Genomic DNA, 72,089 nt, shown 5'->3' with positions numbered 1-72,089 from the left:
CAGAAGAACTAGATCCTGGGGTGTTGGATCCTGTTAGAGTTCTTCAACTTTTTGATCTCCTGGAATTTGGGAGAACACAGAGTGTTCCCAGGGCTCAGGCCATGAACTCTGCCCTCTGTTACACAAATATGTTCAAATGAGCTTGGGCCTGGTTGAGATTTGAAGTGAACAGGCCAGGCCAAGATAGGGGAGACGGAGGTAAGTAGGATGTCAGAGACCTAAACATGACAATATGGTTTGCTCTCATCTGGGGGCTCTGCCACCTTTGGGTGAGTCCCCCATCTCCACTGCCCAGACTGGTAGTGGTGGGTCCCTGGAAGCCAATGTCCTGCTTGGCTACCCTTGCCTGGCCGGTGGGGTAGCTTTCTGTGGGCTCACCCCATACTAACAGGCAAGGAGTGCCTGGAAAATGGTCATCTACTCTCTACTTGACTCAAAGAAACTTTTTTTTTTTCATGGAAGTTGTGAGAGACCCCAGAGATAACCAATTCCACTGTTGGCCAAAGTAAGGTCCGGGAAGGAGGATGGCCCCAAATCATCTGAGGGCGTATGTTAGCAAGGCATGTCCCTGAGCTTTATCCCAGACCCCTGAACCCCAACTCTGGTGTGGGCCTGGGACCTACATCTCACTAGCTCTCCAGAATTACTGAAAACCTCAGAATCAGCCCAGGTCCTCCTTTTACACTCAGTGAGGGGACTGGAACCTGGTAAGCAAAGGGCTACTGGAGGACAGAATGACACCCTGCCTAGCACCCTGCTCAATGCTGCTGTTCCTTACTTTCACTTTCCCCTGATGGTGGACACGTGGAGGAGTCCAGGTTAGGGAGCTATAGTTGCTATAGTAGTGGAGTTCCCACAACTGGGAAACTGAGGTCTGCCACTGGCCCTGGAGGATGTTTCCGGTGTTTATAGCCTGTGTCTTCCATATGAACTACCCTCGTCTATCTGGACCCCAGTCTTCCTACAGGCCCAGCTACCTGCTCTCAGCCCCTTATGCAGCCATAGACACCCACACTGCTCCCTGACCTCCCTTTGCCACCATAGGGGGTCTCAGACTATTCTGTTTTGCACTCCTGCATCAAAAAGTGAGCAAAGATGACTGAGGCTCATATTAGCACAGAAGAGCTGTAAAATCCATGTCCAGGACCTGAGTCCTAGTCCTGTGTGACTTTGAGCAAGTTGCTGATCCTTTCTGCTATGTGCAAAATATTACCCAGTGTGTTTTGTCCCTTTAGCTTCTCATTCTGGCTTAGTCTACCCTACCCATGGGCCTTTATACAAGTCAGAAAATAAAACAAGAATAAAGACAAAACCCACAAAACCAACCCTCCCCATTTGGCTAAGGGTACCCCTGGTTTTGGTCACAATTTTAGTCCCAATAACTAGCTATCACATAAAAGGTGCTCAATAAATACTTACAGAGAAGCTGAATTATGAATAGATTTGAATAGAGGCACAGAGATGCTGGTCGGGAAGTACTTGGGTTAAAAAGGCCCCTCCAGGCAATACTTCCTGCCAGTGAGTTCCCGTAAACTCCTTCCCTGTGGTCTTGCCTGCTTACCTGTACAACGATGTACTGGATGAGATGGCCCATTCTTCCTCTGCCATTTTCTCTCATCACCTACTCTCTGTTAGCCTGCTGGTGTCTGTCCTCCAGAAACTCCCACCCTCAGGACATTCTCTCCTTGCTCACAGACTTTGGTGTGTTGGTAGTCAGGCCTCGCCACCTCTTTTCTCATAACCTTATGGGTTAGGAAATAGGAAATAAGGGAGACATTTTTTTGGTTCTGCCTCTTCCTCTTGACTTACATGATCTCTTCAATCCTCCCAGCCACCAGGCAGCCCACATGTACTTTAAGAACCCCAGATATGAGAAATGTGGTAAGAGAGACTTGAAGAGCAGACTAGAGTGACAGCTTCAGCCAGAGCGGGTACCCAGGGGAAAAAGTGGCCACAGTCAGACATGGTTGTGCAGGCTTGTAATCCCAGCTATTTAGGAGGCTGAGGCAGGAGGATCACAAGTTCAAGGCCAGCCTGGGCAACTTAGTGAGACTCGGTCTCAAAATGAAAGAGCTGAGGGTATAGCTCAGAGGCAGAATGCTTGCCTAGTTTGCACCAGGACCTAGGTTCAATCCCTAGCACTGACACACACACACACACACACACACACACACGGCCACAGAACTGCCAGAATCTAAGTAGTTCCTGCATTTTAGCAAGGCCAAGTAAGGAGGGCCCCCCACTGCCTGGCAGGGCTCTCTTGTCATAGATAAAGGACAAAGGAGCTGTGAGAAAGGGAATCTTCTGAGAATTCTTCTAAGAGCTTAGAAGGTAAACTTTTCCACCAGTGGAGAGAGGGAAGGAACATCAAGCCAGCAGCATGGCGTCCTGGTAGGCAGCTGAAGTGGTGGACTAGGTGGACGGCTGTGAAAGCAGGTGGAACTCGGCAGGGCCCAGGAGACCGAGCATCCTGAGTGGAAATCCAAGCTGAGCCTGCTTGCTGCTTCCTGGTCCCAGATGTTAAAATACAGCAGGGAGGAAAAGGATGTTGGGAAGCCATCCAGGAATGTTCAGGGGGTGCTGAGAGGTTAAACCAAATGCACTGTGAATGGGCCTTGTTGTGTCCAGTAGGAGGGAGGCCCAAGTATTAGCCACATGAGGAGACAGAAAATGAGGCTCAAATTCAAGCTGTCTGTAGGGGTGAGGGATGCTCCTGTCTGGAGCTTCCTCATGCACCTAGACATGAAGCCCTCATCTTCCCTGAGCTGGTACACATGGCCCTGAGCCTTGAGGAGCATCCTAGCCCAGAGGTTCACCATTCAGGACAGAATGGACCAACTGGAGGACATGGGGTTCAGGCCTGACTGGGTTCCCTGACCCTCCCTTGGAGAGGCAACATAGAAGTTAAAGCCAATGGGACCTGGATGTGACTTGCTTCGTTTGGTGGTAGATATGGGGGGCTCAATTCCTCTCCTGCATGTGGGGCCCATAGAGGCATCTGGTCAAGTGTTCTCAGGCCCAACATCTGGGCACTCCTTTGTAAAAAACACCAATACCAGCACTTCTGCCCGCTCCCTGCATTTTAATGGGTTCCCAGTTTTAGGATATCATTAGTTTTGTTTTTTTTTTTCTTATAAAAATACAGAGTGAATGGAATAATCCTACCCTTCCCCCTCACCTGTCACTGGCTTAAACAATTTTCAGCCCTGGGTTAGTCCTGTTGGACTATGCCCATCAACCCTCCCCATGCGTGCCCCTGGGATTACTTTGAGCCATCCCAGACGTCGTAAACTCAGGACTGCTGCTTCTTCAGGTGGTTCTCCTGCGCCCACAGGTTGAAATTCACAGATCTGGTTCCATTCTTCATTGTCTAGTTGAAGCAAATTGAAAGGCCAGAAAAGAGAAAGGACTTGAAAGTCCCACAAAAGTTTCCTTCCTAACACAGAATGTTAATTCTGTGAACAGGTGAACTTGGTGGTACTCTAGAGACTTCTGGAGTATCCTTGTAAAACTCCTGGGAAGGCTGGTTGGCCTCCCAGAGGCAGCGTGGGTGCCAGAGAAGGTTTCTTTTCTTTTGGTCTGTCCTATGTTGTTCTGCCAATTTTGTTGCAAGACTGCTCAGTGGCAGCCCTGAGCTCTCAGGCCTGTTTCCTATTTGCAGAGCCTGGTGTGGCTGTGATGACTCAGGGGTGGTGAGCCCAGGGTTTGTGGCCCCCCAGCGTCCAGAGGCAGGGGAGGCCAGATGTTTACAGAGGGTTACACAATCTGCAAGGGCCAGGTAGCTGGGCTTCAGGCCATGGGTAAACTCCTCAGAGAAGCCTGCTTTCCAGTGTATGTGCCCACGGCCGGCTTTCCCACTCCAGACCACGTCTTTCTTTTTTCCTTTTCCAATCAGAAAAAGGATGTGAATTGTGAAACCACGTGTTCATTAACTCAGGACTTCTCTCAAAGGAACCAAATCTTCAGTGCCTGGTGCATGCTGGTCGGCTGGACCTGGTTCAGAAGACTGGGGCTGAGGAGTCCTTAGTGGTCACAGCAGCCCCAGAGCTGGGAGGAGGGTCTGGGCTTGGTGTGGCTTTGGAGAATGGCCAGGGGTCTGAAATGGTTTTATGCCTTTAAGAAAGTTCCCTTCTGCCAAGTAGGCCTCCTCCTGGAGCTCTTCCACATGGTTCTGCAGAGAAAGCCTGCTGCCCGCCCTGGCTCTTGAAGAGGCTGTTTGGGGCCAGGCCTGACTGAAGAGAGAAGGCAGTAGGTATGTGTGCCCTGGCTTCAGGAGAAGTAGGGAAGTCGGGGTATGCCAGCACATTCCTGGACCAGTCCATACCCTGGGGTTTCAATGGTGTGCAGTGCGGACAACACCAAAAATTAAAGCATCAGAAACTACATTTTCATTTGGCATTTAGCCTGAACTCTAAGGGAGAGTCACATTTGTCATCTTAAAAGAATCAGTGGCTTCCAGAATTACAACTGGATCCCCGACTTGGGCTGTTATTGCTTTTCGTCCCATCCAGAGTTTAACCTGTACATTGCTAGATAGAATTTGGTGTCCTTGGGTACAGGTGGGTGTTGGGGACAAGGGTTGTCAGAATGGACTCAGTATGCATCACAAGCAAACTCTGAAATCCTGGGCAGAACAAGAGATAGTATCCCACATGCAAAAACCTTTGGTCTAGCCGATAAGGTAAACAGGCCTGTCCACACTGGGAGGCACCCATAGGAAGCTGTATCTCTGTGTGCCAGTAAACCAACTCAGAGAACTGGTGTCCACTAAATGTGGCTGTCAGGGGACAGAGGAAAGAAGCTATCCAAGGTGGGAGGTGGCTTGCTTGAGGTGGTAGGAGAGTTAGACAGAACATTGTCCTTGGACACATGGGGACAAAACAGGAGACCCCCCTCCCCCCGAATCAGAACAACAGGTTAGCTCAGTTTCACGTCATGTCAGGCCTCCCCCATAGCAGACAGTCACCTCTTTTACCTTCTGTCATTGAATCCCCATAGGGCCAAGCCAAAAACACCTTTATTTTCCTAGGAAATGTGCAAATTTATCTTATGGTATTTCAGGAACATCTAATTTTTATTGTTTATACACTTTTATGCTATACAGGCATCTTTGTGTAGAAGAATATATATCCCTAAACCTACTAGTGGCATATTCCAACCTCAGGATCAGGCTTAGTGAATGTGATTGGGCTCATAGAGATTGCTAAGTTCCTTGCTCAAAATAGGCCCAGGATGGGGATGGGGTGGGGTGACCTGGTAGGCAAAACTGGGTGGTCACTTGGCCTGGTTACACATGTAATCTGGGGGAAGAGCAAACTTTGCTAAGTCTTTTATCTTCAATTTCAAGCTGCACAGGTTAATTTAGAATTTCACTAAGATCTTTTCTTTTCTTTTTTTTTTTTCTTCTTTTTTTGAATTAAAAACTCAGAGATTTACACCTGGTGTGATGGCACATGACTATAATTCCAGTGACAGGGGAGGCTAAGGTAGGAGGATCACAAGTTCAAGGTGAGCCTCAGTAACTTAGTGAGACCCTGTCTCAAAATAAAAAATAACTTAGACCCTGTCTCAAAATAAAACAAACAAACAAACAAAACAAAACCAGGATATGGACTGGTCCCTTTCAAAGCACCATTGGTTTCAATCCCCAGTACCTCCTCATACCAAACATAAAAAGTAAAAATCCAGAGATTGGATTGCCCTGGATAATGGAAACATTCAAGGTACAGTCAAACCAGGATTTCTTCTCTCCTCACTTTCAAAGCTCTTTCCAAGGAATTTTATTTAAAGAAAACAAAAAAATTAAAGGCGATGGTTACTCAGTCTGCCTGTTTCTGGTTGCCAGGCAATGGGAGACCAAGGGCAGTTTGGACTCATTCCTGGTCCTGGAAGGAAAAGAGTGTTCAAGGAGGCGCGGTGGGCTTTCCTGTTGGCTGTGCTGTGTGGTCTCCAGGAACAGGCAGTGTCTGGTGTCTTAGAAGCGTCACTGGGCAGCCTGGGTCATGCTAGCTGGCTGCAGAGTTTGTCTTTGTCTCTGGTTGCCAGTCTCTCTCCCTTTCCTGGCCCCTGAAAAGCCCATCCCCCTTCCTGCAGTCTTTGCACCACACCTGCCCTTTCATCTCCTCTGCCCCTAAGGAAGAGGTCAATCCTGAGGCCAGTGAACAGCTCCTCCCCCAGGAGCCTTAGAAAGATGCCCATAGATTGATCTGTTTCCCTTCGCCATAATTAGGTTTCTTTTAGTCGGCTTTCCCTACCACACTGATTGGGGTGAGGGGAGAGGGAGACACTGCTTTTTTTGATTCTGAGTAACTTCCCTCTTTCTTCAGCCCCAAGGGTTAAATTCAAGGCCCTGTGGACCCTCTCCCAACTCATCAGATCCTAGGACCATCTCTAGGGTGAGACTTAGATGAGACATTTAAATTGCCTCAAAGACAATAAACAAATCTACAAGGAGATTCTGACCCAAATCCCCAAATCCCAATGTTCTCAGGCAGAGACCTCAGCTCCTCAGTTTCCTAAATTCCTACTACCTGCTGGCAGGGTTGCTCATAGAGGGACAAGTGTCCAGGAGGACACTGGCCCACATGCTGACCTGTAGTATCCAAGTGAGTTTATAGGTGAACATTTTCATGGGTACAGCCACCTTTTGCTGCATGACATCCAGGTATCACCTCCTTGGCTAGAGGCTCAGACACATGGGGTCTTCAGTGAAGTCACTGAAGACCAGCTGGCCCAGTACTGGGTTCCTGGGGCTCCCTGTACAGTCTCTCTGGCTCCTCCCTCACAGTGCGTTCTTGGCAAGACCACAGTCCCTCACAAGGAGCTGCTGAGAAGGATGAGGGGAAATTCAGCTTTATCTCCAGTTCTCCAGATGGCTCATTGGAAAAAGGAGATCAGGGTAACCTCAATCTTTCCAAGCAAGAACACTGCAACCCAGAACCCTATTTAAGGAAATCTCTCCCGTCATAAGGACTTCTCATTTGGTCCTGTCTTGGGGATAGAGCCTTTGGAGCAAACAAAACCTGTCTTCAAACAATGAGATGTATGTCCCCTTCCATTGCTGCTTCTCCAGAGGGGGTCACATCAAGGGACTGTGAGTATGAGGCCAAAGCAATGGAGAAGGAAGATGTGGGTCTGGATTTCAGGGTTCCAGGTAGAACAGCTCCTGACCTTGGACCCTGTGACTTATGCACCTTAAGAAAGGTCCAAGAGCAACCAGCAACTGATGAGTTTTTGTTAGGCATTTAACGTATGCAAAGGTGTTGACAGGAGGGCTATAGCTAGGGAAGCTAAAGTATCCTGGCCCCCTCCTGGGAATTTGGAGACCAGCTGGGGAAATAAAACCAACACAGCCTGCAGTTAGAGCAGGTAGAGCTGCCAATTGTGACCTTGGCAATGCTATTAACCACCCCGTGGCTCTGTTAACTCAACTGTAAGTCGAAGAAAATATTCATGAAAGCCAAGGCTGGGCCCTAGATGATTTTTTTTTTTTCAGTTCCTTCTGTTTTCAAGACAGATGGCTCTGTGCTGGGTAGTTGTTTGAACTTGTGGTTCAAGTGCTTTGGGGCTGGAGTGGTCAGAGATGCCTTCCTAGGTTGGGAGCTCCCTGCAGGTAGGGCTTGTGGATTTCTTGGCTGTATCTCCCTTCCATTCCTATAATTCAGCAGGTGCTCAGGAATTGCATTCTGAAGGAATGGATGGAAGAAGGGGAGGAGCTTAGGTGAGTCTAAAAGGAGAGTGGGATTTGCGTCTGGGTGGGTTGGGAGCTGGGCTGCCCTGCTGTTTGCTGACAACTTCCATGCAGCAAAGCATTTAAGGTCTGGACTCTTCCAAGGGTTGCTGACTGCAGTCAGTCCATAGCATTTCAGTCCATCTGGCAGAGGGACTCTTGTCCTCATTAATATGCCTTTATCTATATCAGGACGCAGATTCAAGGACCCTGGCTGCACTGGGGGAAGAAGCCTGAATCCCCAGGAGCCATAGCATCAAAGCAAAGCTTGGGGGTGGGGGGTGTTTCAGCTTCAGCAGCAGGTAGCCAAGTGTAGGTGGGAATACAGATATTTTGTTCAGGGAAGTGGGAAGAAGTTAGAGTTCTTTATAGAAAATAGGGTAGGTTAGCTCATTTATTAGTAGCTTTTCAAGGATAACACATACTTAATGATAACCTAAAACCATTTTCCAACAAAGCCTCCGAAATGTCAGAGGACCCAAGAGAAGCCACAAAGGGCTCCTTTACCAGCAGAAGAAGAGTGGCCATGGAGAGCCACAGCAGAGCTGTGGGAGGGACTTTCCCTGCAGCCTGGGGTGACAACCCCTTTGTGGTCCGTGTCTATTCCATTACTGAAGACTCTGGGTTCAGCATTATTTCAGAGCATCACTGAGGAAATAAAACTGAGGGAGAGAAGGATGTCTATATATTGACTCTGGTTGGCATCTCCCTCATCTGATTATAGATGAAGTTATTTGGGCTTACCCCCAATCTCATGGAACAGAAAAAGGCTAAGACTGGAAGTTCTGTGAGTTGTCATTCTACTCTCCCAATTTACCAAAATCCAAGGTCCAAAGTCAAAGAGGTTCCTTCAGTATTATTTCTGGTCTCATGGACACTAGGTTTGGGGGTAATTAATTTACTTTTGGGCTTTTCTCAGTTTCGAATGTGTCATTCAACAATTATTTATTGCCATTGATAGATTAAAAAAAATGCACACGACAGAATTGCTTGCCTCTAGAAGCCCACAGAGGTTTGAGAGATCAAGACTAACACATTCAAAACAGACGTAGATTATATCAGGGTGGGGATTAAAGTCAACCTTTTCAGAATTTGGCCATGGCTAGCGTCTTTGGGAGACACAGGACAGCACAGAAGGAAACCCAGGAGTGGCTAGGATGGGATGCTCCTGGAGACAGGGGCCGAGCTGCCTCTAGCAGTTAAGAACCAAATGAGAGATGGGAAAATTTCAAGCTGTAGGACTGACACGAATCAGGTGGCTTCTTACCTGCAGGTGAATGACCATTTCCTCCTCCATGAAAAAAACATTAAGCATTACTCTGTGTCAGGAACTAGCTAGTTTAACAGAAGTAGGTCACTTGAGCCTCCCAATAACCCAGTGAAGTAGGTACTATTATTACCCCCACTTTCTGGATGAGAAAACTAAGATATCAGCAGGATCTAGCCACAGGGCCAGGCTCAACAGGGCACTTTAGGGCCAGACCCCTGATTATGTGCTCAGCTGCTCCCTGTGGGGCCTGGCTGAAGTGTTGGACAGGACTTGGCAGCTGAGAACGTACTGGAGACTGAAACAAAAATAATGGAGGGCAGCCTGTGGCACTGGAAGGATGTCCCCAATATAGAACCAGGGACAAAAAGCCACATCAGAGCACTCCTGTCCAAGACCTCATGGCAGCAGAGCCAGCATGACCCCCGTTCCATCCCAGTAACATCAGCTGCTGTGAGTGATGGACACAGCAGAGGTGTGCAGCTTCCCTGAGCCTTTTGCTGACTGAATGTCTGAACAACCCTATTTCCTACTGATTGTACACCATAGGCAGATCATGGCCATCCCAGTTTTCAGAGAGTCCCAGGAAGAGAAGACCTGAAGCTGGTGGGTAGAGAATATATCAGCAAAAGAAATGTTGGTGGAATTAACTAGCTGGTAACTTCCAGAAGGGATCACAGAGGAATGTTAGATAGAGTGGGATAGAATCTGCTTGCTTTGGAAACTTCCAGAAAGGAGGAAGGGAAGTGGGGCTTCCAGGAAGAGCCTGAACTTGAGCTAAACATTGCAGAAATTGTGGAAGCAAAAGAGGCTAGGTGGGAGCCACCCAGACAGCTAATGGGGACGACTCTGGCACATCCACAAGGCTGTGTGGGGACCCGGTGGTCAAACCAGGACAGGGAGAAGACCCATGTATGGTAGGGGCAAGAGGACTTCATTGTCAGCCTGAGTAGAAAGCTGCTGTGCTTTAACCACAAATCCTTATTTTACTTCCTCCATGTAGAGCTGAAGCAAAAAGAAAGAAAAATAGAACTCTGATCTTCCTTGTATAAGAGACAAAACTTCCAAAATAGCTAATTTTTGCAGTCCAGCTCCTTTGATAAAAAAAAATTGTGTGCATAGGGATATTTAAATGAGATCTATATCTGGTGAGAACAGCTTAGTGTCTCTGAAGTGTTTGCAGCCACAGCGTCCTGTGGCCACAAGCTTGCAAATGCTTCCCCCAAAGCTCAGCCCACGGCCTGCTCGTCCACCTACACTGAAGCTGCTGCTCTCTCTAGAACAAATAATACTATGTCTTTCTCCGGGCCATGAAGGCCTGGTAACATTCCTATATAAAATACCAGCAGCGAGGGGCCTTTGTTGAATTAAACAGGAGGCAGTGAATCAGGAGCTGGGTAATGAGCTCTGACTGCTTGGCAGATACCAGGCACAGGAGCAGAAATAAGACCTGCAAGGAGCTCAGGCTCAGGGAATCCACAGCAAGGGCAGCTCTGGGGACTAGGGGGACTGTAAGGGTGATAGACTCAAGTCCCACATCCTGGGAACACTTCCCCAAACCCACACCCTCCAATCCCAGTCCAATCAGGGGCCATTGTCATTCACCCTTGGTGGTGGTGGGGAGGGGCTGTAGGATTTCTTTCCTTTTCATTTAATCCCTTGCCTCCATTCCACCCTTACAAACAGGCTGTTGAAATAAGCTAGCGTTTAAAATAACAATAAAGATCGATTATGTAACTAACAATAGCGACCTTTACAGTGAGTTCCCACCAATGCTAATGAATGAAGTCTGGCTTTCCCAGGTGTACAGCCAGGTGGAGGGCTACTGCAGAGGGTCTAGGATGTCAGAAGAAAGCAGCAGAAGGAGGCTGCCCAGCCCTGATGTGTTCCTGGGAGTGTTTCAGCTCCAGGGCTGCTCTCTTCTGGCTGGTGAGCATGAGACTTTGAAGCTCCCAAGCCCAGGCTTGCTGAGGAATTGTCTTCTGAACCTCACCATGGAGACCCCACAGTCCCAAGGGGCACCGTGGTGGGAAGCAGGCAGCACACAGAAGCGGCATGGCCACACTGCTGGCACGGTGCATCTTTCCAGGGGACAGCCAGGTGCAGATGTCCTCTTCAGTGGGCCTGGGAACCCACGAGGGTCCTGCCTACCTATTTCCAGCCTCCTGGCCTTGCTTCAACAAGTTGCTCCTGGGTTGTTTTCTAGGCTGCTGCTCCCTGGCGGTCCTGGGTTTCCCATTTGTCACCTCCGTGAGAAAATTTAACAGTTTTGCCAGACCCCATATAAACAGGAAGGCAAGCTGTTAACAAGAGCCTCCTGCCCTGCTGCCAAGCCAGAGCGAGGTTTCCTTCCTCCGAGCCTGTCAATGGTGAGCAGGAGGAAAGCGGAGAATGGTGTTTCCTGGGCACTGGATGGGCTCCCTTTTGACCACTTGAATGCCAGTGCCAGGGCTCGCTGACAACTGGGTCTGCAGCTGGCTGGTTTTGTCTCTTTTTTTTGAGGGACAGCTACTGATTAAACCAGGAACAAAGCAAGACTACAGTCGTGGCTATGCACACCAATCACCAATGCCACTCAACAGCAGAGAACAATTAATTGCCGCGTTGTGGAATGTGTGGATGGGGGCAGGGAGGCTGTTGGAAAGTGTAAGAATGTGCAGGGAAATGCCAAGCAAGTGCTTGTGCTCATTAGAAACTGAGAGAGGGAACCCGCTTTCCACGTGTTCTCAGGACCTCCCACAGTGGCACAGCCCTGGTCACCCCCTGCACATTCTGCAGCCTTCCTAACTGGGGGAGGGGGGGGGTCTGGCACACGGATGAACTGCAAATGGATCACCCATTGCCGAGAAGAAGCCCCTCAGCCTTTGGGATGGTGGATTTATCCATTTATCTGAACATATGGCTACAAAAAATGCCCATGAAAAAAGTCTCCTCAAAGGTTTGCTGTGGGTTCTATCGAGACACTATGCAAGCCTAATTCTCAAATTCTAATCCTCTAATTCTCTGGAAGCTTGCAGTCTAACTATTACACAAGAACCACAAAGAGAGGGCAACAATAGGAGTCAGGAGTCCCTAAGCCCACCACTCTACTACCAGTTAAGAGAGATCACTGGGTCTTCAGTGCTGCAGAATCAAAGCACCTTCTCAGTGAGATAGGAAGGGGCACAAATGTATTTAAGCCAGAGAATCTAAATACATCCATGTGAAAAGAGAGAGAGAGAGAGAGAGAGAGAGAGAGAGAGAGAGAGAAAAGAAGAATAGCAAGAATGTCATCCAAAAGAGTCTAGAGTAGCTTTGAGGTGGTTTGGAGCCCCAGACAAGGGAAATTTAGAGAGTTTTTATGCCCTTTGAAATAGCTTTGTAAATGCTAAAGATTGAAAGTCCTTTTATGGATGTCTTTATTATTTACTGGACTGTGTGATGGATTTCCTGCAAAGATTAAACCTTGTGGGGCCCTAGGATTTACTGAAGTAACACAAAAACATTATTTTTCCTATCCTGGGTTCTCCCTGGAAAGCTAAGCTCCAGATAAGGGATTGTGTGCAGGTTGTTTACCTGGGAGAAGGTTCTAGGGTATAGAAATGAGGGACCTGGCAGAGGGAGGAAGGAAGGAAAGTCAGTAGAAGGTGTGTAATCAAGGCTATTACTGAGCACCTGGAGCTGAATCCCACTTGGGATTTTAGGAACATGTAAAAAAAAATCTCAGGATTGTCTACCTGATGATCAGCCAGAAGAGGCATTCAACTATCCGTTCCCATCGCCCATTGCTTGAGGGGCACACTGGAGGCATTATCTCCCTCATATGTCAGGGCTGTGCACATGTGAGTGTTAAGGGGGCTCCCATTAATGTCCATGTCATAGAAACCCCAAACCTCTTGAGGCAGGAGGCTGTCAGCCTGAGAAGCTGGCACAGACTGTGGGTAGAAGTAGAGCTGAGGTCAAAGACGAGGCAGGATGCCAGAGGCTTCTATGTTACTATCACCAAGAATTTGGACCAGGGCCCTGAGTTCACCCAAGAAATGACTGAGATACAAAGACAGGAAGGGTAGGCAGCCTTAGGTCAAATTGTGGTGGAGGGACACGCAGGGCCTCCTACTTTCCTTTAAGTGCCCTCTCCTACCTGGATGGGGCCCCTGACCTGTCCACCCCATGCCAGCATCACTCATGGGATGGCAGCTCTAGGTACCCCCACCACATGGCCCCCTCTCTTCAGGGATCCCCTGCCTTATTGCCTGGGTCTTAGATCCCCCTATAGTCCCACCAACTGCATTAAACCTCCCATTCCTTACTGGGAGAATCTCTACTTAACATTACAAGGCAAAGTTAAAATTTAACTATCTCATGTGGTTGAGTCCCAAATAAGTGACTCCACGGTGGAATTCCAGGTGGGTAAGTCCAAGGAAGAGAGATCTGTAGCAGTGCTGGGAGGAGGATCAAAAAGCTAATGAGCTTCCCTATCCTGAGGAATGCCTTGATGGAGCCCTACACTGAACACATGGTTTCCTAAATCCAGCTCAGTTCATGTGACAGGAGGGGAATACTTCCTTTCCTAGCCTGTGTTGTCTGTTATGAGTTCTCTTTAGTTCAGAGAAGGGAGCAACATGTACTGCTTTGGGGCTTCCTGTATAGAGAGGGTAGGAATGAGGAAGTCCAGAGAACACTGTCCTGGGCAGCTGCCAAGTCTCTGAGCACAGAAAGGCACATGGCAAGAAGTTCCCATCCTGCACACCTATAAGTGTGATGGATACCTTCCCTCTGGGACTTAGACAGAAAAGGGCCTCCTGCTTGATTTAAACACTTGGACCTCTCCTCTTGACTCGTTCATCTTGTCACCTCTTACATAGGCTTTGCCACTGACCTTGGAGGAATATAAACCAAAGCTGGATCAATAATACAAGATGCTGGTCCCATTAATTTCATTTACTGTGACTCTGGCAAGCAAGTTAAAATGTGATTTGTCCTGAGGGGATTTTTATTTTATTTTTTTCCCTCGCTTTATCTTTTAAAAAACTATTAGTTTGAACCCTGTCTTAATTATTAACTCTAGTTTTATCCTAATTTGTGCTTCCCTTGAAACAATTTCCAAAGGGTCCTCTTTCTTAGAAGGAAGCCCAAAAAGGAGACCGTGGGAACTTTAGAAAAATTGAGTTCTGTTTTATCAGTCAGGGTTCAATGAGGGAAGCAGAAACCCTTAAAAGTAGGTAAGTGTGTTGCGAGTGTGCGTGTGTGTGTGTGTGTGTGTGTATGAGAGAGGAGAGAGAGAGAGAGAGAGAAAGCAAAAAATAATCAAAATGGTTTTGCCACCATAATGAAAGTACAAATAACAGGGACAGGGACAGACTTCACGGATCATCTATGCCTTTTATTCAGCAGTGGAGTCAGTTAGGCATTGGAGGGGCTCACTTTCTAGGGTAGAAAATGGCCCCTGGTTACAGGAGGAATCTGTGCTCATACACTGAGAGATGACATAACCACTGAAGACTTAACAGAACATATCAGTTTGGGCATTCAGGAAACAGGTTGTGAGATTTTGAAATTTGTTTTACTGGGCAAGGATGGAGGGTCCAGAGTTCAGCATTCAGTGCTTACCTCTTTCCCTCCAGGGTGTATTGTACTGTCACTGGAAAAGGATTTATTTGGGGAAAGATCAATGTTTTGGCTTCTTCCCAGAGAGCAAAGTTTTGGCTTCTCTCTTCCTCCTTCCTCTGGTCACACTGTCTTGGGGGGTTTATCAATTCCGTATCCTTCAGATGGGGGGGGCACCGATAATGCCCCAGGGATTGACCTTTCACCATTGTGGTGCTGATTGCAGAATCTCTGTAAGGCTGTTGTGTTTGTATCTGATGCTGCAGTTTGAAGGCCTAGACATTTGGAACGGGCAGGTAAAGTAGAGGAGAACAAAGTTAATCTGGAACCACAACATGCAATAGAACCTGTGAGGAAGGACAGAAACTAATGTCAGTTCTTTGCCTCTGACTTCATAGCATCCTTCAGGGGAAGCGGGCACCCCCTGCCACGGAACTGACTGGCAAGTTGGAGATGTCAAAGAAGGATCCAGGGGAAGGTGGAACTGCTGTAGGTCTGACTGCTGTCCTGCACCAACAAGGCAAACCAGCTGATAAATAACAACATTGGTAAGGTACAAAATAGCTGCTACTTCACATCCGCCCTCCCATCCATCTTCTGGTCAACCTGACCAGAAACCCACAGGAAAAGGTGTTCTGGGAAATGTAGTCTAGCCTAGCCAAATTGACCTATTTCAAAGCCAGACATGCCCTAAGCAAAATAATAGTAAATTATTGTTTGGCAAAGTCAGAACCACCATCATTTGAGCAGCGTGCCAAATGCTTTATGTGAATTATTTAATCTCATAATAGTTTTATGAGAAAAGTATTCTCTTCCCATTTTACAGGCGTGGAAACCAAGGCAGCATGTTGTTATGACTACTCAGCACTCAACACTATTTTCTGATATTTTTTCATGTCTCTAGTTCTTTGTCACTACTGAAATTCTCCTCTCTTTTTTTGCTGTTTCCCATATTGTTTGAAATAGTTTGGATTTGACCAGAAATAATGGTCATACCGCAGAGTCAGCTGGTAAAGAGTTATATGAGTTCCTCAGATGAGCAGAATAAGGGATAAAAGAAAAGCAGTCATGGCTTTCCTCACTGATTCATAATTTCTATTACATCAGGGCTGCCTATGGCTGCAAAAGTGGAGAAATGATAATATTGACTTTCATGAGTCCCTATTTTTTTCTCCTGAAAACCGGCTTCCCTGATCTTCCTGCTTTTATATGCATTAATGTTCTCCAATGTTTGGAAATATCAAACTGGCGTTTGTGATTTTCGGAGAGAGACTATGAATCATCAACAAAAATAGTCCCAAAAAGGAATTGGTTAGAAGGGTCTCATAATGAATATTTTTACCACTACTTCTCCTTTGCCTTTGATTGTTTCTTGGCCAGGGCTTTTAACCTTGCATGTCTCAAGAGAGCGGTACAAAGCTTTTGTATATGACATGTGCTCTAAGAGCCAAGAGGACAGGGGGTATGTTTTAATTTGATTAACTCAGTGTATCTTTTTAACGATTTTAATGCTGACATTGGTAAATTGCAAAAGAACTGCTGAAGGTTAACTTTTGGAGATGCCAACAAAAGATGACTGGTGATTTGTTCTCATTCTCTGGCACTACAAAATTATCTTTGTCTCTAAGTTCAGCTTTTGCCCTAGTTTAGTGGATGATAGTTTGAGTAGCTCCACCAATCCCAATTTCTCCATTCTCTTGTCCAGAGTCAGTGCTTCTGTGTCATTTTAAGTAGATTTGCACAAATTAACCTTACAAAGTTAATGTTTAATTTTAAAAGCTGCACTTTTTTTCCCCTTATTTCCATTTTGGTTAGCAGACCAGATGCTTTGCCAAATTTACCCTCAGCTAATTGCATAGTTCAATGTCCTGAAATGTGCCCTTGTTTGCTTAAAACCTGCTGATTTGCAAAAGAAATTGTTCCAGGAATGTGGGTCAGTGTGGACGCTCCCATGGAGCTGAATTGACCAAGAATGAGCCATGCAGCCCTGGCTGGGGCACTGGGTGCTTATAAATTTGCAGGAAGAGAGGATTCTCCAGGGCAGGATTTTCATTCTAAGGATAAGACTGCTGGAGGTGGGGGAGAGCTGGGGCCTGGAGACATGGACAAAAATCAGTTTGGCTCTGATCCACCTTTGGAATCCCCTCAAGCTTTTCATCTTGAGCAAGCCTTGGATCAAGATTGAAATAAAATGTTAATGCACAGCCAGAGGAAAATAATTTCAAAATCTGACATTTGCTCCGCCTCTGTCCCTAGAGGCACTCTGATCAGATGTATGTGAAGTAGGAATGATCTTCCAGTGTGATGAGAATAAGGCTGAAGTTGCTCAGTTACAGTCTCTTGCTTGTAAATCTGGAACCTGATGGTCAGAGGTGTGTTCCTAAAGATCGACTTGGCCTGAGGCACATCGCAATACTCTTGCCAGCTCCCACTCCTGCTATCAGTGGAATGAACTGAGAGCAGACTGGAGGAGACTGGGAGGGTAGGAGAGAACCCAGAGAGACAACATGGATGCTGCTCTGGTGGAGGGGGGCAGCATTCGAGGGGAGAATGTAATGTCTGGTCACCTTGGTGACTGTGTGGCGTGTTGCCATTGAACAGGTGGGTCAGCTGTGAGCACGGACCCTTACTCAGGATATGAAGAGACAGCACTAGTCTTAGTTATACCATTCTCCAGGTGGCTGCCAGGTTCCTGCCAATCCTGCCACCTGGCCACCTTTCTCTTAACAGATATGCTTTGCTGACCTAGGAGGCAGACGCTGAGGGGTCACTTACTGCATCTCCTTGGCTCTAATCATCCCCTAGAACTTGTTTTACTCCTTAGAAGTTTAGTCACTTAATAATTGTGTTAGTTCCCAAAAGCTACCCAACAAATTACCACATATTTCGTGGCTTAAAACAACACACATGTGTCATCTTATAGTCATGGAGATCCTAAGTCCAAAACGGACCTCGCTGGGCTAGAACACCTTGTTGGCATGGCTGTGTTCCTTTCTGGAGCTCTAGGGGAAAGCTTACTTTCTTGCCTTTTGCAGCTTCAAGAGGGGTCACATTCCTTGACTTGTGGCCTCTTCTAGCTTCAAAGCCAGCCTTGGCTGCCTGAGTCTTCCTCACATCTCATCATTCTGACACCCACCCTATTGCCTCCCTCTTCCTCACTTTAGGACTCTTGTGATTACCTTGGGTCCACCAGGATGATCCAGGGTGCTGTCCTTATTTTAAAGCCTGCTGTCCAGCAAGCTCATTTCCATCTGTCGACCTTCTTCTCTTTTGCCATGTAACTTAACATATTCACGGGTTCTCAGAATTAGGATGTGGACATCTTTGGAAGATCACTACTCTGCTCACCATCATTGTAAATCCTCACCTTTCCCAAAGTGCTTTTACAGACTTCATTTGACCCTGAAAAATGTCTGTGAGATAGGTGGGTGAGTGGGAACATCCTAAATAATGCAGAAGGAAGCTTACATTGGAGTCAAAAACCACAAATAAACCTTGCTAGTAGTCTAACCCAAGTTTACTTGGAAATAGGGTAGAACATAGTTAAGTCAGAGGCCACACTGTTCTGTTTATTTCAAAGCTATCTTCTTGATGACAGCTAAAGAGGAAGGGCATGGGGAAAGCATGGCTTTGTGTGGCCCGCTGTCAGGGCTGGGTCCAGGTCCAGGTGCTGTGCTCATACAAACTTGATCTCTTCCTGAGTCTTTGATTCCCTGTTTTTGCCTTCCTAAGTGTCTTTCTAAGTGACCAAGATGATAATCTTAACACAGATAGCCACAGGAGAAGGGTATGACCCAAATGCAAATCTACTTGTATATATTAAAATCAATTCCATAAGTGTGGAATGGAAAATGAAAACCAAAGTTCTGACACTGACCTTGTTGAATTTTCCATAAAGGAGGAAGAGATCATTTATAATAAACCATCAACATATGGACAAACTCTTCATTAAATTAAGGATGAGCTTTTATTAATAATAATAATAATAAATTAAAATAAATAAAAGAATAAAAACCCCTTGCTAGTCAGGATAATCCTAAAAGCAACTAGTATGCATTCTGTCATGTATAACTAATTAGAACAAATAAAAATCAATTAATTAATTAATAGATATATAAATAAATAAAATAAGCAACTAGTAAGGGAGAATTCAGGCTGCCATTCCATGACTGTAATTCAAATACACAGGACCCAACTCTCCCCACAAGCTCATTTCCCTCTGAAGATTGACAAGAAGCTCTCAGGAATTGGATCCTGAATCTAGGGAAGTCAGGGAAGAAAAACCAAAATCCCCAACCTAGTAAGAGGCTGTTTGCAAAAGGTTTACACTGAGCTCCTGTTTGTGAGCACTTCCTCTCTGTTTTATTCTGTTTTGTTTTGGAGTGGAATTAAAAACTTCCTCAACCTTCTACAACATCTCTGCTCAGAGGGCAGATTTTAAAACAAGACAGGGATAACACACACACACACACACACACCCTTTTGGGATGCTGGGTTCTCTTTCGTCAATAATACAGGGAATCTAGTCTTCTGCCAAGGATTAAACTTGAAAACAATAGTGCATTCCACAGGCCCCTGTACCAGGGGACACCAGGTGGGCAGCACACACGTCTTCCTCTGAGGTTTGAAAATGGTTCAGGTATCTTGGAGTGCCCAACATCTCGGAAAGCAATTATGATTGAACACACAAGGGTGGGGTTCCCCAGGGGCGAGTGTGACTTTGATTCTTCATCTTCCAGCTGCAAAGCTTTGCTGTCTCAATTACTTAAAATGACAAAGGATGGAATGTTTTCATTGGAGAGTCCCAACACTGTTTCCAGCATATTTTCCACTTGCCTGACTTTGCTCTTGGCCCTGAATGAAGTAGAAGGTGGAGTTTTCTGTTCTGAAATCATAAAAATCTCTTTACTGGCATGCATGCAGTCAGATCTGCTCTTGATATTGCTCATGTTATTAACTGCAGCTGGGTTTGCTGTGAGTGAAATGTTTTTGTCTTGGGTGAGGATCACTGTTGACTCGTGATGGCCTGGACCCTGCGATTGGAAGTGGACATTATAGTGAGGGGCTTGATTATTCTTGTATTTTTGTTGTGTCTTTTTACTTTTAAATCCGTATGTTGCTTTGGGCTTGTTTGCAAAGGGAAAAAATATTTGGCTCATTTCATTTCATGCAGTAAAGACAGGAGCTTACTAGGGGCTTGGGAACTGTTTTTGTAATTTAGAGGACTGTTTTTATAACCTAGCAGACTAAAGTTTTTAAAACAATTTGGTAAGCCTTAAGTATTACTAAATTTCGTGTGATAAGAAGCCACACAGGAACACCTAAAGTATGTTTGCACCTTACTCTTTATTTTTATTTATTTAATTTTTTGTAGTTGTAGATAGAATGCCTTTGTTTATTTTTATACAGTGCTGAGGATAGAACCGAGTGCCTCATGCATGCTAGGCAAGTGCTCTGCCACTGAGCTACAGCCCGAGCCCTGCACCTTACTCTTAACTCTATTACAAACCAAAACAAAAAAATAAACAAAACCTTGCAGCAGTGTTATTAAATATGCTTGTACATTTGAGCTCCATGGTATTCATACCTGTGATTTCCAGAATTAGTGAGTTCCCCATTGTTCCAGTAGGACCAAAGATTAATTTCAGAAAATGTTTGTCTGGTATTTTATAAAGCCTTATTATAAATGCAGAAGAATATCTGGCAATTTCTCATACTCTAAAGATTACAATGTAGAAACACTTTGGGCTGCTGCTCTGGATCCCTGGGCTATTTGAAATGGGATAGAGTCTGGTCCAGAGAGGCCCAGAGTTCCCTCACCAAGCACACCATATTATTTTTCCCTACACTCCAACTTTTGAAAGGTTCTACTAGACTATAAGTCTCCTAAGCTCAGGAGCAGCATCTTGCCCATCTTAGAATCTCTGTGCCTGCCAAACCATAGGACCACAATTAATTTGTAGAACTGTGTGGAAGAAACCCGTGGGGCTGGGGTTGTGGCTCAGTGGTAGAGTGCTTGCCTAGCATGCATGAGGCACTGGGTTCAATCCCTGGCACCACATAAAAATTTTTTAAAAAAATGAAGGTATTGTGTCCATCTACAACTAAAAAAAATATTTAAAAAAAAAGAACCTTGGAATCAGACTTTCCACATCTTGAAACACAATTCTGCCAATTGCCAACTATGTGATCTTGGTTAATAACACAGTCTGGCTGGGCACAAATGCCGCAGTCTGGCTGGGCACACAATCACGAGCCACCACACAGCTTGTAGATTCAAACAGCAACTCTTTATTCCCGAACTCACACCAGCCGTCTACAATCACGTTCTGGGGAAATCCACGTTCTCTGCCCAAATCCACGTTCTCTGCCCAAATCCACCTCCACTGGGCTTCTATCTCCAAAATATACTGTCTGAATCCCGTGAGAACTCAAGGGGAACTCAGGCAGCAGGATACGCCCTATTCCCAGCAGGAATAATCTTAAACCTTAAACCTGGAACCTAAACCGGGAACGCCCTAATCCGCCTTGGTCCTTGAGCAAGGTCACCTACATTCAATGTCACTGCAACATGGGGTACGCTGGCAAGGAAATTGTCATACCTACTTGGCTAATGGCTCCCAGCATCTCCCCCCTTCTGATTAATTAAACAACAAGCAATGTGGCTTAAGGACCGTGCCTGGTAGGTTGTCCAATTCAACATATGGTTCTTACCCGTCATCGGAAAACTGACCTTTAGCAGAAGGGAGGAGGATACAGAAATGCCACGACACCAAGCCAATTGACGGCTCCTTGGGAAAAATTGCATCACTGGTGACACCATCAGCAAAGATATGTCAGCACTACCACAATTAAAAATTGCATCACTAGTGACACCATCAGCAAAGATATGCCAGCATTACCACAATTCGCTGCACCAAACGATAGTTACATAGTCCAGGCAAGTTCTGCAAGCAGTTCAAAGCGGAGGAATCTATCAATATGTCCATTTCCTCCCAAAATCCGTTTCCTCCCAAAGTAGGTTGACTCCTTGATTGAGCATTCTTCACCGGCACTGGGATGGAGATGGGAATTCTGGCAATGATGCTAAAAAGACATTATCCTGAAAAGAATTATTAAATATAATGAAAAGGAAAGGTGAAAGTAAACAAACAGATCTGTTAACCTACTTTAAAAACAATCCTTAACAGCTGTTTACCTAATTTAAATTAAACCATTTAAATCACGTGAATAAAAAAAATAATAATAATAATTCGGATCCATTTTTTCATGAGCGCTCCTCATATAAGAAATATGGACATATGCACATACAGACATACAACACAAAACACAAGAGTGTACACAAACGTACAACACATAAGAAAATAGTAAAGGCCTTGTAGCTTTACCTAGGTGAAATCTCCATTGCAATGTTTAAAAACTCCACAGTCAAAAAATAAAACTGATCAGAAAAACATTAACCTAGGTTTGTATGAGCTCAAAAAATAAAAATAGAACCTTATGATGTGGAAAAATGCAATAATAAAATAGCTATTGAAAAAAGCATCCTGGTTAATCACTGTCGCAGATGTAAGAATGGCCAAGCTGGAGTTCTGGATATCAGCTGTTATGGATTTGAGTCAAATCATCTTCTTTTCGATCTGTAGAAATTGTTTTAGTTAATCTCTCTGGAATCCAAATCGGCTGCTGTTCTCCCTGTGGAAAAACACAAACAGAGCCCCGACTCCAGACAATCACTGGGTCAGGACCTTTCCATTGTCCTGTTAGAATATCTTTCCAAGGTACTTTAGGCTTATGTACATTTTTTGGATACATGTGCCTTTCCACAGCACTAAGTCCTGATGAATCCAAATTTAAAAAGTTTAGAGTAAAAAGCGTTATTTTAAGTTTATCTTTGGGGGATATATATACCCCTTTCCAATTCCCTCTTTTTGCTTTAATAAGTATGTTTTAATAGTTTGATGAGCTCTTTCAACTATGCCTTGTCCCTGTGGATTGTATGGGATTCCTGTTATATGAGTAATACCAAATGATGAGCAAAATTGTTTAAAAGAGGTAGAGGTATAGCCAGGACCATTATCTGTTTTTAACTGTTTAGGAACGCCCACAGTGGCAAAATTTTGTAAGCAATGAGCTATAACATCTTTAGTTTTTTCTCCGGCATGAAGGGAGCCCATCAAAAATCCGGAAGAAGTATCGACTGTAACGTGTAAATATTTTAATTTTCCAAATTCTGGCAAGTGTGTGACGTCCATCTGCCAAATATGGGTAGGTATCAGTCTTCTAGGATTGACTCCAAGATTAACTTGTGGTAAAAATGTCACACAATTTTGACATTGTTTTATTATATGTCTGGACAAGGGGATTCAGGCAGCAGGATACGCCCTATTCCCAGCAGGAATAATCTTAAACCTTAAACCTGGAACCTAAACCGGGAACGCCCTAATCCGCCTTGGTCCTTGAGCAAGGTCACCTACATTCAATGTCACTGCAACATGGGGTACGCTGGCAAGGAAATTGTCATACCTACTTGGCTAATGGCTCCCAGCAGGTTAACTTATTAAAATTCTCTGATATTTAGGCTTTTTTATTTTCAAAATGGGATATGTCATTATAGGTACAATTTTAATAAAATAGTAATATAATAACAATCATGTGCTATATAATGACATTTCAGTGAATGACAGACTGTATCAACAATGGTAGACCCATAAAATTATATTACCTAGTGATGGTGTAACTTGTCTTGTTGGTTTTAAGTACTCTCTCCGATGTTTGCACAATGATGAAATTGCATTTCTCAGAATGTATCCCCTTCTTACAATAGCTTGGAGGAGTAAATAAGGTAGCACCTGAAAGCATTTACCATTTCGCAAGGACCTACTTCAGCAAATGGCAATCCTTTTAATCAGTGTTCCAAAGGGTTTTCCCATTAAAAAAATTAATCAAACACACATCTCTTTAACTGCCAGTCTACTTTGATCAACATGAAATGACTGAAGCAAAGTTCCGATCTGAAGCAAAAAATCCAGACTTTTCAATTTTCTTGATCAGGATTTTCATGGGTAAATATGTTCGATTTTATTTATTTATTTATAACAATGACAGTAGCTTCTGAATTTAAAAAATATATATTTATAACTACTTTCATTTATAACTACTCCTAGAGGTCTGGGGTCCAAGATTGAGAAATAGTGTCAATGTTCCTGCTTTGGAGTCTAGGTTGTCTAAATTGACCTAAATACATTTTGGAAGCAAGTGTTTGTGGAGAGGGGCACCGCACAGTGAAATAGCATGTTAGAGCCACACAGGGTCATGTGTAAATCCCCGTCTTTCATTTACTTGCTGTGCGACCACGGGCAAATTCTGCAACATTTCTTGAGTCCAGTTTTAGCTTCAGTAAAATAGGAACGGTGTCTGCCTTGCAGAGTTGTCATGAGAACTGGATGAGATGTTGATAAAGCCCCAGCACAGCATCTGGTACATCGCAGGCGTCCAATTAAATGGTGGCTGTTATTTATATTAGTCTGGGGAGTCTAGCCAGATTGAAGGTTTATGCTTAGTATAGGAGTGGTTACTGGTTTTAAAATTAGGATTATTTTTCATGCCATAAAGATTCAGATATGACTAAATGTGGCATTTCTATTCTGTAGGGAGTTTTAAAAAGAAACTACTGTACATTAAGAATAGGAGACAGGAGCTCTGAGTTCTAGCAGCTTGATTATTCCTTCATCTGTGTATTCAGTCAACATTACAAAGTGCACAAGCACTGGTCCTTGTCCTTAAGATGCTCAGCAACTGCAGGGGAGACAGTTACTCAAACTTGCTTTCTACCTCATCAAAACCTCTGCCCTGCCCTTTTCAGGGGATTACTCTTCAGAGTTTCATATTCATATATCTATATCTATTTTAGTATTGGGGAATTGAACCCAGAGCCTTGTGCATGCTGGGCAAGCACTCTGCTTGCTACTGAGCTGTATCTCCAGCCTGCTCACTTCCATCTTGTAGAGATCCCCATAGTTCATTTCTTCTGCCACTTTCTTGACAACACCTGACATCTCCATATTGTTGTCCTTCCACTGTTCCATATACTCCATATACTTTGGATCAACTATTTGCCTTCTGCTCAAAGTTAACCTGATAGATATAGAAAATGACCCAACTGCATAAGTCTTCAGCCTCAGTGGTCTTAATACCCCCCTCAGTAATTCTTTGCCTCATCCTGGTCACTCCTTTCATTCTCCACAACCCATGACCTGGCTTTGCCTACTTCTTCAGTCTCATCTTGCCCACCCCTTTTCCTCTCAACTTCCCCTTGTGCACTACCCAGTGCCTAGGATTCCCTCATACACACACACCATGACATTTCTGGCTTCCCTGGTATTGCTCATGGCATTTCCTTAGTCGTAGGGACATGGAGCCTTGATCAGTGTGGATTTAAGAAGTCAGTTCTGTGGCAGACACATTTTTAGAGCAGGGATGAGTTACTGCAGCTAGATGACATCCTCTTCTTTGATCCCAAGCAACTTAAATGATTTCCTACAGGAAGAAAATATACTGGCAACTGTGTTTTGCATTATAAATGAATGCATTTGTAGTTGGTCTGTATATCAATCTTTTGTAAGTTTGGTTACTATGGTTACTCCTTTTGAGTATGTTTAGTTATGATACACTAACAAAATTGAGTTGCTGGATATAAGAGCCAAGAACCAAACTGTACTTAACACCTCTAGACAAACAAAACCAAAGTAATTAGCTGGTGGGCTGGGGTTGTGGCAAGTTGTGGTAGAGCACTCGCCTAGCATGTGTGAGGCCATAGGTTTGATCCTCAGCACTACAAAAAAATAAATAAAGGTATTGTGTCCATCTACAAATATATATATATATATATATATATATATATATATATATATATATATTTTTTTTTTTTTTTTTTTAAGAAGTAATTAGCTGGTCTCCTGATACAATGTATCTAACCCTCTTCCCTACATCAACAATGACTTCCAAAGATCTTTAAATGCTCAAGATCATCATTCTTAAGACAAAGGGAGTGGAGGGACTTGGATGTGACATATTCTATATAGAAATGTCCCTAATTATTATTAATAAATATTAGCTTATTGAGAACATCCTCACACCAATACCCAATTTCCTTCTTCTGAAACGTAGCTTTCCAAGCAATCTCTGCAATTATGACTTGATCTCTCAAGTGGACTTGGCCCTCAGATAAAGTGTTTTATGCCTGTACTCAGTGCAGACCAGATAAAGCTGCTGTTATGAATTTTGAGCCTCTTATCAATTTATATAGAAATATCATAATCCATGCCTAAGCAAGCCTGAGGTTCAAGTTTCTGGGCCACGGGCCAGGGATATAGCTCAGTTGGTAGAGGGCTTCCTTTGCATGCACAAGGCCCTGGGTTCAATCCCCAGCACCACAAAAAAAAAAAAAAGTTTCTGGGTCCATAAGGCAACAAGATGAGTTTAAAGACTTAGAAGGAATTAAACTGCCTAGAAAAATTCCAGGATATAAACTTATAATAATATTTTCCATTTATGAGTGTATTACAGTTTGGATCTTAAATGTTCTCCCAAAGCTCATATTTTGGAGGCTTGGTCCCCAGATAATGATGTTACTGGGACATAGCAGAAATTTTAGGAAATGATCCCAGTTGAAGGAAGTAGGTCTTTGGGGGATGTGACTTTGATGGGTATATGTGGACCCTGACCCCTCTTCTCCCTCACTTTACTTCCTGGCTGTCATGAGGTGAGCAGCTTTGCTCCACCATACATTCTTCCTCCTTTGGTATTCTGCCTCGCCACAATGATGGGGCCAAGTGACTGGGGTCTAAGACCTCTGAAACCATGAGTCAAGATAAATCTTATCTCCTTTTAAGTTGCTTATCTCAGGTATTTTGTCACAGTGACAGAAAGCCATGCATATTTATTAAATGAATATTTATATTAAATGAATAATATTAATATTTATATTAAATAATATTAATATTTATATTAAATGAATATGCCATGCATATTTCATTTAATTCTTGAAAAGCTCTATTAGTACCCATATTAAAGATGAGGACATTAAGGATTAGGTAAATTAAATAACTTAGCTAAATTGATAAATAGATCAAAGATTTAAATATAGGTCTATCTGCCTGCAAGCCCATCCTTTTATCCACTGTGTTATACTGATTCCCTTTTATAAGTCCATTCATTCATTTACTAAATACTTATTGACCAATTATTGTGTGTTAAGCACTGGAAATTTAACAATGAGTAAGATATTTGCCATGAAGACCTTACAATTAAGTAGCAGGAGCCTAATAAGTAAAATGTAATTGTTTTAGATGTCGAAATAGAGTATGTTCAGCAAAGATACAGAAAAGAGTACAAGTTTACTGGGAAGTAGGAGACAATGGGAAATTACCATAGAGGACATGACAGTTGAGCCAGGTATTTTTAAAAAAGCAAGGTCTGGATATGTAGCTAGGTGATACAGCACTTGCTTAGTAAGCATGAGGCCCTGGCTTCAATCCCCAGTACTGCCAAGAAGAAAAAAAAAAAGTGAGAGTTTCATGCTATGGATAAGTTTACTTTAGGCAGAGAGAAGTATGGAAGGAAAAAATCTGTTTGCAAAACCCAGACTGGTGCAGTAGGGGAACTGGAATGGTGTAGGATGGGAGGAGCAGGTGACAGCAAGATGAGGTCAGGGAGGTATGGAGAGGCCCGATATGCCATGTTAAGGAGTTTGGCTATTATTCTGCAGGAAATGAGAGTCTTGACAAATTTTAAGGAGATCAGTGTTAAGATTAGGTTTGGTTTTAGAGTCTCACTAAGTATAACTCTAGGATGGCACTGTGGAGTTGAGACATGAAAGAGAACGGTGGCATTTCTATCCTTCATGATTTGGTCCTTATACTTCTATTAATATATGCTTATATTAATTATATTACTTGAGGTCATCTCCTGAAACACCAGATGTTTTCCCTTTAAAAATAACACAGAATTCTGAACTAGTGAAGTGCACAGAGGAGGAGGATGTGTGTGTGTGTGTGTGCAGGTATGTATGTGTGTGTAAAATGAATTTGGGTTTAGCAGTTCAGCTTTTTGTGAGATTCTTTTGAAATGTGATTGTATCATCTATCAAATTAGCTCTCCCTCTCAGCTCTCTATCATTTTCAAATATGACAACAATACCTTGTAATTTCTGTTTAAATGTAGACATGCCATTCTTTGCCTACAGCATAAAGTTCAAACTGTTTATCATAATGCATCAGAGAAAAAACTGATAACATCCTGATGCCAGTCTTTTCAGTTTATCTCAACACCTCCCCTTTTACACATATTTTCTTGATGAAAAATTTTCACCTTTGGTTCAATTTAGGCCTTATATTTTCAAATATCTATGCCTTTGCTTATCCTGTTTCATCTATCCCATTTGACTATCCTGTCCCCTCACTCATTTTCACCTTTTACATAGCTCTGTCACAATACTATCATGAGGCATTATGGTACATTAAATTTCTCTCCTCTGTCAGACCTTGGCTGGAAGGGCAAGGGCTCAATGCTATTTATCTTTTTAGTCCTGGAGTGTTAAGGCATAGTGGATGAGATATTGTTGGAGCTAATTAAACTAAGTTTACTTTGCAGAACAAAGTCATAGCATTCTAAAAATATGAAGCATATCTTTTGTTGCTGTTTTCTAATTTACTGAACATTCAGTCGTTAACTTTTCAGCCTTCTCTAGCAAGGGTTTATTGACTCTAGGGAGAGATAATTTTTAGAATAGCAAATATTTTGACTCTTAATAAGCTCTTATTCTTTTTAGGAAAGCTACTTGAAGCAAAGTCCTAAATATCTACTCTCTCTAGTAGTCATTTTAGTACTTCTAGGTACTAATGAATCAAGCATTTATAAAATAGTTATTAAATGTGCACATAACTTGAATATTAAGCATTCTTCCTTGAGTCTATACTATTGAGCAATGTCTCCACTGTATTTTCAATTATAATATAAATAACTCAAGATCAGAAACTTAAAAGCTTTAAAGATGAATCAATAATACCACTTTTCCTATCAGCTAAATATAGTGCTATTAGAGTTCTAAAAAATTAAAGACAAGGCCATTCTTGGTTGATCATTGTTTTCAAAAGTCTACATTTTTAATGTTGCTGATGCTGAACACCTAAGTCTGTGGATCAGTGGAGGACAAACAGCTGAGACCTGACCTTGTGATTGTATACCCTGGGTTAAAAAGCCCCCTCCAGCGAGGATGTTTAGCTGTGGGGCTTGTTTAGATTGAGCACACTGATAGATTTCCAAATGTCTTTGGTTTTTCATGGAATATATATTCCATGCTATCCTCTGGGTTGTAGCTTGCTTCTAGGAGCTCCGTCCTTTCCTATCTTTGATTTCTAATAGCCTCATTTTCAGAAAGTGCAAATCTATCTATGCATCAAAATTTATTTTTTTAAAGAGAGAGAGAGAGAATTTTAATATTTATTTTTTAGTTTTTGGTGGACACAACATCTTTGTTTGTATGTGGTGCTGAGGATCGAACCCGGGCCGCACGCATGCCAGGCGAGTGTGCTACCGCTTGAGCCACATCCCCAGCCCCTATGCATCAAAATTTAAACCTTGGGGTTTAACTTATATTTAAACACAGTTTCTAGGGCCTGAGTGTTTTAAAATGCTTGAACACTGAGGGGTAGGGGAGTGGGGGAGGTAATATTTTTTAAATAATTCTTACAATTCTAGTAAATATTTAGTTTTATTTTTTATGGACTTAAAATACAAAAATTAATAGTCTCTTAAAACTAGAATAAAGATATATACTCATAACAAATTAGTGTTAATTGCTCTTATAAAATATAGCAGTTAAGTCTTCTGATAAATCTTTTCTATGACCAAAATCTAACCCTTTACATGCTAACAAATGTACAGGGTAAACTGCTCTGTTTGCCTCATTGTTTTCTGTCTGCATGCCTATTTTGCTATGCAAAAGCTTTATGTCAATTTACTTTTTGAGCCGTTTAAGACCAAACCAAATTATTCTTTCAGCACATTTTAAACAATCCCTTAAAGACCTCTTTTTCTTGGCTATGTTTCCAATCTTGGCTTATCACTATAATATTTCATGCTCCATGCTTCTGAAAAAATTCAATATTCAAGAACAAAGTAATCCAGAGCTTTACTTCATTTCAGTCTTTTTATGTCCTAAGGCTGTCCCAACTCAATGACCCAGTTTTTATTGTGTCACATCTCACTGTCTGTTGCAGACTGCCACCAGCTTGCCTAATCCTTTTCCTGTCCCTTATCAGTTTTCCCTTAATTCAAAAATCTTTTTTTTAAATTCTTTGCACTTCTCCTTTCACAGCTTTTAAATTTCTTTTTCCTCCTCCTTCTCAGGAGACTCAATGCTCCTGTGGTAGGTACTCAGCAATACAAACAGGTAACCAAAGTCCATGAGCCTGTCCTTGTTGGAATATTATTTGTACCATTTTTAGAATAGTGGGTAGCAAATGATAGAAAGTGGATTATAATTTGGCAATATGTATTAAGAGTCCTTAAAAATGTTCAAACCTTATGATCTGCAATTTTACTTCTGATAATCTGGCTTATTAATTTAAAAAAATCACCTAAATCGGGCGTGGCTGTGCATGTCTGTAATCCCAGCAGCTCAGGAGGCTGAGGCAGGAGGATTGTGAGTTCAAAGGCAGCCTCAGCAACTTAGTCAGGTTCTAAGCAACTTAATAAGGCTCTGTCTCTAAATACAATAAAAAAAAAAAAATGGCTGGGGATGTGGCTCAGTGGTTAAGTGTCTCTGGGTTCAATCCCTAGTACCAAAAAAGAAAAAAAAAACAGAATCACCTAAGATATGTAAAAAGCTATACTTATGCATATATGTATGTGTGTATATGCAAAAGAAGAAAACAACACAAATACTCAATAATAGGAGAAAAGTTAAATTATGGTCCATGTACTTGATAAAATAATGTGCAATCATTTAAGATGATGGCAATGTGACATTGTAGATACATGGGTAAATAATTACACTGTTCTCAGAAAAGCAGGGTACAAAATTGAAAGTGCCTATGATTACAACTTTTTTTTTTTTTTTGGTATTACTGAGGATTGAACCCAGAGGTACTTTACCACTGAATACATCCCCAACCTCTCTTATTTTTGATTTTGAGATAGGATCTCACTAAGTTGCTGATGGTGACCTGGAAGGTAAGATCCTCCTGTCTCAACCTCCTGAATTGCTGGGATTATAGGCACATGCCATCATGTCTAGTAAAATTGTTTTTAAAAAAGCACTTACAGAGCACTTTTGCCAACAGTTGCTATTTTGGAATGGTAGAACAACAAAGGTTTTTTTTCCACTCTCAAAATCTTGTGATTCTATTTAAATTTTTTAAAACTGGAATCTTGCTGGGCATGGTGGTACATACCTGTAATCCCAGGAACTCAGGAGGCTGAGGCAGGAGGATGGCAAGTTCAAGGCCAGCCTCAGCAATTTAGTGAGGCTCTAAACAACTTGGAAGACTATGTCTCAAAATACAAAATAAAAAGGGCTGGGGATGTGGCTCAGTGGTAAAGCACCCCTGGGTTCAATCCCCATTCCCAAAATTAATAAACTATAAACTTAACGGATTCAAATAAGAATAATGTAAGTAGATTAAGTCTAGCATAACTTAAATTTAATAATAATGTAATAACTGGGGAAGGAAAGCAAAGAGAGTATGTCATTTTATTTTCCATTGTAGTCATGTCTGAAAGGGAGAATTGGGAAAAAGTTCTCAATACCTATTTTAAACCATAACATTATTTTTTAAAAATTTAGTAGGTTCTTATTTTATTGTCAAGTTTTACTGTCCCTGACTTGATCCAGGCCAGCTTGTTGTCTCCTAAAGAACTTCAAGTTCTTGTTGGTCTCTCTATCTCTAGTCCAACCTTTTCAAATAATTTCCCACACTGTCTTCAGAGAGATCTTTCTGAAACCCAAATAAATTTATGATACTGCACTGTTTAATCTATTCAGGGATTCATTATATTCAAATCTTTATTCTAGCACCTCCCAAGCTTCTCTGCCTCATTCTGTGCCATTTCTTCTCTTTGCACCAGTTTTGCCAAACTTCTTGTAATACCTGCTATGGTACTCACAGTCATTATTGCCTTTACCTCTCACTCCTGCGCTAAGTACCCACTCATTCTTCAGATCTCAATTGTCACTTTCTTTGGGAAGGCTTTCTGGATTCTTGGTCTCATGGAGACATTCCTTTCTCTGTAATCCACAGTGCCTCACCACACAGTGTGATCACTCACTTGCCTATCTGTCTTTTCTACCAGACAATCAACTTCTTGTTTGTACTGGCAGGTGAGAGTCAGCATGTATACATTTAACCTGATATGGACTCTTCCCCTTCATTGTGGATGTTAATCGATGTTGATGTGCTAACCTGGATGAGCACAGAGAGGAATGCAGGGGAAGCCAAGGGTTTATTATCCTCAGGTACTTAAAGGGGTAGTAACTCATTCAGTGTACCTCCCTGATAAAGTTATACTTTTCCACTTTGTGTTAAGTTGTTGTGCAAATGTTTTACCTTCCATATCATAACCCTGAGAACTGGAAGCCATCTTGTCTGTGCACCCTTGAGTATTTCTTGTATATACTTGGCATGCATTCAAACACATATTAAAGTAATAAATTTCAATATTTTAAAATCATTTTAATATACAGGAATTCATACCTACTTTGTCTCTGATGAGACAAAACAAATGAGAGAAAATATGTGGAAAACAAAATACTTGTAAAGCTCAACATCTTAACTAGAAAATTTCAGAACAGTTTCGTCATGCCCTTGTAGAAAAGTAGAAAAGCATATAAAAAGATTCAAATGAAATCAAGATAAAGACTGCCTAGACACTGAATGTGGTAACATGTAAATATCTGCTCTACCTCAATTTTATTCACTTTAGATAGAAAATGAGGAATACTCCAAGAAAAGTTACTTGCTCGGCATAACACAAAAGTCGTGGTTATTGATTAGATAAGAAACAAATGACCTGGTCATGGTCTCAAATTTCATTCTTTGTTTCTTTGTTCCTACCTTACTATCTCTGTATTTTAAGCAATGTGTTTATTACAGCAAAATTACCTGAAATTTTTAATAAAGCAAACCATTTTCTCAAAATTTTTACCATCTTAAGAATTTTTATAATGGCTAACATTTTAATTAAAATCATAAACTAAATTCTTAATCATAAACTTAGGTTTAAATATACCCAAGGCTCTGCTATTTAAAATAAAACTCCGGAAACAATTTGGAAATAGTAAAGTCTTTCTGGATCATCCTAATTTATATGCTTTGTAGATTTAAATTTCTGTTTTCTTATAGAATCATCTGTTTCTATCTGAAAAATAAATGCAAACAATGTGAGGTCTTGAAAAATATTCAGAGAATTATATTTTGAATTTCCAATTATTACAGTATATCTCATGAGTACTCTGAGAAAGACTAATTCGTCACTGCATGGGGGAGAATCTTTGACTAAATTTATATATAATAGTAAAAAGCAGAAATAATAAAATTAGCACAATAGTTTGATCAGATATAATCAAGAATGAATGAGAAACAAAGACTTTTTTTTAAAGTAAGCACTATTAGAATGAATAAGGCAAATTATGGAAACCCAAAGAAAAGCATGAATTGCAAAAAAAAGAAAAATAAAATTAGGATAGTTTTTAAAATAGCTACTATTCCTTCAGTAAAATTCATTATGTATAAAGGTATACTTCCCTGTAGAAATGAAAATCTAAGATAAAAATATTATGTTCCTTCAGACAACCCAATATCACTAGAAAATAATGTTCAGATATACCCACACAACTTTCTTTTTAATCTATTTTAATTCCTTTCTTCTATTTGCAAAGAAACATGCTCATTTAGGATCATGAGCCTTTGGCCAACTTAGCTCTCAAATCAAGCCTCTTGTGAATTTAATGAATCTATAGGCGCTCTTCAATGAATAATGATCTAGTAGATGATATCACAAGGGTTAATTTAATGTGTTTACTACAGAATCTGCTACATAGATGGAGCTCTGATATTTTTTTCTCCTTCATTTCCCTGCAATTCTGTAACCAAAACAGAACAGAACAGAACAAAACAAAACAAAACCATAGCACAAAAGAATTACACAACACAGGAATGATCTGTTGCTTATCCTTTAGCATAAATAGTTTATAATTTATTGTAAAAACATTTTGCGTACCATCATCACAAATACTGAAAATGAGTTTATGAAAGTTACAATTTTATCACAAAAATATTTCCTAAATACCATGATAATCCACCTGTCTTCTTCTTTATCTCATTATAACACACTAAAATGAGGGTTAGAATTTAATTTAACCTAGCCGACTTGAAGATTTGGTCTCTTGGTTTATACATATAGTCTAATACCATTTTCATTTCAAGATACATGGTCAAATGTACAGCCAAGATATGGGTAACTGACAAATTTACATAGGAACTCTTCAATGAATAATGATCATTGAAACATAGAAACATACACACTTCTAGTTATAGATTCTAACTAGAAGAAACATACACACTTTTCTAGTTATAGATTCTAACTAGAAATATTACAGTAAAACTGGTAAGCACAACTACAATAGACAGATACCTACACACCTGAAAAAATCAACAACAACAAAACTTTAGCAGCAGGTGGACAACATCTAGGTCTTAGGATCAGTATACTGCTTTTGTGTACTGTACAAAGTCTTACTGCCCCGCAATCTGGGGGTTTCAGAGCTAGATAGCACGCAACTCAAAAAACTTGCTTTGTCCTTTTTTCATGCTATATCTCTGAGTTTCCCCCTAACTCTTGTAGTCTTCTAAAATCATCTTTCAGATTTTCCCTTAATAGCAATGAATCAAATCTCTTGTATACATGACCTCATTCTTCTATTGTCTCCTCTGTTTGCAGACAGCCGATCAAAGTCCTGGAGATGGAAACGAACTGCCAACTGATTGACCATTTTCCTCAAGGTAAGAAATGCTGAAATAACTTGGAATGTAAGGAAGATAGTGAAGATGATATGAATTGCTTTTTCCAAGGGCAGATTCGTTAGGCCTTCATTAAAGAGCAAGAAAAGAATTAAAGGCAACTGCAGTAGAAGACTCAAAAGCCAAAAGCCAGCCAACTCAGGAACCTGCAATAATACACATGAATATGATTAGATCAGGAAAATGCCATGTTTTGTTTATACACATAAATGAGTACTTAGCACTGCTATGAACCTATGGTATGGGCTCTAAGAGTAATTCAAAAGGAGTATGACGTGGTCCTTGTCCTTAGAGATCTTACTGTGGAATAAGAAAACAAACAATGTAAAACAGGACTAGAATAGTACACTTTAGTCAATGATTAAATGCAACATTTAGAAGTATATTTGCTACAAGAAGACAATGTTAGGGGAGGTGAAAGAAAGATACCAAGGAGCTATTCTTTTAAAGTTGTGCAGAGGGAAGAAGGTAAATAAGAAATGATCATGACTCAACTGGAAATCATCACATTGGCCTGGAATGGATTGCTGTTAAGAAATGACAAGAAATTCAGTAAGATATGCTGGGTGTGGCCTAATTATGAAGTCCTAAAAAACCACAAAATTATCCCAACACTCTGATAACTGCAAACGCTTTTGCTTAGGCAGTACAATGATTCAAAAAACATGGGCCTGGCAAAGGAAATGAATTTAGGATTTTTCTCATTTTCTTATTCAGGATCCAGACAGACATATTTAATTGACCAAATATTTTCAAGGCCAATATGAAGATGAAAACTTATCAATTCTTAATTGCTTACTACATCCAAATACTTTACATAAATCATTTCACTTAGTCTCAACAAGCTTGTAAAATTAATATTATTTTCTTCATCTTATATTTAGAGAAACCAGAGCTCAAGAGATTCAGCAGGGCTGGGGATGTGGCTCAGGCGGTAGCGCGCTCGCCTGGCATGCGCGCGGCCCGGGTTCGAGCCTCAGCACCACATACCAACAAAGATGTTGTGTCCGCCGAGAACTGAAAAATAAACGTTGAAAAATTCTCTCTCTCTCTCTCTCTCTTTAAAAAAAAAAAAAAAAAAAAAAAAAAAAAAAAGAGATTCAGCAAACAGACTACAGTGAGAGGAGTGGTCAAGTTGGAGCCAGGCCTTAAATTCAGGCCTGTGCTCCTTCCACCACCTCTCACTGCCTTGTACTAGCATGAAAACGTTGTTGCATTTATGGGTAGCCCTGAGAGAAAGGGAAGGGCCTACCTTCTCTTGTAGGTTTCCCATGTAGCCCAGGTACAACCGGATGGCTTCAATTAAGGTTATTAGGATGATAACAGTGATCACAATGAATTTGTAGTAATCAGGCAAAACTGAATACTGAAAACATAAAAAAAAGGAAAACGTGTTTGTAAAATCTCACATACAGTAACACTGACCTGAGATTTTAAAAAAAGATTAAGAACTTTAATTTTATTGACAATGGAACAACGTTAGGGATGAGCAGAAGAGCCCTCAGTGGTAAAGCATAGACTTACCTTCATGTGAAGCATCATAATACAGCTCACCCACCAAAGTGGGAAAAAGTAAGTGTTAAAATAAAGCGACATCTGCAATGCCAAACTGGAGACCATTTCATTATCTACAGAAGAAAGAGAAAAGGAACAAACTCTTAATCCTAGTCTCTGCCCTATAAATCCTTTCATTCCTGAGAATCCATAACTGTAATATTGGCTCAATAAAACTACAAATTTTAGGCCTCTTTATAATTTTTGAAAGTAAAAGGAATATTCATCTTAACACCATTTAGTTCAAATATTGGTTACTTGGGGGTATGTTTCAAATTCTTCAGTTACTTATCTTGCCATTACATTCTGCTGACTTTTTTGCACATTACTGGTATAGATTAAATGTGGAATATCAAGATAAGTCCTGTTGAACAGATAATAATTATCATTTCCTCCTCTGTAGAGTTCTGTGAAGTCTATAAAATGAATACATAAATACATAAAAATGAATCACAGATAAACTAATCCCATACAAAACTAATCTCCTCAAATTGTAGGCACATACCCTAATCCTATGCATTCTTTAATGCCCAAGCCAATGCTACCTTTCCCATAAATCCTTTCTTGATCATATTCTCCCATCCCAGCAGAAATGTCTTTTCCCTCTAGGTACTTATTACTTTACACTGTGTATGACAGTGCTGGCATAGAACCATTCTCCCCTCACCCTGTCTAGTACATTGAAGAGACCATGGGCTTTAGGGTCCATGTAAACCCAGAACTCCCCAAGATCCTGTGAGCCTGGATGCCAGTCGTGGGATAAATCATTTAACCTTTTAGAGCCTTAATTTCATCTATAAAATGATATTACAATTACCTTACCCACTGCTTGTGAGGACTAGAAATACAAATTACTTCACCTTGGCACCTGCACACTTAGTAAACACCAAATATTAGTCCCCCTTCCTTTTCTACGTGAATATAGTTTCATTGTAAGCACAGACATATCCTACCCAGATTTGAGACCCTCATAGAACTGAGTATCTTGCTTTGTACTTTGTGAATACCAAATACACATAAGCAGAAAGAATGACTTGATGAAAACATAAATATTCATTATCAGGGTAGCCATTGTGATAGTAAGTCTCATTTATCTAAGTTCATCACACAATACCTTCTGTTTTCATGTAAAGGAGAAGAGCACAAAATTAAGAATTTAACTTTTTAAAATTGAGCCCTACAAGATACTTCCTAAATCTAACTGTTCTTAAGAGCAGATATATATTTTGAAATTGGTTGCTCTAAATGTAAGGTTTTACAAAGGTCTAATGTAAATTTCTTAAAAACATGGTCTCTCACAGAAAAATGGTTTCCTTTGGCTTCAAGAATATACCTGGTTATTATAATCTTTTACTTATACCAATTTACTAAATTACTACTGACAAAGGAATGAATTCTTTAAAAAATCAGTTAAGTCAAAAGAAAACTCACTAGTCAGTATTTTTTTTTTCATAACAACAGTATAATTCTTGGCCAGGTGTGAACTGAGAATGATATAAACTTGTTAATACATACAAATAATCAAAACGATTTCAGATCCACAAAGAAGAAAATGTGGAAAAATAATAATGCATTAATTAAGTTGAAAATTTTAGTTTAAACTTTGGGGCAGTGGCTGTTAAAATTTCGCAAAGAACAATTTTTTATGTTACAATTTTATTACATGAACATCTTAAAAGTTACGCTATGTCTATATTTCAGCAGATCAAAGTTATAATCATGCAATTCAAAATCAAATTAATATGTAAATGAACTTTGAAAGCACAAGACACAAATTTACTAAATTTTGCAAAATGTTGAGTTCTGTAAATGGAATTTAAATTAAAACATTATATAATCCGGCAGGCAAACTACTGGCCAACTGCCTGTTTTCATACAGTTGGTAAGCTAAAAATAGTTTTTCTTATGTTTAAAAGGTTGGGGGGGCAGGAAGCAATATTTTATGACACTAGAAAAACATATGAAATTTAAATTTCAGTGTCCATAAAGTTTTATTGGTTTAGAGTCATGCCCATACAATTACTATTGCCTATGGCTGCTGCAGAGAACATATGGCCTGCAAAGTGTGAAATATTTATTACCTGGCCCTTTTCAGTAAATATTTGCTGACCCCTAATGCCTTGTATTATCAGATGTTAGTGTCTGTTAATCCTTACCCTTGGAATCACAAAAGACAAAACCTAATTTTTCACATTATTCTCTGCACATTTTAGATCATAAAAAGGCCCACATTTGGGGACTAGGCACGTGATCACGATGACAAGATCCAATCATGGGAACTAACTTTGCCTTTCTCTGCCCCCTTGTAAAAATTCCTAAAGCAGAGGAAAAGCTTGCTGTTTCCCTGCTGAGCTCAATGATGAAAACCACACAGGTTTGGTTGACAGTATGCTGTCTATCATCATAATTTAAGGGGTGTGAACTGTTTCGGAGGAAGCTGTATTTTCACTTGTCATCAGGTTGAATGTAGCATCTTTACGTTGTGGTATTTTTGTTACTAGATTTGGGGGGAAGAGTTATATATAGAAGAGGAGAAGGAGGCAGGGGAGATGAGAGTTTTGATGAAGGCCTCGTTAGTATGGCAGCTGACACTCCAGCGGATGGAGGTTTACAATGACTCATTAAAATTCTTTCTTTTTCCACTTCTTCTGCTGGAAAACGGCCTCGTGCGGAACGTATTCTTTCTGCTAGAAAAGGGCAAAAGGCAAGTCTATATCACCGGGGTGGGGTCTGAGGGATCAGGAAGGGGAGATGCTTTGGCTGTTCCCCTGATCCTGGCTGGAAATGCGCGGCGGGCGGTGCAGAGGAAAAGCAACGTTGGCTTTGGCGGACGGGTGTGCTGTGAAGGAGGCGTTTTTATTTTTATTTGAGTCCTCTCCCAGGCAGCTCACGCGACACTCTCTCAGCTGCCGCGCTTGCAATGCACCGGCCAGGTGGCACACGACCAGACCAGGCCCGGCTCGAGGCGGGGGCCTGCAAGGGCCCCGGCCTCAGCACCCGCGCCCAGCTCCTCCTCCAAGGGGCTCCCCACACCGCGGAGAACCCGCTGAAGGCGAAATCGCCATTTTAGGTCCGGGCAAAATCTGGACGCTCCAAACCCGCGCGGCCACACCTTTCGGGCCTCGGCCACTCACCCGGACCCTCACTGTACTCCGGCCCGGTCCGGCTGGAGTCGCTGAATACGGTCCGGCTGAAGTTTCCCAGCCGCTGGCGCACTGGATCCGGGAGCTCCATGTTTGGGCCTCAGTGTCCCTCGCCCCCTCAGACTCTGGCTGGTCTGCTGGCGCAGCCGCGCTCCGCGGTTCCCACGGCAACCCGGCGGTGTGAGGCGCGGCGGACCCCGGGCACGCGCTGGCAGCCTCATTGGGAGCCCGAGCGCCTGGCAGAGGGAGGTCTGCAGAGAGCTGGTTCCAGGCCCTAGGAGCCCAGCACCCCAGCGGGGCTCCAGGCGGCAGATCCCTTAGTCCCGTCTTAAGCCCCACCGTCTTAAAAATAATCAGAAGTAATTATAAACCACCTGAGGTTGGACTGCACCACGAGGCGCGCTCAAACCTTGCCAGTGAGACTGTAAATTAGTGCAGCCTTTCTAAAGAGGAATATAGAATGAATGCTGAACCTAAAGATTGTTCATGACTCAGTAGCTCTGTGTGTGTGTGTGTGTGTGTGTAAAATGTACGGAGAAGATGGAGTGTGTGCGTGTGCTCACTGGCTTTAAGAAAAAAAAAGGACTGAAAGGAAAAAATCTGAAATATTAAAAGTAATTTATCTCTGGATGGTGGAATTGTGGGTGATTCAAAAAAATTTTTTGGGGGGGGAGTATATTTGTGTTTCCTAGCTTTCTCTTAAGATGTATTATTTAGGGGCTGGGTTTGTGGCTCAGTGGTAGAGCGCTTGCCTTGCATGTGTGAGGCACGTGTTCTATTCTCAGCATTACATATAAATAAAATAAAGGCCCATTGACAACTAAAAAAAAATTTTTTTAAATAAAAAGATGTATTACTTAAATAAAACCATATAAGTGTAATATAGAGAAAGGCACAAACTGAATGAATTGACATCTAGGTCAAAAAACTGAAAGGGCTAAGGATGTAACTCAGTTAGTTGGTAGAGTGCTTCCCCCAACACCACAAAAACAAAACAAAACAAACGACAACAACAACAAACAAACAAAAAAACCCTGACCCTTACTCGCATCCCGGGGAGCTCTTCTTTCCTATTCCCTTTATGTCTCTCAGCATAGGACAATTTTGCTAATTTTTATACTTCATATTAAAGCAATTACACAAGAGGAACTTTAAATAAAATCTGGTTCTCAAACTTAGAAAGTCAAGGGTCATATGTTTTCTCTCATATGTGGAAGCTACAGAGGAAAAAAGCAAAATAAATGGAAGGAGGGGATCTCATGAGAATCAAAGGGAGATCAGTAGACCCCAGGGAGGAAGGAGGAGAGGAAAAGGGGAAATACTGGGGAATTATATAGGCCATATTATATTGTTATATTGTGTGCATATACAAATATGTAACAATGAATCCCAACATTATGTACAACTAGTATGGAGCAATTATAAACAGTACTGCTTTTGGTAAAAAGATGCCTCTTGGTGAGCATATGGATGCACTTGTGTTGAGTGGAAATTGCTGGAGGGAAGATGCTGTAAGACCCAGCTTTAGTAGGGATTGCCAACAGTTTTCCACAAGGATCGTACCAATTCCTACTCTTTCCAGCAATGTATGAACTCCCTCTTACTTCATATATTTTACCAACACTTGATATTTCCCCATCCTTTTCTTTCAGCCTTTCTGATGGGTGTGTGGCAAACTATTAATTTAAAAAACCAAAAGGAAAATCACACATATTCATACAAATGTCAAGAGGAAAGTATAGGAAGAAAATTTTTTTTTTGGCTAGAATTTAAAAATAATTCAACAAAATTTTATTGCATTTCCACTACATTTGGGGGGACTGTGCTAGGCTAACTAGAGATATGGTCCCTTCCCATCAAGAAGTCCAGTCCAGTGAGAGAGTGCTAGACATGGGAACAAATCAGTACAACACATTGTTGTAAGTGCTCTAATAAAAGAACATTGATGAAGAAGCAGTTAATTGTGGTTGAGGACATCAGGGAAAAGCTGGCTAACTTCTGCTTCATTCAAGATGGTGTGCAGGCTCCAGCATCTCCATAAAGGCTTCCAGGACCTTTCTAAAGCTGGCTTAGGTGCCCTCCACTGTGTTTCCCAAAGCATTTTCCTCTTGTTACTTTAGTCCCAGTGCTGGTAATTCTGTCCTGTAAATTTTCTGTTTATGTGTCTCTCTTGCTAGTCCACAAGCTCCTTGAGGTCAGGGAGGGACTTTAGAGTTGGAACTGAGTGATGACTGGCTGAATAAAGAGAAGAAAAGGCCTCTCGAGTACTCCTAGGGCTTTCCAGTCCTAGTTCAAGGACTTAAGTCAGCCCAGGTATAAAGTTTACTCTGTAGAGGGGAGAATTAATGTATTAAAGCACAGAGTTACAACCAAGAATCCATTTTCATCTATTAAATGAACCAAGATTTTTATAAAGGGTACAGTGAAACTGGAGGCCTCATGTTCTGCTAATTGAATTATTATCTAGACAATCACAGTGAGATAGGCAATTGACAATATGTACAAACAACCTTAAAAATGTTCCTGCCTGACTGAACAGACACTTCACAGAAGAAGAAATACAATCGATCAACAAACATATGAAAAATTGTTCATCATCTCTAGCAATTAGAGAAATGCAATTCAAAACTACTCTAAGATTTCATCTCACTCAAGTCAGAATGGAAATTATCAAGCAATAATAATTGTTGGTGAGGATGTAGGGGATGCATTGCTGGCGGGACTGCAAATTGGTGCAACCACTATGGGAAACAGTATGGAGATACCTCAGAAAACTTGGAATGAGTCCACCATTTGACCTAACTCTCCCACTTCTCGGTTTATACCCAAAGAACTTAAAATCAGCATATTACAGTGACACAGCCACATCAATGTTTATAGAGCTCAGTTCATAATAGCTGAACTATGAAACCAACATAGATGTCCCTCAAAAGATGAATAGATAAAAAAGAATGTGGTACATAAACACAATGGAATATTACTCAGCCTTAAAGAAGAATAAAATGGCATTTGTATGTAAATGTATAGAATTAGAGAATATCATGCTAAGTGAAATAAGCCAATCCCCAAAACCAACAGCTAAATGTTTTCTCTGATAAGTGGGTGCTGATCTGTAGTGGGGGCGGGGGGGGGATAGGGAAGAACTGAGGAACTTTGGTTTGTGTAGAGGGGAGTGAAAAGAGGGGTGGGGCTGTGAGGATTTCTGGGGTTGTAGCTCAGTGATAGAGTACTTGCCTGGCATGTGCTAAGACAGTAGAATGAGACAGATATTATTAGCTTATATACATTTATGGTTATACTACTGGAGTGACTCTTCACCAAAATGTACAGCCAGAAAATGAGAAGTAGTGCTGCGTATGTGTACAATATGTCAAAAATGCATTCTACTGTAAAATTAATTAATTAACAACTAAAAAATTAATAAAATATACACACATAAAGAAATGAATGTAATCCTCCTGGGGGCTTTAAGATTATGTGCTGTTCATAACTTTAATTAAGAAAAAATTTTAAACATATCCTTATCCTGTGAAATTAAGCAGTTTTGTATGTTTAAGTTGTAATTTGTAAATGCCTTGAAACAAGCTATTTCCTTGTATCTTCCACAACACATAGAAAATTACTTATAATATATGATTAATATATTTATTAATATATGACTGATAAATATCTTATTAATCCACTATAAAAAGTGTTTCTGCCTATAATATCATAATAGAAATTTTAAGGCTCTGCTTACAGAAAATAATCAGAGAAACAAAGTTTTATACAAGATGTTACTTCCAACATTATTGGTATTAGATTTTTTTTAAAAGGAGGAAGGATTAGGGATTATGATACCCATAGTAAGCCGTTGGGCTGTTGTGGAAAAAATGCCCTTGGAAGCAGAGAGTCCAAACCCCCTGAATTCTCAGCTTATACCTAAGAGTTGTGTGATTGATTTCTAACTTTTGTTTTGTAAAGTGGGAATAATGATATCATATAGCTGTGGTTAATGTGAAAATTATATATTAAATAAAACTCTCTGTACATGATAGCTATCATTTCAACATCTATGAAGAAGAAACAGTTAACCTACAGTTAAGCCCAATACTGCTAGCATTTAATTTTCTGAATTCAACTGTACCTACTGGGTAATATTTTATTACTTTCCTAGTAAATACAATTAATCATTGAAAAAGTCAGTTTTTCAGCCAAATTTATCAAAGCCTGCGTGAAATATTTTAGATTTTTTTTTTTAGTTGTCAGTGAACCTTTATTTTATTTATTTATATGTGGTGCTGAGAATCAAACCCAGTGCCTCACACATGCTAGGCAAGTGCTCTACCACTGAGCTACAACTCCAGCCCCTGAGTGAAATATTTTAAAGATGTTTTTTTCCTCTAGCATTGAAAAAAAGTGTGGAACACCTTGTTCAGATTATAATTATTTCACCAAAACCCAGGCAGAAGACATTGAAAAAGTTATGGATATTTTTCCTGTAAATTATATTATTCAAATTTCCTATAATGAACATGCATTTCAGAATCAGAAAAATTTTATTAAAAATAAATTGAAAGGCAGAGGCAATCATGGTGCAAAACTAAATGAGAGGAGAGAATTTGAGAGGAGCAATGTGGCTTGAAAACAGCCCTACTGTTTGACACAGATAAAGTTTGTCTGATGTGGGGTGAAACTTCCTCTTGGTTTCTTTTCACAAATTTAGATTCTGGCTGATAACAGAACCACAAATGGTCCAAAGGACTCAAAAAACTTTCCAAATATTATTTTGTTAGTTGATGCTCACAATTTTTATAGGCAATCACATTTGTGAAATTCTGAAACTCACAAGAGGGGATCCACTTTCAGGGAGTCAGGGACTAGTACAACTTGGGTTTCTCATAAGCTAGATCCACTACTCATGTAGGGATCTAAAGAGAGCCTCTAGTCTTAAAATCATGGGAATCCTTCCTGGCGAGATTAATAAATAGCCCTATTGAATTAAACTGTTTCGTTCTTGTACCATTGCTGATGTTCAGAGGAACAGTTGCTTATATAATAATTGTTTAATGTATTTCATTGGAGTTTAATTATATTTATGGTTTACTTATTTATTTTCACAAAAAAATGGGGCTAATGTGATGATTTGTTTCTGTTTGATGTATCAGGACAAAGTTGTTTGGTATCTTTATGTGACAAGAAAATGATATGGGGAATGATTTAAATTACTGCTTATAATAAAGATACAAATTCTTTGCATTTGAAACTAATACAGAGTTTAGAAATGATATCTTAAATGAATATGTCATTCAGTTTATTGCTTTAAAGTGAGTCTGAAGACATTTATAACAATCTAGATAAATTTAAAAGAAATTATATATTTGGGTATAATATCTTTATATATGATTCTACATCAGCACCCACATTAAAAAAAAGCTATTCTAAATAACTTGAAATGGAATCTTATAATCCCCAAATTATTAAAGAATAATCAAAGCTTTTTGAATTCTTCATATAATATATTCTATTCACAGCACTTTTAAAAGGTTTATAAGAAAGAGCCAGACTATGAATTATAGAGAAAGTAAAATCTCATGAAAGGAATTTTTTATACTATATTAAGTGATATTTCAAGGCTGACTTTAATACTTTGCCTTCAAAGTCATCCCCATTGAGTATTTTTATTAGACAATTCTTTCCCTTCTAAAATGCTGTTTATATTCTAGTTTTCTGGTTCTGTGGCATTTCTTTGTGTCGGCCTACCACACTGCTCATCTGCTGTATCAAGCAGCTGCTCTGTGTGTCAAACTATGTGGGAGATGAGAATGTCACACCGAGGGAAGAAGATCAGAAAAGCAAAACCCTGCTTAAGGAAGCCTCAGATCTGTCAAGTGAATAGCGATTCTGATTAGACGCAATGGCCATTTTACTGAATAAGTTCCATTTTTAGCTATAATAGTCCTATTGTACTAAACACATTTATATACTACAGGTATAAAGTACAAATTATGTTTCCCTTTCTGGAAGAAAATTGTTTTTTACTTGTTATTGATATAATAAAATATTACACCACTTATTGATATATTATTCCCTGTTCTTTGTGGGGCTTTTTGGTTTGTTTTTGTGATGGTGGAAATTAAACCCAGAACCTCATGCATGCTAACTCTCTACCACTGAGCAATATCCCCAGTCCTCCTGTTCCTTATGGACTGTTTTAAATTGTAGTTGTGTGCTTTAAATAAATGGTATAATTTGTCTTCAACAGTGTATTTTACATTGCTTAGTCATGTTTAATTTTGATCTTCAATTAAATCAAGACTGTAAAAGTACAAATGTAATAAATTGATATTAAAACAAAAAGTGTATATGCAGGTAAAGAGTTCAAATAAATTTGAATTGTTCATTATATGTGTATAGATGAATAACCCAACTCTCCATATTTTCTTGAAGATGTTCGCTTTGCAAAATAGAAAATCATTGCAATTATTCCTATATCCCATTTCCTTTCCCACTGTATTTTGAGTTAATACAGAATTGTTCTTTTTCTTTCTTTCTTTTGTCTTCAACACATTCTGTGAAGATTAACGGAAGTTCAAGGAGATTGGAGACAAGTGTAATAGGATATCAATAGGGATATTCCCTGGGCCCTGGCCAAAGTCTAAAGCTGTGCACAGAAGGTGATAAGCACAGGTATTCTAATTTGAGGGACCACCTATAGTTAGGCCACCCTACAAGAAATGTCAATACAAGGAAACTACCCTATGATAAACATTTCCTCATTCCTACTCCTTGGAGTATAAGGAAGAAGAGGGTAGCAGGAGATCGGCTTTTTGTGAAATATAACCTTCATGAGATTGTTCTATGCTGGGAGCCATTAGCCAAGTAGGTATGACAATTTCCTTGCCAGCGTACCCCATGTTGCTGACATGTTGCAGTGACATTGAATGTAAGTGACCTTGCTCAAGGACCAAGGCAGATTAGGGTGTTCCCGGTTTTAAGATAATCGTGTTTAGGGCGTTCCCAGTTTAGGTTCCAGGTTTAAGGTTTAAGATTATTCCTGCTGGGAATAGGGTGTATCCTGCTGCCTGAGTTCCCCTTGAGTTCTCACGGGATTCAGACAGTATATTTTTGGAGATAGAAGCCCAGTGGAGGTGGATTTGGGCAGAGAACGTGGATTTGGGAAGAGAACGTGGATTTCCCCAGAACGTGATTGTAGACGGCTGGTGTGAGTTCGGGAATAAAGAGTTGCTGTTTGAATCTACAAGCTGTGTGGTGGCTCGTGATTGTGTGCCCAGCCAGACTGCGGCATTTGTGCCCAGCCAGACTGTGGCATTTGGTGGCCCGTATGGGGAACTTCTGAATCTTAGAGGTAAGTGAAATTTCTCACCCTTGAGGAAGAGAGAAAGAATGGGTGAACATTTCAAAAAACAACGTGTTATTGTTTTGATTTATTTTGTTTTTATTTCAAGTTGCCTGTTCCTAGAACTTTCTCAGGCAAACTGGGGAAAATGGTTGACTCAAGGTTTGAAGTTGTTCGCCTCCGAGCAAGAGAAATTGTTAGAGGAAGGAGGCACCCCAGTAAGACCAAGAACAGTTAAGGCATATGTTGATACAATACAAAAATGTAGCCCATGGCTTTTTAAAGACGAGTTATTAAGTATATCAATGGGACCACCATGGTATCCTGTAGAAGGATTTTTCTTCAAGAAAGAGATGGCTAGTTCTGTTTACTACACTTGTCTAAGATCTTGGTTTTTACAGACATCTAATTAATTTACAAAGCTAAAGTGTTAAAATATCAACCACTAAATATGAAATCAAGTACTCTTTACTTATTAAGTTCCATAAGGTAATATATTTAAACATTATGTGTGTTTTCATAAATTGGTAAATGGAAAAATGTTTAATATTGCTTTGTGTCTGTGTCTTTGCTAAAACAAGGTTACTAAGTGTTAAGATTCTATCATGTGTAATTTATATACAAAGAGTAGAAAAATTTTCAGTTGGGTTTCAATTATAGTATTATAGTATTATAAAAAACATGAAAGTCTTTCATCTTATTAAAGTGGAGTAATTTGTCTAAATCAGAAATTTTATAAGAGTTGTTTCAAAATGTGAATTTATAAAAAGGGTTAACAGTTAAAAAAAAGAGATAGAAAAAGATTCAAGATGTGGAAATATATTTTAATATAAAAGGTTAAAGGAGAAAGAAATGTTTCTAGATGAGATAATCTCTGTGTGGTAAAGTAAAAAGTTGTAAAATGTCATTTAAAAAAATTTTGAGGAAACTAGACTTAATTTAAAAGCTTGAGAAAGGAAGAAAGAAGAAAAGATATTTGTACATGGCAGATTGAGACAAAGCTTCTCAATGGAGTTAAAAAAAAAGGCCTTTGGTTGAAAGGCAGCCATGTAAACTAACATTGAAGCGATTTAAACAAAATCTAAGCCTCGTTTAAAAGAGTGAAGCTGTAGGTGGTGAAAAAGTACATTTAAAAGTACAGTATAGATGATAATTAAAAGGCTTTAAAAGGTTAAATTGAAGATGGTTAAAATGCCTTCATGATGGAGGAAAGAAGCTTAATCTTAAAGGCATTACTTTAAAAAAAATGGGAAGATAATAGGATAAAAGATATTTAGATAAAGAAGATTAAAAATTTAAAGTGAAAAACTTTAAAGACAGAAGTATAGAAAGTTAAAAAGAAAAAAGATAAAGAAGATGTAGAAAGATTAAAAAATGTAGGAAGACAAGAATTTTAAACCCACAAAATAGGGAAAAGAAAAAAAACTAGGAGGAAAATAAGCAACTAAGGGTAAAAATACAAACCTTAAAAAAAGACAACTAGAAGATAAAAATAAGATAGAAAATGGTTGAAAATGTCAAGTAAAGGTATTTCAGATAGAAAATGCAAAAAGCTAAGATAACTATTAGATACAGACATATACTTATTAAAGCAAAAAGAGGGAATTGGAAAGGGGTATATATCCCCCAAAGATAAACTTAAAATAACGCTTTTTACTCTAAACTTTTTAAATTTGGATTCATCAGGACTTAGTGCTGCGGAAAGACACATGTATCCAAAAAATGTACATAAGCCTAAAGTACTTTGGAAAGATATTCTAACAGGACAATGGAAAGGTCCTGACCCAGTGATTGTCTGGAGTCCGGGGGTCTGTTTGTGTTTTTCCACAGGGAGAACAGCAGCCCATTTGGATTCCAGAGAGATTAACTAAAACAGTTTCTACAGATCGAAAAGAAGATGATTTGACTCAAATCTATAACAGCTGATATCCAGAACTCCAGCTTGGCCATTCTTACATCTGCGACAGTGATTAACCAGGATGCTTTTTTCAATAGCTATTTTATTATTGCATTTTTCTACATCATAAGGTTCTATTTTTATTTTTTGAGCTCATACAAACCTAGGTTAATGTTTTTCTGATCAGTTTTATTTTTTGACTGTGGAGTTTTTAAACATTGCAATGGAGATTTCACCTAGGTAAAGCTACAAGGCCTTTACTATTTTCTTATGTGTTGTACGTTTGTGTACACTCTTGTGTTTTGTGTTGTATGTCTGTATGTGCATATGTCCATATTTCTTATATGAGGAGCGCTCATGAAAAAATGGATCCGAATTATTATTATTTTTTTATTCACGTGATTTAAATGGTTTAATTTAAATTATGTAAACAGCTGTTAAGGATTGTTTTTAAAGGTGGTTAACAGATCTGTTTGTTTACTTTCACCTTTCCTTTTCATTATATTTAATAATTCTTTTCAGGATAATGTCTCTTTAGCATCATTGCCAGAATTCCTATCTCCATCCCAGTGCCGGTGAAGAACTCAACAAGTAATGCTCAATCAAAGAGTCAACTTACTTTGGGAGCAAACGGATTTTGGGAGGAAATGGACATATTGATAGATTCCTCTGCTTTGAACTGCTTGCAGAACTTGCCTGGACTATGTAACTATCGTTTGGTGCAGCGAATTGTGGTAATGCTGGCATATCTTTGCTGATGGTGTCACTGGTTATGCAATTTTTCCTTGCCAGCGCACCCCATGTTAATTGTGGTAGTGCTGACATATCTTTGCTGATGGTGTCACCAGTGATGCAATTTTTCCCAAGGAGCCGTCAGTTGGCTTGGTGTCGTGGCATTTCTGTATCCTCCTCCCTTCTGCTAGTGATGGTCTAAAATTTGGGGGCCAATGGCTTATGCTGGACCGGTAGTCAGTGACGGGTATGATCCAATTGCAGTGGTATCAACCTAAGACAGGAGGCTGACTGCCGCGTCTGGCCAAGGGAGCCGAGTCCGGCGAGGGACGGCGAGGTTAAAAGACACACAGGACACCAAGGTTCTTCATCCAGGAGTCAATAATAATCTTTATTGTTAACACACCTTTTTTTATACCCCAAGCAGCAGAAGTGGAAAACTACCCAAAAGCAGGAGGGAGGGGGGAGAAATTTAGTTTCAACATCTATTATTGTCAGGTACTGAAACCTCCCTTAACAATAAGTCCATCAGACCAGAAAAGGTCAAGGCATTCCCGTGGGATACATATGTCTCAGACGGACAAGCAGGAACAGAAAAACCGCAAGTTCGCCATGGCCTTGTGAGCTGGCCACACTGGCATGCAGAACAAACTAGTGGAGGTAAGGCTCCAGGGGCCAAGGTGGACCTGTTGCCAACAAGTCCCCCTCTTTTGTTTTTTGCATGCCAGTGGGAATCAAGTAGCCCATGTCTTAGGTCGTTCACAGCCCTTGCGATGCTTACCCGTCTCTGGGAAGGCCCCGATTCCCTGTCTTAGGTCGCACAGCAAGCGTGAAAGTTGCCCGTCACTGGGTACTACAAGATCAGCTCAAGGTGTTATGACCTATCAAGACATTATTGCGGTAAACGCTTAATCGTCTCCACCTACGGGACCCATGACCGTCACCGCCGAATGGCAGATGTGATTGGACCGAGAGATTAGACAGCAAAGATCCTAGTACAGGAAAGCAAGAGGGAGAGGTATGCTTAGAGAAAAGTTATGGCAGGAGTTCTTCTTTTAAGGAGGACACTCATCTTCGGATTGGTCTGAAGTATATCTCAGAGAGGCGATCATCCATCTTCAAGCGTTGATAGTGAACCTGTATTGGCTTAGAGGCTAAGATATTAATTTGATCCTTAATGAATTGTACTATCTTATTTACAATGCAGGGTCCCATTGCCACTACTAGAAGGAGGCCTAACAATGGTCCCAATAAGGGAAGAAGATAAGGCAAAAATCCATTAAGTCCAGTCCAGAGAGGGTTCTCAAATAATTCCCTCCTCCTTTTTTCTAGGTCTTCTTGGAGTTGTTTAATTTTTGTGCGAACTATGCCAGATTTGTTAGCATAAAAATAGCACCTCTCCCCAAGGGCTAAACAAATTCCCCCTTGATTGGCAGTAAGCAAGTCTAAACCCCGCCTATTCTGAAGAACTACTTCTGCTAGAGAGTCTATCTGGTCTTGTAAGTCTTTAATGGTTCCCGACAGGGTTTGCACATCATCTATAAGCTGTTGAGATAGGCGGCGGTAAGAATGTATAGCCGTACCCAATCCTGCCGTGCCTGTACCCACAGCAGCGGTTATTCCAAGGCCAACAAGGAGTGGTAAGGCCTGCACAGCTCTCTTGTGTCTTCTAACTAAGATGTCTAGGCTAGGAATGGGTAGGGGTTCATCTCCTGAGATAATCGTGATATCAGGAAGCAGTAATGCCAGAACGCAACCACCAGTCCAATTTGCTGGGAGCCTGGGAAAAGCTAAATTTCCACCACACATAAAGACTGTACCATTAGGGGGACAAATGGGCGGAGTAGGTGAGGAGTAATTCTTTACTAATGAGCAGTTTCCAAAGGAAGAGACTCCAACATCAACATCATAGGTATTATTTTGCATCATGCCCAGAAGGCATGACATAAAACCACCTAGAGGCTGCACCTTAAAGGGCAGCCCATATTGACATGTGTTGTCATCATCAATGGTATAATTGATGGGAACCGCCAATGGCATGATTGCACCTGCCGTCATGCAGAGCCAGCAATCACCAGCAAGGGTAGGGTTGGAACTGTTAAGTAAAGAAAAGGTGGTTTCTAGGATATCTAATGTATTGGCATCTAAATCAGGAAACTGGGATTTGGGCAATATCAAGGGGTGGTATGTAGGCTTAGGGATCTCCGGCTTTAAAAGCTTAATCACCTGAAGGTGTTTAATAGCATCAGTGGGTCCCCCTCCATCAGAGACTCCGATGGGGGCCTGCATGGGCCAGCAGGAAGGTTTACCCACGACGCCCTCACATCCCGCCTCAGTTAACCGAGTCGTGATGCCTTCCCCTCCCCGGTCACCAAGAAAAGGAATATAATTATAAGTGGTCCCCCATTCTCCACGGGTGTTAGTTAGGATGGTCTTAAAATACTGTTTTCCTTGATTATTAACACAAATTGAGGCCGATGTATAGCAGGAGATGTGCATTGCCGGGGTGTAATGACAAGTGGCGGGACAGCTTCCAAGAGTCTCAGTCGGATGAGGGACAACAAGTCCGGGCTTATTAACATATACCCATTTTGGTTGCTTAAATCCTCCGATGTTTTCATTGAGTTCAGCCGCCATATAGGCTACTTTAGTCCCACAATCAATGCTCTGGATATAACCAGAGGGGGCCGAGTGCCGGGGCCCTCCCTTACACTCACAAGGGGCTCCAAAAAGATATTCATGAATATTCCCAGGTGGGGGGTCAAGCCCTCCTTCAGCAAACCTGTCCAGAAGGAATGCCACAAGAGGGGTCCAGCTCATGAGGTGTGTCTCGGCACTCACTTGAAGGGGTGAGAACAACAACGGCAGGATCAGCCATCTTGGGAACTTCATTTTGTCTTGAATTTTCATTCACCGGTCTGGTGCAGCGCTCCGGGATCCAAATGGGCTTCTCAGTTCCTGGGGGAAAAACACATATAGCTCCCCTCACTCTAGCTAAGAGTGGAGCCGGGGGTTGCCACTTTCCGGTGGATAAATCTTTCCACCTTATTTGAGCATCTTGTACAGTGGGAGAGGAAAAGTGGCGTTGTGCAGCCGTGCGCCCTCCAGTGTCAGTGAGTAAAAAATTTAAAGTAAATAAGGTTATGCTTAGAAGTGCTTGTGGTCCCTGACAATTCCGGTATATCTCCCCCTCTTTTGTTTTTTGTAAATAAGTTTTTAAATGTTGATGGGCTCGTTCCACGATAGCTTGTCCCTGTGGATTATAAGGGATTCCAGTCTTATGATTAATTTCCCATTGGGTGCAAAACCGTTGAACCGCCTGGCTTACATATGTGGGACCATTATCGGTTTTGAGGCATCGTGGGGTGCCCATGGAGGAAAAGGCTTTTAGAAGATGACTGATTACGTCCTTAGCCTTCTCTCCAGTATGTAGGGTGGCAAAAATGAAGCCAGAATATGTGTCAGTGGAAACATGTATAAAGGAGAGCTTACCAAAGCTAGGGAAGTGTGTAACATCAGTTTGCCAGACATCATTAGGTTGTAGTCCTCTTGGATTAACCCCAAGGGAAGGAGAATGAATAAACGGTGCACAGGTTGGACATAATGAGACAATCTGTAAAGCTTGGTCTCGTGAACATCCTGTGTGGAAGCGTAAAGACTGTGCATTTAAATGAAATTTGTTATGGAATTGTAAGGCCTTATTATATTCTGTCGTCACACAGGAAAGGCCAACAGCATGAGTAGCAGCGTCTGCTTTTGCGTTGCCCTCTGACAAAGGTCCAGGGAGCCCTGAATGGCTTCGGATGTGGCCAATGTATAGAGGATCTCGTCTAGCCCAAATGAGAAGCTGAACTACCTGTAGTTGTTCTGTGATGGTGGATTGCTTTCCAATATATGATGCTGTTTCTATGACTAGAGCCAGATTGGCTACATACAAGCTGTCAGTATATACATTAAGAGGAATAGAGCTATAGACTTTGAGAGCTATGATTAAAGCTTCAACTTCTGCCTTTTGGGCCGACTGACCTGACACAGGTTGTCGGAGAATTTGAGATCCATCAAAAACGACGGCAAATCCATTTTTGGCCCCATCTGTATATACAGTTTGGGCCTTTGGAATAGGTTCCCTTTTCATAATCTTTGGGAAGATAATGGGACACCTTTTAAAGCCCTCCAAAAGTCTATGTTTAGGGAAGTGATTTTCAATCTGACCCTTGAAGCTGCACAGGAAAAGACACCAAAGGTCATGTTCTTGTTGTAACTTGTGTATCATATCTTGAGTGTAAGGTTGAATAAGTATGTCAAAGGTTTTTCCAAATAATGCATCACCCAAATATTTAGCCTTCCAAATTAAGTTAATAACTAGCTCATAAAAGGGAGTCAATACCCGGGGGTTAGAAGCCGGCAAGTGGACCCAATAAATGGGACCCGTTTGCCAGAACACTCCTGTGGGAGTAATTTTAGAAGGTAGAACTATAAATGACAAGGGCAGAGAATAATCTATCTGCGTAATCTGCATGTCCTGCAGAGCCTCTTCTATTAGCCTCAGTGCTCGTAAGGCTTCTGGTGTAGGTACTCTACACGACGTAGGAGAAGGATCTCCTCGCAAGAGGTCATACAGGGGTTTGAGCTCTCCAGTTGGAATATGAAAGGATGGGCGCAGCCACTGTATTTCTCCGAGGAATGTCTGCCACTGATGTAAAGTTTTGAGCTGATTTATCTGGAACTGGGGTCTCTGGGGAAAGATTCCTATGTTATTAATGATGTATCCCAAATAATTGTAAGGGTGTTGAAACTGCACCTTTTCGGGTGCTATGACCAGCCCTGCCCCTTTTAGAAGGGATTGGAGGACTTCATAAGATTGAAGAAGACTTTTTTTCTTGGGCCCTGCCAGTAAGATGTCATCCATATAATGAATGAGGTAGAGCTGTGGGAACTGCTGTCGAAAGGGTCGCAAAACCTCAGCTACAAAATATTGGCACATTGTAGGACTATTAGTCATCCCTTGAGGTAGGACAGTCCATTCATACCGTTGGTAAGGTTCCCTAAAGTTTGTGGAAGGCAAGGAAAAAGCAAAACGCTTTCGGTCTCGTGGGTCTAAGGGGATAGAGAAGAAACAATCTTTTAAATCTATGACAATAAGATGCCAATCCTTTGGGATCGCAGTAGGAAAGGGTAGCCCTGGTTGTAAGGGTCCCATGGGTTGCATAGTTTTATTAATAGCTCGTAGGTCCTGAAGAAGTCTCCACTTCCCAGACCCCTTTTGTATAACAAAAATAGGGGTATTCCAAGGGGAGGTAGAGGGCACCACGTGTCCTAACTCAAGCTGGTCCTGAACTAATAGGGAAGCGGCCTGTAATTTGTCCTTAGTTAGGGGCCACTGTTCTACCCACACAGGGTCATCTGATAACCAAGTAATGGACAGTGGAGGCAGCCGCACTTCAGTGGCCCCTAGGATAAATTTCCTAGTCCTCTCCGGTCTCTTCCCCGCCGGGTAACCTCTTCTGCTGGATCCACGGGTGATATTCTGCCCTCATGTCTCTTTCCTAGTCCCCTTCTAGGGATCCATCCCATGTCTAGCATTGCATCATTAATAAAGTCATTATTTCCTTTCAAAGTCTGGGTAGTGAGAATAGCCCCCATTTGATGAAGCAAGTCCCTCCCCCAAAGATTCGTGGGGAGTCCAGTCACCACATAAGGCTGGAAATGGCCACTATGTCCTTCACCATCTCTCCATTTTAAAAAGGAGGCACTTCTTTTTGGTCGGGTCTGTCCTATCCCCTGTAATATGGCCGAGGGACTCTGGAGGGGCCAGGCAGGTGGCCATTGTTTTTCAGAAATGACAGAGACATCCGCCCCCGTATCTAGTATTCCCTTGAAAGCCTTGTCCTGTATCTCAATGGTCAGGTTGGGATGCGAATCCAAATGAGCTACACAAAAGGCCTGGGGAGTTCCAGTGGAGCCAAAGCTGCCGTCGCCCCGGGACCCACGGAGGGTGTGCCCAGGAATGGAAGCTAAGGGTAGCAGCAGCAATTGAGCTATACGCTCCCCGGGGGGAAGAATAACAATTTCTTGGGTAGCTTTTACTACTATTTTTATTTCTCCCTGATAATCAGCATTAACAACCCCCGTAAGAATCTTCAAGCCCCACTGAGTTGCGCTACCTCGTCCCAACACTAGTCCCACCGTCCCCTCTGGCAGGGGTCCAAAAACCCCAGTAGGCAGCGTCTGAGGTCCCATTTGGGGAGTTAATACTGCTCGGGAGGTGGAACTGAGGTCCAGTCCTGCGCTTCCTGGTGTTCCCCTGGGGAGTTCCCAGATAGAAAGGGGTTGGTCAGTGGGAGGCGGCGGAGACGCCCACTCCCTGGGGCACTGTTCTGTCCCTGCACTGCCCCGTACACTTTGGCTTCCGGGGCCCGGGGCGGGCCCCTGCTCCCGTTTCCCGACGGTATTGGGTTACCCTGGATGTCAAATTTTGACCTGCACTCACTGCTCCAATGATTTCCTTTATGACATCTAGGACAAATTCTAGGCATCCCTCTGCCAGCACCCTCGCTCCTTTCCGGGCAGTTTCTCTTTATATGTCCCTCTTTCCCACACTTAAAACACCCCTTAGAGCGGGTTCCCCTGTTATCAGCTTTTTGCATTCCAGTCTTAAGGGCAGCAGCCAAAACCTGACCAGTAATATGAGGCCCATCTATATCTTTGCATGCTCGAATCATGTCATCTATACTTTTGGCCCGGGAGGACTTAATAGCATTTTGGCAGTAAGTGTTAGCGTTTTCATATGCCAGTTGTCTAATAAGTGGCATAGCCTGTTCTAGATTAGGGAATATTTTTCCAGCAGCCTGCATTAGGCGGGCTATAAAGTCTGAATAAGGTTCAGAGGGTCCTTGAGAGATCTTGGAAATTTTTGCTTCAGTCTTAGAAATGGGCAGGGCTTTCCAGGCATGAACTGCAGCTGAGGCTATTTCAGCATAAACACCTGGGTCGTAATTAATTTGTTGGCCTATGGTGGCATACTGCCCAGTTCCTGTCAACATTTCAGCATTTCGCCGTTGATGGCCGGCATTCAGGTTAATCTGAGCCAGCTCGCGGCACCTTTCATGATATTCACTTTTCCACAATAAGAAATCCCCTCCAGATAACACAGCCCTGCAAAGTTGCTGCCAATCATTAGGTATCAGTTGACTGGCTGAGAAAGACTCGAAGAGGGTCAATGTGAAAGGGGCATGAGGTCCATAATTAATGACCGCCTCCTTAAGCTGTTTTATGTCCTTGAAGGCTAGGGGGACATGGGCTCTGGCTGGCTGTCCATCAGCATCTGCGTTTTCAATCACTGGAAAAACCTGAGCCACTCTAGAACCCCAGTGGACCCCCGCCCGTCTAGTAGGGGCGTCCTCATTCCAATCAGGATTATAGGGAGGAGGTGCGGCAACTGAGGGGGCCCTAGGCACCCTCACATTTGCCCTTTTAAGGCGATGTTCTAGTTTCTCTATCTCCCTTTCTAATCCCTCCTCTTCCTCAGAGAGAGAACTGAGGTCCTCAGGATCATTTTTGGGCTTAGAAATCTGGAGGTGTTTCCTATCCCCTGAGCCCGAGTCCTCAAGAGGACCCTCATCCTTTAAGGATTCTGCCATTTGCTCTTCCTGCACCTGATTAAGGGCCTGTTCACATTCAGCAAGCTGATCCTTGATCTTTACTTTATCTGTTAATAAAGCATCCTTTACCAACCTCCATAAGGAAAAGGTGGCAACTGGGACACTGTCCGAGCCCCGGTCCCTCAATAATTTCTGAAGGTCATGCCTCACCAGGTCCCAGTCACTATTATTAAGAAATCCTCCTGTCAGAAACCAAGGACAAGCCTGGGCAATAATTTCAACGAATTCGGTTGCAGTCTTAGTTTTTATTCCTGTTCCTTGTGTATTTAACAGCTCTTTCAGTTCGTTGGCCAGACGAACCTTCGCTGTTGAGTTACCCATGGTACGTACCCTGTCTCTTTAAAATATCTTTAAACCAATCCTCCCCCTTCTTTCTTAGAAGGTGAGCCCCGTCCGCTTACCCCTGCTTTCCGGATCTCGGTGGGAACCTCCAATTGCCGCGTCTGGCCAAGGGAGCCGAGTCCGGCGAGGGACGGCGAGGTTAAAAGACACACAGGACACCAAGGTTCTTCATCCAGGAGTCAATAATAATCTTTATTGTTAACACACCTTTTTTTATACCCCAAGCAGCAGAAGTGGAAAACTACCCAAAAGCAGGAGGGAGGGGGGAGAAATTTAGTTTCAACATCTATTATTGTCAGGTACTGAAACCTCCCTTAACAATAAGTCCATCAGACCAGAAAAGGTCAAGGCATTCCCGTGGGATACATATGTCTCAGACGGACAAGCAGGAACAGAAAAACCGCAAGTTCGCCATGGCCTTGTGAGCTGGCCACACTGGCATGCAGAACAAACTAGTGGAGGTAAGGCTCCAGGGGCCAAGGTGGACCTGTTGCCAACAGCTGACGCCTAAAGGTCAGTTTTCCGATGACGGGTAAGAACCATATGTTGAATTGGACAACCTACCAGGCACGGTCCATAAGCCACATTAACCTCACTCCCCCACTGGCACCAAGGCCAAATTTGGGGGCCAACAGAGGTGAGGCAAAGAACCTCACCCCCCCCACTGGTGCATAGACCTATCCACAAGTATGGCTGTATGCTGGACCGGTAGTCAGTGACGGGTATGATTCAATTGCAGTGGTATCAACTTAAGACAGGAGGCTGACGCCTAAAGGTCAGTTTTTCCCATGACGGGTAAGAACCATATGTTGAATTGGACAACCTACCAGGCACGGTCCTTAAGCCACATTGCTTGTTGTTTAATTAATCAGAAGGGGGGAGATGCTGGGAGCCATTAGCCAAGTAGGTATGACAATTTCCTTGCCAGCGTACCCCATGTTGCTGACATGTTGCAGTGACATTGAATGTAAGTGACCTTGCTCAAGGACCAAGGCAGATTAGGGTGTTCCCGGTTTTAAGATAATCGTGTTTAGGGCGTTCCCAGTTTAGGTTCCAGGTTTAAGGTTTAAGATTATTCCTGCTGGGAATAGGGCGTATCCTGCTGCCTGAGTTCCCCTTGAGTTCTCACGGGATTCAGACAGTATATTTTGGAGATAGAAGCCCAGTGGAGGTGGATTTGGGCAGAGAACGTGGATTTGGGCAGAGAACGTGGATTTCCCCAGAACGTGATTGTAGACGGCTGGTGTGAGTTCGGGAATAAAGAGTTGCTGTTTGAATCTACAAGCTGTGTGGTGGCTCGTGATTGTGTGCCCAGCCAGACTGCGGCATTTGTGCCCAGCCAGACTGCGGCAGTTCTATTCTCTCCCTTCTCCCCGTTCTCACTGTATAGGAGGAGATGGAGATGCTTCTGAAAGGAAAGCAAAGAACCCAGAGATGGGCAAGTGAGAAATGAAAGATGGAGACCTGGCAGAGATACACATGAGAGATTATTTGTCAGAGCTGTCAGATAAAGGCCATCTCTCCATAGATGGAGAGAGCCAACACAGGCTTGGAGTTTGGGACTTTTTGATTCGAGCCAGGCAGGTCCTAATGCCTCCAGTTCAGGGTGGGGTCGGTATGAGGGAGTGGTGAGCCTTTCTCAGAAATGTCATTGGGCAGGAAAGTGGAAATTTTTCTTAAAATGGCAGCTGTCACTTAAGATGGCCATCCAAATGCTAAGCAAGAACCTTCCAACTTCTTCCCCTCAAAGTCTAGAGGGGCATCCTGAAAGACACTTGCTCATAAAGTTAGAGATGCCTAACCCTCCCCACTTTAGTAGGCTAGGGACTGGTGGTCATCTCATCTCCTACCTCTCCTGAATGAGTGCTTGATGCTACTAGGACAAAGAGAGATGTGACCAAGAGATGGCCTGACTGAGGGAAGATGACTACTTTTCCACTCCAAGAGAGGCTGCTAACTGGATCTCTCCTGGAAGAGGGCAAGTAGAGGTCAAGTTCGTGCAAGATGTGCTTCAAGAAACTGGCAGTGAGAAGGCCCTTTTCAACGAAGGAATGCTTGGATTCTCTCCAGTATAGGAGAACAACAAGTTTCACAGAGCTAACTAGGAAAGCAGAAATCCTAAAGAGAGGGGATCAAACCTTTCTAGTGAAGCCACATTAGATATCTACTTCCCCATTTCTTCTGCTCTGATATCAGAAGAGAAGCACCAAATAAAAGGATAGGAAAGGTAGTAAAGGGAGGAGCACATGCCCCCTCACTCACAGGCATAGACACCACAAGCCACTGGCAGCAAATTTCTACCTTTGAGTAAGTCTGGAGGTAATGAAAGGGGGGAAAAATGGTTTTAGATTCAGCTTGATGTTTAAGTTGAAAGGGAACAAAATTGAGCCTTTTATGCTAGAATGAGATGACCTCAATAACTTGAAGGGGCTGATAAATAAATGGAATCAAGCCAGGATACGATTAAAAGAGCTGACACCTAGAAACAAGTTAGCTAGCATAATTAATGGGGAAGGATTATTAGAAATATTAAGCCATTTCACATCTATACCATGATGAATTGGGAATCCTGAAGAAAGTAGTTACATTCAGAGTTCTGCTTTTTAGAGAAATAGAATGATTGATTCTGAATAATTCAGACCAGTGAGAGCAGTAACAATTCAAGCAAGAATGGTTCTATATTTTAAAGAAAGTTTTTTAAATTAAATTTAATTGAAGTGTAACACGTACACAGAAAAATGCACAAATCATAAGCACAGAGTCTCCTGATTTTGACCGAGTGAACCCACCTGTGTAACCAGCACCCAGATCAGGAAATGGACCGCCCCACTATCAATATCCCAGAAGCACCCCTTTATGTCTCTTGGTAATTATCCTCCTTTCATCCTGAATCATCACTATGTTGATTTCTGTGTTTATAGATTAATTTTGCATGATATTATTTTTTTATAAAGGAAGTTCTACATTATGCACCTTTTGTGTTTGCTTCTTTGACTCAACTTTACAATTCTGAGATTCATCCATGTCATGGGTGACAGTAGCTCATTCAATTTAATTGCTGCTTAATATTCTGCTCTTTGAATTTATCATGAATCTTATCCATACAAATTATGATGAAATGTGTAGGGTTTTTTTTTTTTTTCATTTTGGGCTATTACAAGTGATGAGACTTGCTAATATTTTATTTAGGATTTTCACATTTACATTCATGAGAGAGACTGGGCTGTAATTTTCCTTACTTGTGATGTTATTGCCAACTTTTGGTATCAGGGTTGTACTGACCTAATAAAATTGTTGAGAATGTCCTTTCTTTTTTTGTTCACTGAAAGAATTTGTGTAAGATTGGTGTTCTGTTGTAAAGTATTTGAAAGATTGCACCAGGGAAGCCATCCGGGCCTGGAATTTTCTTTGTGAAAAGGCTATGGATTAAAATTTTCAAATCAATCAATCAATCTATCTATCTATCTATCTATCTATCTATCAATTGTGGTGCTGGGGATTGAACCAAGGGCCTTGTGAATAGAAGGCAAGCTCTCTAACAACTGAACTATATCCCCAGCCCCTCAATTTTTGTTTGTGAGTATAAAATTATTCAGATTTTCTATTCCCCTTTTACCCTCACTCTAGTAAGTTGTACATGTCTAGGAATTAGACATTTCATTGACATGTAGTATTATAATTTCTGTTTATTATTATATTCTTAATGCTGGTAGAATTTATATTGATGTGCCTCCTTTCTTTTTTTTTCAGATGGGTTCTTTTTAGTTATACATGACAGTAGAGTCCATTTTGATGTATTATACATGCATTAAATATCTTATTCCAATTAGGACCCCAGTCCTGTGGATGTACACGATGGTGTGATTCACTGTGGTGTAGTCACAGGTGTACAAAGGAAAGTTATACTACTATATCTTTGTTTTTTTCTTGATCAATATTGATGGGAATTTATCAATTGTATTAGTCTTTTCAAAGAAACAGTATTTGGCTCATTATATTGTCTACTGTTTTTTGTTTAAATAATTTATATTCTAATCTTCATTATTTCCTTATTTCTATTCTGTGTGGGTTTAATTTTGTTGTTGCTTTTTTCCCATATGGATCACTGATTTTCAGACTTAAAAATATATGCATTAAGGGTTATGAAATTTCTTTTGTCTTTTACTGTACTCCATACATTTTAATATGTAATATTTTCATTATATTTTGTTAAAAATGGGTTCTAATTTCTATTGAGATTTCTTCTTTGACCCATGAATTACTTAGCAGTGCATTATTTTTCATTTCAAACATTGGGGAGTTTCTAATTATCTTTTTGTAATTGATTTCTAGCTTAAGTCCATTGTGGTTAGGGAACATACTCTATATTATTCCAATCCCTTGCTATTTTTTGAAATTTGCTTTATGGCTGAGCATATGATCAATTTTGACAAATGTTCAGGTATACTTGAAAAGAACATGTTTTCTGTAGTTGTTTGGTATCCTATCTATATAAGTTATTTAGGCCATGTTTGTTAATTATGTTAAAATCTTCTTTTCTTCTGCTATTAGTCACAGAGATATGTTGAAATCTTCCATTCTGATTGTGAATTTGTCCATATCTTCTTTTAGTTGTCAGAATGTTTTCTGATAATTTTAAACCATGTTATTAAGAGGTTAGAAATTTGAAATTGTTATACCTTCCTGATTAATTGATTCTTTTTATCATTTTTAAATGTGCTGCTTTTTTATGTGGTACTAGATATGTTATAAAATATACTCTGTTCTTTAGCTTTCTTTTTGTGAATGCAAACTTCCAAACTCTCTGTAATCTTAACATGTGTTTTGTAAGCAGCACAAAGTATCTTTTTCAATTATTTTGACAATTTTGTCTTTTAGTTCATTTATATTTTTAATAATTATTTAAATATTTGGGTTTAAACCTATCATCTTACTACCGAATTCCTATTTGTCCCACTTTTATTCTGTTTTTTTGTTCTCTTTTCTTGCTTTCTTTTGGATTTATTTTTAATTATTTTTATCCTTTCTATAAACTTGTTAATTATATATTATTTTCTTATTTTTTTGTAGTTACTCCAGAGATAAAATGTATCCTTAAATCTAAATGCAAATTAATATTTTTCCACTTTCATTATGGTGTAAGGAATTCAGGCTGTTCTTTCCTCTGTTCTGTCTTTTGTGTTAATATTGTCATATATTTTAATTCTACATATAAGCAAAACACCACAATGTTATTATTAGTTTAGGCAGTTAATATGCATTTACATCTATCCAGATTTCTTTTCTATCCAGATTTTTACTCTTTATATTGCTCCTTATTCCTGTGTTTCTCTCTCAAATTATATTCATCTTTGTTTCAGTATCAGTTTATTAGCAACAGACCCTCTCAGTTTCTTATTTTTGTATTTTAGTCTGGAATGTCTTTACTTTCATTTTTGAAGGATATGTTGCTGGGTGTAAAATTTTAGGTTGGCAGTTTTCTTAAAAAAAAAATTCTATTATCTCTGTTTCCATTATTTCTGATGAAAAGTCAGCTGTCAGTCTTGTTTCTTTGAAGGTATTGTGTCTTCTTCTGACTACTTTTAATTTTTACTTTGTCTTCAGTTTTCAGTGTTTGATAAGTCTAGATGTGAGTTTTATTTTTTTTTTCATGTAAATCTCTTGAGGTACATAGCACTTCTTATGTTTTGATATATTTGGGATTTGGGGGAAAATCTTGGCCATTATCTATTCAAACATTGCTTCTTCCTCCATTTTCTTTTTTTCTCTCTTTTTATTTCTGGAACTCCAGTTATATCTAAAGTGAAACATTTTTTACTGTATTACATATGACTTTTAAGGTTTAAAAATTTTCTTTCTTTTATCTTCCTTATGCTTTGGTCTAGGAGCATGTTTAGAAGTACAATTTGTGCTTATTAGGCAGAGTGTGTTTACTATGAGCAATCACATTATTCTAGTCTCACTTTCTACTTTGTCAGAATTAGCAGCTTGCTGGTAGTCACATCAGTCACAGGGCCTATGATACTCAGTGTTTCTTTTAGATAAATATGGCCTACCCTACCTTTGCTCAGGGAAGCAGAGTTTGCATGATAGTAGCCAATCAGATTAGCTTTCTTTATGATTTAGAGTAGCGCAATGTAGGAGGAACTGGTCAGCAAGTACAAAAGGAGAGCAAAGCAAATCCTGAAGCAGAAGCAGGTACCATGTAGGCAATGAGAGAGAGAGAGAGAGAGAGAGAGAGAGAGAGAGAGAGAGAAGCCTCTTCTTCAGGAAGGCCTTGGTTCTTGGAAACTTTTTGTTTCTAGGTTTAGGATGTTTAACTCCATTTCTTTTCTTTTTTTAAAAAAAAAAACATTTATTTAGTTGTAGATGTACATAATTATTTTATTTATTATGTGGTATTGAGGATCAACCCAGTGCCTCATACATGCTTGGCAAGTGCTCTACCACTGAGCTACAACCCCAGCCCTATTTAACCCTGTTTCTTAAGATGAGAAATGAAACCTCATTTCTTAAGGTGACTCAAATGTATCTTTCTGTCTTGCAATTTGGAGAAACTGATCGATTAGGAAATGTGTATCTGATCTTCAGCAACGTATTTCATTAAGACATTTAATACCTTATGAACATGATTGAGAAATTTTCACTCAGTGTGAATTAGAAATGTATTAAGTAAAGATGCTCAAGAGATACTAATTAATGAATTGCTTCAGCTGAAGAGAAAGGTTTTGTTGTTGTTATTCTTGTTTTTAATAAAAAATAAAAGTTTCCCTTTTTACCTCTTTTATTCAACAGTTTTATCACTTTTGTTGAAAGCATACTTATCAAATTCACTGAGAAAAAGCATTTTGTTTCAACAGAATTTTACAAGCTGTAATGACTAAGTCCAGTACATAACATTTTTAAAAATTTTTGATTACAAAAATAATATATTCTTATTGTCAAATATTTAAAAATTAAGACAATTTCTTTTTAGGAGTCTATTTATTATGAAATGTAGAATTATGATTATAATGTATCACTATTTATAGATAATTAAGTATTATTTTATAATACTGTTTTAATATCCTATAATTTATTTGACTAAATCTCTTGGGATTATGCTGTAATACTATTTTCTAAATTGTTGTTCCTTAAAAGTCTCAAATATTTCTTCAAATAATTAGACATTATTCTTTCAATTTTATGATCATACAAAATTATTTTATTTAATTTATGAAGAAATATGCTGTACATAGGAAATGAAATGCAACATGCTTGTGGAAAAAATGTTACACTTCTTTCTGGTTAACTCCTAGCAATGCATAGAATATTGGCCCATTTGCTTGTTGCTTGACCACTGAATGAAAAAATTTTACTGCTGGGTAAAAGACTTGAAATTCTTGCCAATTTTATAGGCACAAATTAGAATCCTGCTTTTTTTTTTTTTTTTTTTTTTTAGCAGTACAGGGGACAGGATATCTTAGGGACATGCACATGCTAGGCAAGTGCTCTACCACTGAGCTACATCCCCAGCCCTTTATCTTGCTTTAAAAAAAAATATATTAGTAGAGCTGAACATTTTTTTCATATGTATATTGGCCATTTGGATTTTGTGGTATGGAAAATTTATGTTCATGTCTTTGGTTCATTTTTCAACTAGGGTGTGTATTTAAATTTTTTTAGTTTTATGTATTAAGCACTTTAACCATTTTCTGAAATATGCAAATAAATATTTCCTTCAAGTTTGTGTTTTGCTTATGGAATATATATATATTTCCTTTTCTTTTTTGGGGTGCTGGGGATTGAACCCATGGCCTTCTGCATACTAGGAAAGTGTTCTATCACTGAGTTGCATCCCCAGCCCTGAAGATTTTCATTTTTAAGAAGTTAAATCTATCAATTTCTTTATTGTTTTTGCTTTTCATATCATACTCAAAGATATCTTCAAATTATGTAACTATTTATTTATATCTTCCATCATAGCTAATGAATACTTAATATAAACAGACTAATGATCAGCTTGTAAATTTAGAATACCAATTAGATAACCTCTGGATGTGGGAGCTTGGATGTTGCCAGGATCAGTGTGCTTTGGATGCCAAAAAACTGTTGAGATCTTAGGCTTTGTTAATGAAGGTTAAGGGGACAGAACTAGGGAGGCTACAGTCCTACACTCCTGCCAAAGGGATCAAGCTTCACAGTATGTTTGCTTTAGTTATGCTTGAGATTGTTTATTTTATTTGGCTAATATTTGAACAATCATTGGAAAGAGAGAGAATCTGTAGTAAAAATACTCCCTCATCCTCAAAATAAGGCAGACACATTTCCATAGTGAAATGAGGTACATAAAAAGTACAGCTTGTAGACAAGACAAATTCTCAAAAAGACTATAGTTTTACCAGTTTGTTTTTATTCATACTTCTAAGGAAGCTTGAGGTTCTCTGTTATGAATGTCATAGATGTTAAACCCTTCATAGAAAACCTCTATGTTTCTCATAACCACACTTACACGTCCAATAGTCCTAATGCAAGTTTGGCTAAAATTTGCTTGACATGAGGTAAGGCTTGCAGATACAAAATTTAACATCAAATCATTCCTTTTAAAAATGAAGGAAACAAGAATAAAAGACTATCTCATTTTTATTCAGTACTGAACCAGGCAAGAAAAGAAATAAAAGGTATCAAAATTGGATGTGAAAAAATAGAACTGACATTATTCAGAGTCAGAATTTCATATGATTTTAACTTCTTAGTCCTCACCTGGACAATTTCTTTAGCTGTGTGTATCATATTTTAAGAAAGTTGTGTGGAAATAAATTGAAAGCATTTGGTAGAGGAACAATCATAGTGGTGATGAGGGGACTTTGGAAACATCATATGAGGAAAGGATTTGGGAATATTTCAACTGAAGAAAAGAAGATTCACAGAAGGGGAAAAATGTATTTGTCTGAAACTATTTGAAGGAAGAATTATTATAGAGATGATTATCTCTATCCACATCACTCCCAAGGGCCAAGAAATAATCAGGGTCAACAAAAGGAGGCAAGAGGAAGAGAGAGAAAGAAACTCTGGAAGAACTTTGAAGAGTCAGAGTGACTCAAAATTGTGATAGAGATTCTTTAAGAGGCAAAAAGTTCATTGTCACTAGAAGTTCAATTAAGGACTGAGAGTGACTGTGACAGGAACTCTGTAGGATTTCTAAGGCCATAAGAATAAAAGAGCTCATATTTCTTGAGCACCCTCTATATGAATGCACTGAGCCATGTCCTGTCTTGTTCAATCATGGCAACCCAGTGAATGAGGTTCTATTTTATCTTCATTTAGCAAATCAAGAGAGAAACTCAGAGGCTTGTCTGGTATCATGTAGGAGGTATAAATATGGAAACCCTGATTATATTGTTTCCAGAACTCCAATTCTTAACCAATGCACTCAATTGTCTGGAAAGAGTGTCTGGCTTCCATAACCTCAAAGTTCTTTCAAACCTTGAGGTTGTGTAATTTTTATTGTGTGGGGAGAAAAGTCCTGCCTAAAGGGATTTATGTTAACAATAAATTTTGTTGACAATAATGTTAGGTGGCTCTTATTTCAGTATCTAATCTTTAAATTATGAATAAAATAAAAGTTTTTGAAAATCTACCATCATTTCTAAATTAGAAAACTGTTGGATATTCACACATCTACCAAGGTACAAATAAATTGATAGACAATGGCTGAGATCCCAGAGAGATGCTCTTGGGGCTCTAGCAATAAGACTAAGCCTATAAATACCAGATGTAGTATGATTTACAAAACCAAATATCAGCAGTATTGAAGCATCATGGTTTGGGGTTTTTTCTTCTAAGCAGAGCCAACAGTTGATCTTGGGCTACTTTTATATCATCTCTTAATGAAATTGCTTTTTTAAAAAAGCATTTTTGAATGTTATATCACTGAGTTATAAATTGTATCACCGCAGTCACAAAATGTGTTTAAAATTTGCAGCAAAATCTGCGTGTGTTTCCTTCAAATATAAAAACTAGATTAAATATACATAGAAGTAATGTGTGTGCAAGAGATAAGTACAGAGATTGGCCATATGCCATTGTTATTAGGAAGAAAGGCACGCACACTAAGAGTTTTAACAAATTACAAATGCCAGGAAGAAAATAATATGGCTGTGTTTGAAAAGATCATGCTATTTACTTGACAGGCTCTGCCAGGGCAAAGTTACAGCTGTGGCCCTGCTTTGCAGATCATTTAAACAGGCTTTTCTTTATGTCACTGACACTTTGGTCACATCCACAGAGCTTTGCCATCACTAAATAATAATTATTATATGTGAGAAGATAGTCTACAAGCAGCTCCAGTGTCAACACCACCACAAATGAATCAACAGAAACATACATTAGTTCAGATGTTTTACGCCTGGTGCCTTCAATTTATTAATACCATCACACTTGTCAGAAGACAAATAGAAGAAAAAAGCACAGGTTATAATTATAAAAATTATAATTTTTATAATATTATAAACAGTGCTGTGTGCACATAAATTTATGTGTTTGTATGGATTATGTATGTTTGCATTTATATTTTAAAATACAAGACTGTCCTTTTAATGTGATTTTTATGATCCTCTTTTTAGTTCTTATTCTTTATATTTGAGTTTTCTTATATTAGCTTTCCTTATAGACTATTATCTTTGTATTTAATACTCAGGGAAACGTGGTGTGGTAAAAAGAGTTAGAGTCTGGGTTTTAAGAATCCTTATTTCCTACCTGTGCCATTTGAATCCCCTGAGACTCAGTTTCTTCATCTGCAATATTGCCTACTTGAGAGTTGCCATTACACATATGGAAGGAAATCATGAACAAAGATGTTCTGTAAACTATGAAGCATCACACCAAAGTCAAGTCCAAAGGTCCATTTCTCTTAGTTTGGTCTTCAATGGAGACTCAGAAGATCTATGAACTATCTTTCAAGTTAAATATCCAGATCCATGGGTTTCACATCCATGGATTCAACAAATCATGGACTGAAATTAATTCATTAAAAAATTGCATCTGGACTGAACATAGGCAAACTTTTTTTTCTTGTCATTGTTCTCTAAACAGCACAGTACCACTGTTTCCATAGCATTTACATTGTATTAGGTATTATAAGTAATCTTAAGAGATTTAAAGCATACAGGAGGATGTCATGTAGGTTAGATAAAACCTCTATATATAATTTGTAAAAAGGACTTGAGATCCTTGGATTTTCATATCTATGCAGGGGAGAGATGTCCAGAAACCAACCCCTGTGGGTACTGAGGGACAACTTAGCTAACAATGGAAATCAGCACAGAAGTGAATCATGGTGGGACTCAAGGAAAACATTTCATTGATCACTTCTATTTTTTCCTTATTTTAGCTTACATGGTGAATTATGAGGTCTACTGATCATGCTTATTCTAGTAAAAACTCACTGTGGTTGTTATAGTTCTAGTGATACAAGAAACACTAAAGGCAAATTGTGGGCAGTGCAGGGAAAGAAAGGGGAGGAGATCAGACCCCTTCTGCTCCACCATATGGGTCATGGATGACACCTGTATAACAAGACAAATTAGAAGAGAGAATTTTACCAATTTTATTTGATTACAGTTCTGTGTGACACATGAGCTTTCAGATTGAAGACCCAAAGTGCAGAGAAATGTCTCTACTTTTAAGTTTAGATTCGATGAAGCATGAACAGCTGGGTAGAAGTGAGATTGGACAAAAAGCTTATGATCTTGTGCTAATGGAGTGCAGAAACCCAGCAAGGTCGGTCTGTTCAGATTCTTCTTCTTCTCCATTAAATATTCCTTCAGAAAGGTGAAGGGAAGTGTAGAATAATATTTTGAGGCTTCATGGCTGGCTCTGGGGAAAAAAGTTCTAGTCTCTGTGACTTGCCTTGGGGAAAAGAAATGCTAGTTTCCATGGTTTGCCTTGAGAAGGACAAAGGGGAACAGGAGACAAGAGGAGAGAAGGTCAGAGAGAGGCTTTGCTTTTTTGAGCTTTGCTTCTGAGATATTCATTGTGGGGTTTTGTTTTCTGAGTCCCAACAACAGGTAAGAGAAGAAGAGGACAACATATGCAGGTGTGATTGGAATTTAATATTTAATTATCATTTAATTAAATAATTAACTTTAAGTAGCTAACATTTATATGTACCCTTCATGCCCATCTTATGTAAGTCTTTGGAAATTTAAGGGAGTCAGAAATGGCCTGGCAATTGTTTGGTGGCTTCCTTTCTAAGCGACTATTTGACACTTTGGCCCTCTGGGAGCAGGGAGGACAGCAAACTCCAGGTTGAATTTCTGAAACATTTTACTGCTGGAGGCCTCCAAGAATGTCCCACAAGGCACTGGGGGAGGGGACCCTGTAGAAAAATGATCCCTTAACTCTTTTCAAGATGTGGCTTGAATTTCCAATTGTTTTGTTTATTACGAGTTAATAGTTGAGTTTCCCTTTCTTTCTTTCATACTTAAATAAAAGGAAGGCTGATCCTTTAAAAGCTTTTAGGAGGGACAGTCTGTCATGGAGGTGGAATAAGGAATCAGATTTAAATGGTACATGCTGATTGTGCTCTCATAGGTGTCTGTCAGAATTTTTCAAACCTGAAAGCTCCGAGGTAAGAGATGTCATCCCCCAAGTGGCAGACAGTGATCCTTACAAAATGCCAGGGAGACAGACTGGGCAATGCATAGAGCTGGAGGGGGCTCAGGAGGAGGCTGGGGAGCTAGCGTTCCTTGTTTCTTTCCTGGTCCAGAGATGAACTGTTAAGCTGTGCTTCTCTTTCATGATGACCAAAATGCTTCTTTAACTCAGCTAGAAGCCTGTGATTTTCAGAGAAAAGAAATGCTTCAAATTCTAACTATGCAGAGCTTTATGAGCAAAGCATTAGTGCTATTTGGTTTGTATGCCTTTGTGTATATTTTACAGGTTGGGCTTACAATAATTCCTCCCATTTGTATGAGGTTTTGCCATCTGAAAAGCACCTTATGCTCTTAATCCTCACAATAAACACTGATAGGAAGGTACAGATGGCCCCTCATGCACGATGGCTTCACTTGACACCCTGCCTTTATGACCTTTAGATTTATAAATATGACCCTCCTGGGATTGACTAAGTCTCACCTGGTGACTGCCTGATTCGCATCAGGGGTGACAAGAAAAAGGAAGCTGCTCTCAGGGTGATGCTAGGAGTAAAGTGGGAAAACTTTTGATTCTGTGGATACAGGTGTAGATGGAGACAATCCATGCACATTTGAAATAGGCAACACTCTTACAAAGGTGCTGTTCATTCATACTGAAGAAGAGATGCTCCCAGACATCAAAGGAAGAAGTTTTTATTGGGAGTAATCACTTTTGGAAGATGGTTGGGAAAGCATTAACTGTTCAGGGAAGAAGCCACAAAAACCAAGAGCAGCAGCAGTTTGTCCCACAAAGTCTGCTAAAGATGAGGACTACTGTGTGGTAAAAGTATTTAATGCTAATGAAAGCACAAGGTGAGATGGGAAGAGGACGAGGAGGAGCTGGAGAAGGAGAAAAGGAAGAGAAAATTGCAACATGAACAACTTTCAACATTCAAAGAAGTTTCTACCCACCAAATCAGCAATGATAGTTTTTCAACAGATGGCCCTAATTTTGATCACAGTATGAAAGTCCTTGCAGCATTGAAGCATTCCCTTGCTTCAGGGAAATTTATCAGAAAAACAAAGTGTCTTTAATTAGAACTTCTTTGGATTGGTATTTTTAAAAGCCTTAGCCATTTGATAGGAAGAACCCTCTAAAAGGTCCATTTACCCCATTGAATTTTTCTTTATGAATTTAGGAAATTATTGTAAAAGCATGTGTTTGTTTTTTCATGATTGAACTTGGTATTTATCAGTATAAAATGGATATCCAGGAACACTATCTTCTTTTTTAATCTTACAGGCAAAAAAGATTTAACTAACAGAAGCTCAACTTGTGACCAACATCAGGAATAAATTAGATCATCAATACCAGTCATGTAAGTCCCAGTCTATAACTGAGGAACAGATCACAAAGCATTGATCTCTCTCTTAAGCATCTTCCCTTAAAAAGGCAGATGAGCTCACATAACACCAGCCTGCTAGACTGAAATATAATGATGTTCCCTTTCTCTCTCATCTGAGAAATAAATACGGGTTTTACACAGACCATCAAACAAATGCCCAGGTAACAACTGAAGGACATCTAATTTTAATATCATAGAAGCATCAAGGACAACTATGGAAGGACATTGTATTTGTTATCAAGTTTTATCAATTCTTAAGTATAATTAAGGTTTATCATATAAAGGCAGTCTAGTGCAGAGAAGTAGCCACTTAAATCTTCTTGAAAAAAAGGTAACAATTTTGTTGTTGTTGTTGTTTCAAAGGAAGAGAATTCCCATTTTCAGATTGCTTTTAACCTACCTGGAGTCCAACATTTCTTGCCTTCTCCAAAAAACTGATTACCTTCATTATTTCTCACTCTTTCCTACTTTCAACCTCTTTCTTTGTTTAGCTTTGGCTTATGAGCCTACAAAGTCAGAAGGGGCTCAAGTGTCTCTTATCTTCACATATACAATCCACATCCACCCAGCTTTCTCCTCAGCTTTCTCTACCTCTTAAAGCCAAATTTCCTAAAAGAGTTCCCCCATATTCTCTCTTCCCAGTAAGTACCCAACTCACTATAATCTAGCATCAGCAATGCTAGTCACAAATGACCTCTATTTGCTATATCTGATGTCTACTTCATTATACTTTTCTGA

At 40.4% G+C, this 72,089-nt stretch overlaps 1 protein-coding gene and 1 long non-coding RNA gene across 3 annotated transcripts; one reads left to right on the top strand and one right to left on the bottom strand.

The window, feature by feature from the left end:
- Positions 1-13,633: 13,633 nt before the first annotated feature.
- Positions 13,634-34,717, top strand: LOC124078424 (uncharacterized). 2 transcript variants are annotated; one of them, XR_006846901.2, is made up of 3 exons: positions 13,634-14,197; positions 14,981-15,130; positions 34,584-34,717. It is a non-coding gene; the product is annotated as an uncharacterized LOC124078424 (long non-coding RNA). The 2 variants fall into 2 exon arrangements; XR_006846900.2 differs by lacking the exon at positions 13,634-14,197 and adding an exon at positions 14,590-14,878.
- Positions 33,801-39,821, bottom strand: Tmem17 (transmembrane protein 17). The gene is made up of 4 exons (XM_046423201.2): positions 39,352-39,821; positions 36,188-36,291; positions 35,916-36,029; positions 33,801-34,809 (listed from the first exon to the last, which is right to left on the bottom strand). The coding sequence occupies exons 1-4, from the start codon at positions 39,449-39,451 to the stop codon at positions 34,531-34,533; spliced, it is 597 nt and encodes a 198-aa protein (XP_046279157.1). The 5' UTR covers positions 39,452-39,821; the 3' UTR covers positions 33,801-34,530.
- Positions 39,822-72,089: the final 32,268 nt, after the last annotated feature.

The sequence above is a fragment of the Marmota monax genome, unplaced genomic scaffold (genome assembly GCF_021218885.2).
Source record: "Marmota monax isolate L192 unplaced genomic scaffold, Marmota_monax_Labrador192_F-V1.1 WCK01_AAM20220418_F8-fsc00015, whole genome shotgun sequence".
Classification (NCBI taxonomy): domain Eukaryota; kingdom Metazoa; phylum Chordata; class Mammalia; order Rodentia; family Sciuridae; genus Marmota; species Marmota monax.
Note: the sequence above shows the minus strand (reverse complement) of the source record. Positions and strands in the feature narration are given on the sequence as shown.

Bases quoted from the DNA above. Each gene is read 5' to 3' on its own strand.
- Tmem17 (XM_046423201.2), bottom strand. From the start codon at position 39,451: ATGGAGCTCCCGGATCCAGTGCGCCAGCGGCTGGGAAACTTCAGCCGG. The intron at 36,292-39,351 runs GTGAGTGGCCGA...TTTCTTCTGTAG, and splicing joins GGAGTACAGTGAGGGTCCGG to ATAATGAAATGGTCTCCAGT. The intron at 36,030-36,187 runs GTAAGTCTATGC...TTATGTTTTCAG, and splicing joins TTATGATGCTTCACATGAAG to TATTCAGTTTTGCCTGATTA.